Below are 72,089 nucleotides of genomic sequence, written 5' to 3'. Positions count from 1 at the left end.
GGATATATGAGCCCAAGTGATTGCATAATTGCATAGTTTAGGGAGTCAGTGGTGATCTTGAGCCCTGCGAATGAGCAATGTGTAGCTCAGGCAAGACCGGGGAGACAAACGACACAGTTTCTGGACTCAGTGACCTTAGCTACTGGATTTTTCACTATTTAGGAGAATTGCAGAGTTCTGGGAGGTAGAGGAGGTTGGTCCCTTGCAAAATTGCACATTTCAAGAGCTCAAGGATGAGATTAAGTCTATATATTTCACAATGCATAGTTAAGGTTAGGTTGGGAGGATGAATTATGCAATTCTAGGAGGCAAGGTTAGGCTTGAGCACTGGAACTATGCAGTGCAATATTCATGGGAAGAACGGACTACACATTGCATTGTGTTAAGGAACAAGGGTGCAGATTTAGGGTTAGAACTATGCAATGTGTAGTTGAGGAAGACTGGATGAGGCTAGGTTGTTGGGGAACTTATGAAAATTGGCTAAGTGTGGGACCGAAGAGACTAGTGTGAACAGTGATATGAATTAACTCTGATCACACACTTGAAACACTTTGATTACACAACAACATAGATCATATGGAACATGTTAACAAGATGTTTCCCTCAATGCGACAACCTTGCAACAAATTTACAACAAGTGCGACACTAGAGGTACACTTTGTGACGACAGTGATGACACTTGTGATACAATGCTAAAAACTTTAGGAATGAGTGCAACTAATGTTTAGATGATTAAAAAAAATCATTCCATCAAATATAACCCCTAGAAGCCACCAGAACAATCATACATACATTGTGCAAAATCTAATGTGTGAAAATATGCCAATTGTGAAAGTGTGAATGACTCTTGTGATATGTGGACGATAATGAAACTAACACATGCCAAAGCAAAGATAACATGACAATGACACTAGTTAGAGTAAAGGCAAGTGAAAGCAAGAACTGAAAACATGAAAATGACACTCCCGAAAACAAAGGTGCATGAAAGAGACAATTTGCAAAACTCACTGAAATGGAAGTATGAATGTAGCTAGAATGTGAGAAACTATTGTTGTCAGTGCGCACTGACTGTCGACATGGATTAGACATTAGACAAGCACAGTCTTGATGGAACGTGTTATGATTAGCCAACCTTGCGTAAAAGGATGCGCTCATGAACTTGTTGCAGACTGGGAATGTGTCAACAAGTGACTTCGACACTTCCGATCCAAGCATTGAGCTCAAAGGAATCAACCAACCAAGAAGTGAGTATGGAATGACCGACTGCAAGGTCCGGAGTAGGCTCCAAAATTAGAGTGTACACAAAATTTTGGAGGGTTTCTGTTGCATTGACAACAATATCTAAAGGTAATATTAATTGTGGCCTATGGTATTCAATAAGAAAAGACTTCAATTTAACAACATACACAAATGAAAATTGGGTAGGAAATGTTGATGATAGAAAGAGCACAAGTGGTGCAACATTATTTTTGGGTAATTATTTGGTGTCTTGACTAAGAAAAAAGTAGAATTCTATTTCATTGTCTACAATTAAAACTAAGTACATAGCAGAAATTGTATGCTATACTTACACCCCATGGATGAAATAAAATCTCAAGGATATCAAGCATGAATACACTGATCCTATTCATATTATGTGTGATAATACTAATGCTATTAGTAAGCCCAATAATCATGCAATGCATTAAAAAAACAAAGCATATTCCTATAAAATATCATTTCTTGAGAGACCAAGTTTCTTATTACACTGCTAGGCTTGAATATGTTGCCATTAATGAGAAAATTGTAGATATATTTACCAAACCAATTCCTAAAGAGCCATTTTAGTACTTAACACAATGGTTGGGAGGGTTATCTCTCTCATGACACTAATTCTATTAGTATGGGGACTAAAAAATACTCATCACATGTCTGAATTTTGGAGAGTAAGCTGCAAGAGAATAATGGTTTCTTGAAAATCCTATTGGACATGTATTAGCAAAAAATAAATGTCGAGAAGATAGGTTCATAGGTGTAATAGTCCTAATGAAAAATTCCATTTAAAAATATGTAAATACCACGGATGATGGTGTTAGGGCCTAGATTTACCTCAAGCTGAAGAAGGTAAGATCCAGGGCCAACATCAAACCACGCTTAACCTGGTAGCTAGCCCTACCAGGTCAGGAGAGGGCTCTCTCCGGGTCAATCTCAGCAAATTATAATCGATGAGGGATTGAGATGATTGATATAAATACTGATCTTACCATAGATATATGTGTGAAAAATTTTGATTGAATAAAATGATGTTTTTGTTGGCTCAGATGGAAAGGTAGATTTTGGGTGTGGGGAATGAGGCTCAGTCTTGTAGAGATCTCAATGGGGCAAGGTAGGAAATTGTTTTTGGCACTTAAAATTGAATGAGATGGAAGGATTAGATAGGTGAGGAGCTGAAGAGGGCAAGAAAACTCATGGATCCTCTCCAAATAGCTGAAAACATCAAAGACTAAAGCAAACCTCAATTAGAGCACTGCAATTTCAATGGATTCTACTTACACTGTTGTTTGATTTAGCTGAGAAGAAATAAGAGAGATAATGGCATACAATCACATAAATAAATTCACAATTACAAAAGAAAACACTGTACTAAGACAAATTTCCACATGGATCCCAAAGAGTGTTGCAAACCCTAGTCTCAATTCCTTAGCCAAAATGCTGATATGAGTGTACAATGAAGCTCAAGGCTTTCTCAAAAGTCCAACCTTCTTCCAAATTCCAACCCCTACACTATGAAATTCATAAAATATATACATTTTCTCATCCTTGTACTAAGAGAATTGAGCTCAACCATTTTCTTCAAAATAGAACCAGTTACATTAAACTTGGGCCGAATTTCTGAAAATAGGTTTTGAAGATGAACTCGTATATCCTAAACCATAGCACTTGTTACAAAACGGAAAGAGGTTTTTGTAGATAAGGTCATTTTGGAGAAAAAAATCTCTCAAATTTGGGAAATTCGTTTCCATTTGCTCGCAATCTATTCCACAAAATCATCTCTAAAACAGAAAATCATTAAAAATTTAAATCTGTGAAAATGAGCTGTAAAGATCTAATCACATATCACAATTCATGACACCTGTGAATAAAATGAAAGAATTTTTTGTTATATGGCTCGTGTTTAACAAAAACCTCCTTGGGTTTTTGAAAAGTACTTTCCATCTGTTGTAAAATTTCCCCACACTAAAATGACTAAAACAGCAAAAAATATGAAAATTTTGCTTTGTTTTAATGTAAGCTCCAAATATCACTGTATATCTCCCACATAGTAGCATCTGTGCATAAAATGAAGGAGGTTTTTGTTATTTGGTATGTGATTAACAAAAAAATCTTTCACTTTTGAAAAATTCCTTACCATTATTTCACAAACTGAATTTGTACTAAACTTTTCATTGTGTGCAACAACTGACCTCAAAACATGCATAACCAAGAATCACTCATTCATTTCGATCATATCTTCTAATCTGGGAGCTGGTTATGGGAGTGTGATATACCGTTGGAAATATTTTTTCGAGCTTCTTCGGATGGACACACTTGTGACATGTTTTGTGCTAAACATTATGTGCAAAACATCTAACAAAACCAGACATAGTAAGAGCTCATGTTGATCCCTGGTGACAGGTTGCGAAGACTGGAACTAATAGATGGGACATGTATTCCAAGCTGAATGGTGGCAAGGACATCCTAGTGGGTATTCATTTGATTTTTTATGGCTAAGGAAATTGGCAAAGGCAATGGCTAAGGAATTAAAGAGGAAAAAATGTATTTTGGCACATTTGTTTATGAAAATAATGGAAATTAGGAGAAAAGGAGGTGAAAGGTCACATGTTTCATGTGACAAGGAAATTAAAAGAAAATAATGGAAAATGAAGAAAATAGAGGCCTCATTAATAAAAAGGCTTCTGACGATCAGTGGGAAAGAATTGGTTAGTATAGCTTTGGAGCTCTCTCATTATTCTCTCTATCTCTCATACTCTCGGACAATTAGAGTTTCTTGGAGCAATTTGGGCATTGGAGCAAGAAAGGCAAAGAAGGAAAGAGGAAGCAAAGATCAAGCAGGGAAAGCCAGGATCAAGCATCTACAATAGGCTTCATTGTAGGTATCAACTTGCATGTGTATTTTCCTTGCTATATTTGGCATGCATGGGATTGCATGTGTTTCTTTTTTACCATGGGATGGGTTTTGCTAGGTGTGACAGTGTTTTCAACCTAGCCATTCCATTTCCTGATAGATTTTATGAGATGGGTTCTCTCATGTGTTTTGTGGGGAATGGCTGGATTGGATTCGAAGTTGAGTGGGGTGGATCTCCGAATTGACCAACACTTGGTGGTCTTGGTCCCTAAACCAGATTAAGGATGCACGAAGCCATTAGCTTGGTAACTCCTGAACCGGACTGTGGGTTGTAGTAAATCCAGATTGTGTGCCTCGGTGGGCCTAGGAATTCTTGTTGGTGAATGGCGGGATATACTGTAAAGTAAAGAGGTGGATTTTATCTTCGTTGGGCCTAGTGATTCTAGGATGTAATGCATGGTAAAGCCTAGAGAGTATGTCTCGGTGTAGGTCCTAGTGATCCCTAGATCAGACTGCAGATGCATGGTAAAGCTTGAGAGATTAGGAGGCACTCAAATTCCTCATGGTGTAGGCAGAGGACTCTAGTGGCATCCACATTGATTGGTGTTTTTGATGTGTTCTATGAATCCCACATTCATGCTTGGAATATGGCACTGGGGTGATTGGCTGAAGAGATACTTGGCTCAGCCAATCTATGGTCAGGTGGAACGCGGTAGTCCCATCACTGGTTGGTTCATTACATTTATTAATGAGAAATTCATTTCCTTGATTTTCATGTCCAAATGTATTGATATGTATATATATATATATATATATATATATATATATATATATATATATGGATTTTGATGGCTAATATGTTTATTGTATTTCTGTTACTATTATGCTGGTTATATGCACATTTCATGACAACAACTATGTATGGCTCTGAGCATGTTTTTACTTGTATATGAATGGATAATTTCTTTATGAGTTAATGGAGGATAATGCAACAAATGGCATGAGGGAACAATGGTTCATAGTGATTCTCAGATAAGTATGAGATCCCTACACTTAATTTTGTTATTTACACATGTAAGTTATATGTTGATGATATGTTTGATGAAATTCTTGTCATGGCTAGTAGGGGTCTGGTGATGATCTTGTTCATATTATTGATTTTGCATCATTGTTTCCCTGCATCATTACTAATTGTAAGTGATCATTCCATTCTGGGCAGTGTCCCAAACTTTGGGCTGAAAAAGGTGGCTCAAATCTTGGAATGCTAGCATTATTGTTGAGACTAACTCGCTTGGGAAGTGTCCAGGAAGCATTATAAAGCATCTAGGCAGTGTCTAGGGAGCATTTATCCTTAAACTAACTCGCTTAGACAGTGTCTAGGGAGCATTAACTTTCCCTTAAGTCCCTCAAACAACAGTGGGACCCAGGGATAGATAGTTTGAGTGGTTGAATTGTCTCCTGAAGGTTATCTGGACGAAGTTGGATGACTGTATTTGATGTTCCATCACTTCCATTTCCTTAAAGTCACCAAAGAGGTTGAATCTTATCATAATGGCCTCTCATCACATGTTTCCCCAACTAGTTGGTTGCTTGGTGTTGAAGCCCCGAAAATTAGGTCTACAACAAGGGGGATACCCACCCGGTCCGGATCCTGAAAGCAGCTCCTTTTCCATTTTGGATGGTGGGTCCGATAGAGGATAATGGGACCAGTTTCCAAATTTGTGTGTGTGTTGATAAGAATTGATATTTCTATTTTCTAAAGATTTCTAAGTAAAATGATTTTAATCTAAGTTTAATGTAAAACATGAAATTGTATTCTAATGAATAGAAATATTTAAGTCTAAAACTAACCTGGGATTCAAGTTTTCACTTATGCGATCTAAAATAATTTCTAGTAGCAATTGGTAATAAAGAGCATTCAATCGCTACAAGAAAAGAATTTGATAAAAATGAATTGTTTCATATAAAAAGTTAGCTGAAACAATTGTGAGAAGCATATTGCATAATAAGTCATTCATACATTAAGCATAAACAGAATAGGTATCACAATACAAAAGTGGCAAATGATAACTCAAACATTCAAGCTTTCATATATAAATAACTGAGCATAAAATATTACTTTGACACATAAGCAGAAATCATTAAGAGATAAAAGTACCATTGATAACAAGTTCTACTCATGAGCTTTAGCAATATAGATTTATCTCTTCTTAATTCAATATCTACTAAGAGTACAAAAGTGCATTTCAGTAGCAAACATTAAACAAAGGTATCAATAAATCTCATTCCATTCATTCATCAAAACCTCCTCTGAGGGTGCAGAAGTGCATGTTCTAAGGAAACGTTTTTGACAAATTTCAGGACCCCTCTCTAAATGCATGAGAGGGGTTAAAATACTACTACCTAAACACTAAAAGTAGTTTATTACAAAAATATAGGAGGAGGTTTAAATGAACATCCTCATATAAGGCAAAAAATAAATCAAAACTAAAATTAAAAATGGATATGGAAATTAACTATCTATGTATCTGTTCTCTGTGGTCGCAAGCATTCAACATCAACTTGAGGAGTGTCGGTTGGCTGATCTCTGATTTTAGTTGCCCTGCGAAACCAGAATCGGCAAGAGCTAGCGGTATCTTCTCGGTAGAGTTCGTAAGGCATTTGAGAGTCATGGATTGACTGTGTGGTTTAACAAAGTACTACCAGTAAGTATCCCAATTCAACTTGGTTAACTTTTTGATGAACTCTACCCTTTCCTCAGCTTTCTGTCTCCAGCTTGTCTGCAGTTGTTGTGCCTTTGGGAGAAATCCAGGAGCGGTCTTTGATATGAGGTTTGCTCTGTGTAGGTTTTCATTGACACAATCAATGACGTTATTTGTCGTTGTCACTACTTCTTCCACTGCCACACGTCTAGCGCTGAATGGAATCGCTAGGTTTCAGCCAAATTTGCTTACCGCCCAAGGGTGCATCCGATAAATACCATCGGTTTTGGAGCGTGGGTCCTTCCTTTAGCCTTTAATGCTTTTCCCTGTGGTTTTCCAGCTTACATGCAACCGAGAACTTTGGGACTTTCCTTCTCAAGGGGTTTTGCCCAGTGATGCGCTATTAGCACTAAGTGCTAATCATGCATCAAAAACTACCTCCCTTTCCTGATTCAGGCTTCCCTGGTGTTAGTTTCGCCTCCTGCGCAATCTTAATGGCCCTTGGTCAGCGCGCTTTTCCCTTTTTCAATGGTTCTTCCCTTACTAACCAGTTCTTGGTGCACTACACCAAATCTTCATTATCCTTGGCGAACTTATCCACGAACTATTTGTTGTAGGTTGCCTATGGCTCTAGTAGATGATACATAAGCCTTAAATATTGCGAAGTGAATGATCCAATGAGCTCTTGACCTTGAGACTTGAATTGTCTGTCTGATATATCATCACTGTCTAGTACCCACTTGAACTTGTCTGTATATGGGAGAATCTTAGGTCTTGCCGCTATCCGGGCCAAGAACAAACATGCAAGTTCAGTATTTGATGCCTTAGAGGACCCGCGTGAGTCTATTATTGCTTTAACCTCCATAACTCTAGGATTTTCTTCTTCGAGCAGACTGTACATACCTTCCCAAGTGGTTATGCTGGCATCTCTGTTATAGGTGGTGTCTGTGTATAAAGGTGTCATTTCTTTGTCTTCTGAAACCAGAGCTTTTCCCTTCTTTCCCATTATGTTTTGCACACTACTGCGTATATTACTATGCTTGCCGCTCCTACAAATTTACAAGCAAGGAAAGAATAATGGTAAAAGATAAGGTGACGAGAAAGCTCTTAATGCCGAAATCATATTAAATATATCACCCTATGTGAAACAAACTTTCGATCAGATCTAAATCTTATCTCATAAATGAACATCAACTAACCATTAAATCGACATTAATGCCCATTACTTGGTATCAGATTACGAGAAAAACTTTATTGAAAGATGAACCCTACAGATCTACGATAAAGAGATTTTGCGATTTGCTTTGCAATATTGCAGATCGCAATATCGCCAATCCGTTTGTTAACAATCATTTATTACCTTATGCATATGCGAGATTCCTTATTGCATATTTCCAGATCGGAATATTTTAGCTTAGGTGATACTTGCGGCGTATAAAATCTACGATGCGCGATGGGTCTTTAAGGCACATGATCTCGCATCATGTTTTCGCAATTTCGAAAGCTTGTTTATATGATGTCCTCCATTATCCTTTGTGATGCGTTATCGTATTGTTGAGAGAACGATTTTATTTGGAACTTATCATAAAACTTAGTTTTTTGGGTTTTGCGGGTGTTCTCCTAAGTTTATTATAACATGTTTTATTCAAAGGGAAACATAAGTTCTAGTTTTTTATTTTTTAGAAGAGTCCCCATTTATTTAGCTTTATTACTAAAACTAAGTAAAAAGGGGGGTTGTTACTGACCACAACAATTGGCGATTCACTAGGAAGAACCAATTATCTCTGATTATCTTTTGAATTTTCTAAACTTCCAAAACAGAAAAGTTTTCTGGAAAATCAAACTTTACCATAGAAATATAAAGTGCATCATGCTTTTAGCCATTAATGGTAGTTTGTTTCTTCTGTGTTAACTCTGATTATTTACTTCCCAAAGCTAGTCATTATATTTACATTAGTCACTACTTAGTTTATAAAGATAAAAATAAAGGCTTCTTTGTAGATCAGTTTTAAGTATGCTCATTTGTCATAGGTAGAGTCTTTGCTGCCAGCAGGCTTTCATAGCCTCAACAGGGTTACCTGTTACCTAGCAATGATCCTGTATCCTACTTGGAGAAATATACAATTTTCAAAGATAAATCCAGATTCACACTTGTTTTTTGTTTTCTTTTATTTCTTAAAGAACAATGTCTTGGTTTGGTAGCCAAATTATGATAGTGCCATTCACTTGATTTATAACTTTGCTGAACAAGCTGGCTCGTGATGAGACCCCTTGTCTTTTGATTGCAACAATCTTGAGTCATTGCCCTATTTTGGTATGCAGTTTTGGCAATGTCAGCAAGTCATAATATCTATGGTCATGATAAGTAGACTCGTGATAAGACCTCTTATTCTTTAAGCTTATAGTGTAAACTCGTAATTCTCTAGGTGGGGAGGAAGTCATTGGTTCCTTAAGAATAGCTCCGGACGACAATTATAGAGTTTTTGGAAAGAGCTTTTCTACAAAGAATCTTTGTTTTGTTATTGATGCTTTTCATTGACTGATATAAAACAAATTCCGACTAAAGGTTGTTTTTCATCAAAATTCGTAAGGCTGAAACTAGTAACATTTCCAAGCTTATAGCATTTGACTGTATGTTTCAATAATAATGATCGATTTTCCAAATTAGTTCTATTTATACAAGCGAAAAAAAAAAAATCTAAAAAGAAACACTAATATTTTTCGTGAATTCCCAAAGTTTAATCATTTACAACCTGTTTTATTATCAAAATAAATCTATAAATACTAATTTACAAAAATATAAGACGTCATCTTCTATGGAAATTATTTTTTGAGAATTTTCCCATTAACACGTAAAGATTCTCTTTTCCCTGCTAAATCTTGCAACATGAAAGTGGAAGGACCTATGATTTCTACAATTTGGAATGGGCCAAGCCACATTTGTTGGAATTTAGAATGTTTGCCTTTTCTTCGTGAGCCTTATCCCATTTCAAAACTAAATCTCCAATTTGGAAATCTTTCCTAGATCATGCTTGAATCAAAGGAAGCCTTTACTAATGCTTGATGATGAGCGTGTGTTATTTTAGCCTGTTCTCGTTGCTCTTCTAGCTTAAGGATCTACAGTTGTCTTAGTTGTAAAGATGAAGTTGGTTTTTCATCATTAAATTGAACTAAGGCCAAAGAAGGAATTGCTAGATGAGTTGGGAGAACTACTTCTTTCCCATTAACTAAATTAAAGGGAGAAGTACCAATGGAAGCCTTTTGGGTTATTCGGTCTACCCACAAAGCATATATCAAATATTTGTGCCAATTTCTATGATTCTAATCAATGGTTCGCTTAATGATTTTGATTAAGTTTTTATTCATTTATTTGGCCAACCCGTTCCCTTGTGGGTAATAATTGGCAGAATATTTAAGTTTAAAACCTCTTTTAAGTGCAAATTTAGTCATATCATTTCCAGAAAAATATGATGCATTATCAAACATTAAAGCTGAGGGTAAACCAAAACTGGTGATTATGAACTGATCTATGAAATCAATGATATGTTCAACATTGGCTCTCTTGAGAGGAACTTCTTCTACACAGTAAAATAGTCTGTAACTGTAAGGATATACCTATGTTGTTTAGAAGAATGAGAAATGATCTCACCTATTATATCCAATCCCCATTGATCAAAAGGTTGATCGATATTGACTGGTTGCAAAAGAAATGATGGTTTGTTTTGTCTCTCGGCAGTAGTTTGACAAATTTGACATTTCCTTACGTAGCTATGTGCATCTTTAAATAATGTAGGCCAATAGTATCCTGCGCACAAAATTTTATGTGTTGTAGCATCTCCCGCATAATGTCCACCTCCTGGTCCGTCATGGAGTTTTTGCAACACCCTTTCAGCTTAAGGTTTTTCAAGACATCGAAGGAGAACATAATCATAATTCATCCTAAAATTACATCATTTACGATTTGATACTGCTTAGCCTTCAATCTTAGAGATCTTTTCTTTGAAAAACCTAGATTTGAAGGAGCATATCCATTCTTTAGATAAAATATGATATCAGCATATCTTGATTCAATATCGTTTAGGCTTACCTCATACATTTGTACCTCTTGATTTGGGGATGATATTTCAGAAATAAGTGATGCTCCAGCCAACATCTTGGAAAAGACTTGACCTTTTACAATATTTGCTAGCCTGATCTCGACGTCGTATTCTTGTAGGGCAGTGACCCAATTTTCTCTTTTTTCACCCACGTCTTTTTGTACTAAGAGATTTATTACCGCTGGAAACAGTACTATGATCTTTGTATGGGTTTTAAGAAGAAAGGGTCTAAAATATTTGATCACTTTGAAAAAAGCATAAGCCTGTTTCTCAATGTCATAATAATTTAATTCAGCCCCTTGTAGATTTGAACTAAAAAGGAAATTAGGGCTTCTGCCTTGTCTTGATTGGCTTGAGTGAGTATCACAACATATGATTTATCAGAGGTACACGTATATAAAATAAAAGGAGCTGAAAAATTTGGAGTCGCTAAGGATGGGGCATTAATAATCACTTGCTTGATTAGATTGAACGCTTCATATTCATCTTGGACCCATTTGAAGAGCGAATTCTTCTTTATCATTGCTTGTAATGGTGACACAATCCTTGAGAAGTCTGGAACAAATCTTTTGACAAAATTAATTTGTCCAAGGAAGGATTGCATGGCTTTCTTATTATGTGGTAAGGATATTTCGGAAATCTCCTTAATTCCATCAGGATTAATATGGATTCCAGATTTTGACACTATAAATCCAAGAAGTTTTCCTTCACTTGATGAAAAAGGATTTTTTTGGGTTAAGTGAAATCCCATACCTTTAGCAACGTTGGAAGATCTGCTTTAAGTCTTTAAGGTGATTACTGCATTTTTTAGAATATACTGTTATGTCATCCAAGTAAATCGCCACTGATTTGTTTACTAATACCTTAAATGTGATGTCCATGGTCCTTTGAAATGTGGCGCCAACATTAATCAGACCAAACGACATCTCTTAATATGCGTAAGTACCCCATTTGGTTTTGAACATGGTTTTTAGTTGATCATCAGGATGAACTAGAACCTGGTTGTAGCTAGAGAAACCGTCTAAAAAGGACATTAATTATGATCATACAACCACTTGCAATATTTTTTCCATAGGAAGCAGGGGAAAATTATCCTTTTGGCAAGCTTTGTTAAGATTTAGAAAGTCGATACAAATTCTAATATCTCCATTTTTCTTTCTGACGGGAACCATGTTGGAAACCCATCTAGAATGTCAAATAGGAAAAATAATTTTGGCTTTTGATAATTTATTGAGCTCTAATTTAATCTGACTTTCCAAATTAGGATGGATCTTCCTTAGCTTTTGCTGGACAGGTTTTTCATCATCTATCATTGGGATAGTATGCTGAATGATCGAAGTGTCGTAACTCTTAAGTTCATCGTAGTTCCAGGAAAAGACACTTTTGTACTGTTTCAGGAGATGAACATAGGCTAATTTTTCTTTTGGGGCTAGGCCAAGACGTATGTTGATATTATGTGGCTTGGTATCCATTCCTAGGTTTACTAATTCATAGTTTAGAGTTGAACTCTAAAGTTTTGAATTGGTAGATCTCTTAAATCAGTCTTTCAAATCATATAGGTCTTCCAACTTGACTACATATTTTGGTATAGCATTATTAGTGCTTTATTGTTGTAACTGTTTGTCATGTTGGTCCTCATCGATTATCTGATTAGTGTACGATCCTTTCGATGTAAGGAAACTTACAATATCAGGATCATCGTTAAAAATTCTCCAGTTTGTAACATTATCAGGGATGGAGGGCCTAAAGATCAATTCGATTGAGAATCTGTCTGGGCTATAGTCTTCTAAGGGAATGAGCTTGGAGGCTAAATTAGTGAGGAGGTCAGCACTAGCATTTTGGAGTCTAGGAATAGGTGAAATATTAAATGCTATAAAATGTTCAGTCAGATCTTGCACTAAAGATTGATAATGTTTCAAATGACTTGATAGACAATGTATAGTATTTTGTACCTGTTTAATAACAATCTCAGAGTCTCCGAAGACTTGTAAATATTTGATGTCTAATCCAATTTCCTTGTACATTCCTTGGACTAGAGCTTCGTATTCTGCAATGTTGTTTGTGCAATCGAACTCGAGTCTACATGTTAGCATAGTTTTTCTTCCTTCTGGACTAACTAATACACATCCTTCTCTTGCTCTATCATTAGACTTAGAACTATCAAAAAATAATTTCCAAAATAAAGATTTATTTATAGGACTATCTATAAAATTAACACATCTAGAACTATCTATTTGAGAAAAGTTTTCTACTTGAGACAGAACAGAATGTTCTAAATAAGGCGAAGTATGAGCATTGAAATTTCCTAAGAAAGAGTCAACAGAATAGTTGCCAATTATATTGTTGCTGTATGCTACAGGTTCATTCTCTCCTTCCAATTCTGTCACTATGTATTTTTGGTGTCTTTCTTGCTCAACCTTTATCTAGTTTGGTTTACCATTGTAAGGGAGCCACATATGTGACCAGTCGGTCGCAAAGTATCCATGAAGCTTTTCAGACCAATCCCTACTAAGAATTAAGCCATAAAATCCGGGAATGTCTGCAACTAGAATATCAATCACTTGACATACCTTTGGATTAGATGACAGCCTTATGGTAACTTGATTTAGTTCACCGATTACTTCGACCTGTGATCTGTCCAATTGAACTATGTGTATTGCATATTTTTTAGGTTGGACATTTAACTTTGCACCTATTGTTTTAGGTAAGATATTAGATGAAACTCCTGAATCTACCAAACAATTATGTATGTTTTTATTGAAAATTTCGTAAGTAAGAAGGAATGGGGGAGTATGGGATTTTTACCTACCTCCAACTAAAGAAATATCATTCAGATCAACTTTATTTTCCACATTAGTTGGAGGTCTTCCCATCTCATGAGAAGCTTGTGAGATTACAGTGGCAAGAACAGGTGCAACTAGTATTGCATGTAACTCTTTCAAAAGTAGCTTCTGTTGATATTTCAATTTGCTCAATTCATGAAAAGTAATGTTAGCCCTAGTCTTCTTCATATCTTCAATGATATTATACTCCATCTGATCAGAAACAATCAGTGTTTTAGATGGAGTTGATGGATCAGATTGGACTGGGCTTGTTTGAGTCACTTTTGGTGATGATTTCTTACTTGCAACTTTATCTTTAGATGTAGAGCTTGTGCTCTTTTGTTTAGGACTAGGTTGTGGAGGATCGAGTTGATTTCTACTTCTGGTACTGACTGGTAATGCCTCTTGATCCTCTTCTTCTGGAAGGATGAAGTCCCAAATTCCCTGTACTTCTACAACTTCATCTTCATTAGTAGGTTCCTTGTTAGAAACTTCCTCTTCTTCTTCTTCTTATTCTCCATTGGTTATAGCATTGGGCAGCTTTGAATTAGTTGAAGGATTTTTTCTATAAGGCTTGTAGGGTTTCTTAGAAGAAGTCTCTGCTACTTGTTTCTTAATGTCAACCATTTCATTAGACATGGTTTTTAAGACTTTCTGTAATCCTTCTAAATCAAATGGGTCTTTTGATTTATTTTTCTTAGGATCATCTCTAAAAGTAACCTTCTTAGATTTTCTTTTGTTGACAACGTTTTTCTTTTCTAAACCTAAGATACATTTCTCTACTGCTATCGCTTCCTTCATGTTTTCAGCTAATGTTGCCTTGGCAGCCCTGTCAACAAAGATAACTATGTTTGATGGTAAAGCAGATATGTACCATTCACTTCGAACTTCTTCACTAGGCTTGGAAGCGGTCGGAATTTTATTCAAAAGCTTGTTGAAACGCGAGTTAAAATCTTTGATAGGCTCTCTTGATTCAGCCTTTAGATTTGATAGATCATTGATCAGTGTTGCTGTAGATCTATCATCACCGAACTGAATCAAGAACTGCTCTTGGAACATGTCCCAACTAGTGATGGATTGTAATGGTAATGAAAAATACCAGGATCCGGTTGTTCCTTGTAAAGTGTAAGGGAAAAGCCGAACAACAACATCTTCATTAGTAACACCATTTAAATTTATTGATAACATAAAGTTGTTTATGTGTTCTTTTGCTAGCATGCCTGCTTCAGGATTAATTTTGGGCAGCCATTTTTCAGGATGGGCTGGTAATTGACTCAAGGGTGTAGGAATTAAGACTACCCCTAGGTTATTCCATGGGGTTTGGGCCATCATTGAACTACTAATAGAGGAAAGTGCGGACGAAGTTCCTTGTGGAAGGGATGAGGATGTTAAAGTTCCAGTACTTTGATGGAAAATAATTTGAAGTGCAGGGGTGGATGGTTGACTTTGCAATGGAGAAGTTGGAATGGATGTCGATGATGAAAGATTCTCACTATCAGACCCTTGAGGTGACTTCCTTTCTCTTTTCCTTTTTGGTAGAGGTAATTCAGTTGGTTCAATACCAAACTTTTCACTCTACAATCTAGTTAAAGGATGAGAAGGATTGTATTATGAAGTCACACTACCTTGAGATACTTCAAACTTTTGAGGTGATATGGAAAATCCTTGAAGTTTATGAATCAAAGATTCAACTTCAGGAGGTTCAATAGTAGATTTGTTTGAAATTTTTGGGTTTGTGGCAGTGGTTTTTGTTTTCTCAACTTCTCGCTTAGGATTTAAAGATTCAGAATGCGATGGAGAAGTGGGGGGAGATGTTGAGGTCGGTTTACTCTCAGAATGGTATTTAAATTTGGAATTACTAGCCATTCACAGTTCAGGGCCCTCCTTCTAGCGCCAAATATGTTGAAGCCCCAAAAATTGGGATTACAACAAGGGGGATACCCACCTAGTCCAGACCTTGAAAGCGTCTCCTTTTCCGTTTGGGATGGTGGGTCTGACTGAGGATAATGGGACCAGTTTCCCAATTTGTGTGTGTGTTGATAAGAATTGATATTTCTATTTTCTAAATATTTCTAGGTAAAATTCTTTTAATCTAAGTCTAATGTAAAACATGCAATTGTATTCTAATGAACAAAAATATTTAAGTCTAAAACTAACCCGGGATTCAACTTTTTCACTTATGCGATCTAAAATAATTTCTAGCAGCAATTGATAATAAAGATCATTCAATCGCTACAAGAAAAGAATTAGATAAAAATGAATTGTCTCGTATAAAAATTTAGTTGAAACAATTGTGAGAAGCATATCGCATAATAAGTCATTCATATATTAAGCATGAACAGAATAGGTATCACCGTACAAAATTTCCAAATGATAACTCAAACATTCAAGCTTTCATATATAAATAACTAAGCATAAAATATTACTTTGACACATAAGTAGAAATCATTAAGAGATAAAAGTACCATTGATAACAAGTTCTACTCATGAGCTTCAAAAATATAGATTTATCTCTTCTTAATTCAATATCTACTAAGAGTACAAAAGTGCATTTCAGTAGCAGACATTAAACATAGGTATCAATAAATCTCATTCCATTCATTCATCAAAACCTCCTCTGAGGGTGCAAAAGTGCATGTTCTGAGGAAACGTTTTTGACAAATTTCAGGACCCCTCTCTAAATGCATGAGAGGGGTTAAAATACTACTACCTAAACACTAAAAATAGTTTATTACAAAGATATAGGAGGAGGTTTAAATCCTGTCCTCATCTAAGGCAAAAATAAATCAAAACTAAAACTAAAACTGAATTTGGAAATTAACTATCTATGTATCTGTTCTCTATGGTCGGAAGCATTCAGCATTGGCTTGAGGAACATCAGTTGGCTGACCTCCGATTTTATTTTCCCTGTGAAAATAGAATCGGCAAGTGCTAGTGCTATCTTCTTGGCAGAGTTCGTAAGGCATTTGAGAGTCATGCATTGACTGTGCAGTTTAACCAAGTACTGCTAGTAAGTATCCCAATTAAACTTAGTTAACTTCTTGATGGACTCTACCCTTTCCTCAACTTTATTTCTCAAGCTTGTCTGTAGTTGCTGTGCCTTTGGGAGAAATCCGGGAGTAGTCTCTGATATGAGGTTTTCCCTGTGTAGGTTTTCATTGACACAGTCAATGACTTTATTTGCCGCTATCACTGCTTTTTCCGCTGCCACTCGTCGAGCGTTGAATGGAATCGCTACGTTTTAGCCAAATTCACTTACTGCCGAAGGGAGCATCTGATAAATACTGTTGGTTTTGGAGCATGGGTCCTGCCTTTAGCCTTTAACGCTTTTCCCCACATTTTTCCGGCTTACATGTGACCGAGCGCTTGGGGACTTTCCTTCTCAAGGGTTTTTGCCCAGCGATGTGTGATTAGCGCTAAGTGCTAAGTGCTAATCGCGCATCAGAAACTGCCTCCTTTTCCTAATCCTGGCTTCCCTGGTATTATTTTCACCTCCTACGTAGTCTCGATGGCCCTTGGTCAACGCGCTTTACCCTTTTTCAATGGTTATTCCCTTACTGACCAGTTCTTGGTGTACTCTGCCAAATCTTCATTTTCCTTGGTGAATTTCTCCACGAATTGTTTGTTGTAGGTTGCTTACAGCTCTGGTAGATGATACATAAGCCTCAAATCTTGCAAAGTGAATGACCCAATGAGGTCTTGACCTTGAGACTTGAATTGTCTATCTGATATATCAGCAGTGTCAAGTACCCACTTGACCATGTCTGTATATGGGAGAATCTTAGGTCTTGCTGCTATCCGGTGCAAGAACGAACATGCAAGTTCAATAATTGATGCCTTAGATGACCCGCATGAGTCTGCTATTGCTTTCACCTCCATAACTCTGGGATTTTCTTCTTCAAGCAGATTGTACATACCTTCCCAAGTGGTTATGGCAACATCTCTGTTACAGGTGGTGTTTGTGTATAATGGCGTCATTTCTTTGTCTTCTGCAACTGGAGCTTTCCCCTTCTTTCCCATTATGTTCTGCACACTGTTGTGTATATTACTCTTCTTGCCGCTCCTACAAATTTAAAAGCAAGGAAAGAATAATGGAAAAAGATAAGGTGATAGGAAAGCTCTTAATTCCGAAATCATATTAAATATATCACCCTACGTGAAACAACCTTTCGATCAGATCTAAATCTTATCTCATAAATGACCATCAACTAACCATTAAATTAACATTAATGCCCATTACTTGGTATCAGATTACGAGAAATTTTTTATTGAAAGATGAACCCTACAGATCTGCGATAAAGCGATTTTGCAATTTGCTTCGCAATATCGCCAATCCGTTTGTTAAGAATCATTTATTACCTTATGCATTTGCGAGATGCAATTTGCGAGATGCCTTATCACATATCACCAGATCGGGATATTTTATGTTAGGTGATACTTGCGGTGTATAAAATCTGCGATGCACGATGGGCCTTTAAGGCACGCAATCTCGCATCACGTTTTCGCAATTTCTAAAGCTTATTTATATGATGTCCTCCATTTTCCTTTGTGATGCGATGTCTTATTGTTGAGAGAACGATTATATTCAGAACTTATCATAAAACATAGTTTTTTGGGTTTTGCGGGTGTTCTCTTAAGTTTATGATAGCATTTTTTATTCAAAGGGAAACATAAGTGCTAGTTTTTTAGTTTTTAAAAGGGTCCCCATTTATTTAGCTTTATTACTAAAACTAAATAAAAAGGGGGGTTTTTGCTGGCCACAACACTTGGGTGGATGTGGGAGGAGGGTGTTACAGAGTGGTATCAAATCATGGTTCAACTCTCGAATTGGATGCGTTGAAGGTGTTGGTCATGCATGCATGTCAGTTGCATGTGTGTCTCTTACAATTTCATTTCATTTGCTTGTTGCATTGGCTTGATGATTGATTATGGTCGTAGTACGGTTGTCATGGAGAATTTGATGTTGATTTCATGAAATGTGTTGGCCATGAGTATGTGATTGGTTGTGTATGGGTTATATGTGTCTTACATGTTGAATTCATGTCACCTACTTACATCCTTCTATGTTAGGTTACATTCTTTTTTAATATTTTGATTACATGCCTCAGTCTTGTAGGTTGATGCAAGAACTGATCGATTATGTTCAACTACATGTGGTTATGCATATTGGTAGTTGGTTTGTCATTACTTATGCATACTGACAGGTTGCATATGGCAATGTGTACAATGGATTAATGGTTGTTGTCTTGCATGAAGTCATGGTTTGTGTAGTTGATATGGTCATGCATTGATGACTCGACTCTAGCCAGAATGGTGTATAGATGGTTTTTTACTCATGTGTTATATGTCTATATACAATTGTTATGCATGTATGGTCTTGGTTTTAGTTTGAATATTAGGTAAAACATTCTTTGTGAAGTCATTGTAAACAATCTAGGTCATCATGGTTCTATTGGTATGTTATGATGCTAATATGTTGAATGAGATAGAGCAGTAGATGTAGATCATCATAATGAGGTTGCAACATTGGACTTTAGGGTAAGAGCAGATCGTGATACAGTTTTGCATGTTTGGCATGTAGGTATGTAGGTTAAGGATTGTTATATGCATTAGGGTTATATACATTAGGTTTATGTACATGCATTTGATGTTATGATTACATTCGTGATAAATGTTCGATGATTAGTGTATTTATATGCACATGTGTCAAATAGTCAAGAATGATAGTAGCCTGTAGTTGTATGCATTGCTATTGTTATTTTATATTAGATAACCTCATGATTATGTTATATGTTTTTGATAAGTATGTTATAGGTTAACTTGTTGATTGTTATATGACAGTTAGCTTGACGTTTCAATTTTATGTTGTTGATGGGTATGATATATAGCTTATTGTTGTTATATGCTATTAACTTGATTATTAGGGTTATTTCATTGAGATATTGATGTTATAATTTGGATTGGTCATATGCGTGATGATTATGTTCATTTCATTCGAAATATTGATGTTATATATATTGTGTTAACCTAGTTTAACCTATGCAGATGGTTATGGTTGCAATACTTAGGTATGAACTAACATATTTGTGATATTGTGTCATACTAATCTAGATTGATCATACATATGTGATTGTTATGCATGAACGACAAATGATTATGAGCTTATGACGTGAACATGATTAGTTAGTTACTATTATGGATATCATGATTTATGTTTGAGTTGATAAGTTGTGAAGTTATATCGTGCTAACTAGATTGATTATGCAGAAAAAACAACCTCCCCTAAGGAAAACTAAGGTATGAGTTTGCTTATGTATTATACTTGGTGTTTCATAGTTGATTATGTCGTATATTTGGTATTTGAGTGTTTGGTGCCTACTATTTCGCCTAATTGATTTATTTAACATGGTATGTTTGCGAGTTGGTTGAATGTTTGATGAATTGCATAATATGAGTATGTGTTCAAATGATCTTGTTTTAAGATGATTGTACTAAAATATATGTGTTGAGATAGTTGGTATGTACTTGAGTATAGTAGGTGATAGTTGTAGCATTATGACTAATGACTATGAGTTAGCTATGGATTATGACATGATTGTTAGTCTTGGTAACAGTTGATTTCAAATTAATATATATGATTGTCTTGATATTTGTAACATGTGGTTGACATGTGTGAGTAATTGAGGGGTAACATGCTTGGTATTAGCATGACAAGGTAATAGTTGATGTATCTATATAAATAATAGTTGGGTGGTCTGACAACACATAGTAAGCCTCGATTCCAACAAGGTAAAAAGGTAAAAGAAAGGAATTGGGCAAGAATTCCTTTGGCTATGTTTCAAAACCCTAATTTTGAATGAATGAGTGCTTTGCACACGGGAGTTCTTCTTAACCTTGATTTTGTCTGATATTATGTGGATATGTGTTATATTCATGAACATGTACTTGACCGATATATTAGCTAGTCTTTAACTACAGGTGGATCTGTTAAAGGATTGGAGTCCTTTGAGAAATGACATGGATGTGTTCAGTTGCAAGCAACGTGATTGACACAACAAGATGAGGTAACTGGTGTAGTGTTATGTTTATTTATGCACTAATAGTTTTGTGTTAATGAAAGCATGATGCAGGGAGTTGCATGGAAAGAGAGGTTGCCATGAAACCTTGAAGAAGACTCGAGTTGAGCTTTCCCTAGGAACCATGGGGATTGAGTCATGGTGTTTTTTGTTATTCTTGTGCTTTTGGTATTTTATGAATTGTTGAGCTTGATTTACAGCTTTGTTTATGTCTAACATATGGCCATACCACTTTGTTTGTGGAGTAATGTTGTTATTGGTTTTTACGGTCTTCTTTTTGTTTGTTTCTTGTCTTGACTTTTATGTTTTCAATCTTGGGAATTGGTTGGGAAAGTGAAAAGTTAATGTAGCTCGAGGAGAGCTGTGTGGTACTCGAAAGGTAATGTAAGATTCAAATGAAGCTTTGTGCATGAATAAGCATAGCGGAAAGTAAGACTATGACAACTGGTTGGGTCCATTGTGGTAAATAGACAGTGGTAGTACAAACATGAGAAGGGTAACCAAAAAGGTAAAGTAAATGGATCAGAGGTGTCATACGCTTTGGCTATGTTGAGAACTATTTCTCTCAATTCCCATGCATAAATAAGGAAGTTATCTTAACCTAGGCCTTATGTTATCTGGTAATTATTTTATGATCATGATTACGTTGAAGTTTATATATGTATACATGTATGTATGTATGTCATTGTCTGACAGGATCATGATTGTTTTACGCTAACATTTATATATGTATGTATCCATGTATCTATGTTACTATCTGATAGGGTTTCCAGGGATCATTCTTGTGGAAGAATGACTGCTTATGCAAGCCAATGGCATGAAGAGGATCTTGGTCTTATGAGGAATCAATTGGAAAGAGTAGTCACAACAAATATATAAGGATAAGCATGGATGAGATACGAGAAGCAAGGTTTCTTGGTAAGGACAGTGTGGTTTTGGATGTGTGGTACTATTGTTGTGTATACGTTGTATATGTTGTATATGTTGTACATGTTGCATCTATGATGTGTGCACTTGCGGTGTTGTGTATACACAACATGTGTACATGTTATTTATGCAATGTTATGTACATGATGGTACAAATAGGGTTGTGTGAATATTGCATATGGGGTGTTGTATACATATTGTACTATCTTCATGATGTATATGTGGCATGTGTGCATATGGTTCTCTCTGCATGTTGGATATGTAGTGTTGTATGGATGACGCTATGTACATGTTGGATATGGAGTGATATGTACACGTACTGTGTACATACTATGTACATGTGGTATTGTGTACACATTGTACATTGGTTTAGTGTACATTTGGCGTTGTGTACATGTTGTGCAGGTGGCACCATGTACATGTGATTTTGTGCGCGCGATGTGCAAGCGATGCCATGTACAGGTGGTATTGTGTACATGTTGTACATATGGTATTGGTGCACATGTGGTATTGTGTGCATGTCATACATGTTGTGTTGAGGGCGTCTGGTATTATGTATGTGCATCATGTAGTCATGGTATTATGGCATGTGTACTTGTTGTGTGGTACTTTGTGTAGGTACATCTATTGGGTGGTACTTCACATCGGGTATAGATGGATGCATTGTATTGTATACATTGGGTGTAAGTGTATGTGTTGTATGTCAGGTGTGTGGAGTGATAAAAAGGTGTCTTTTTAACTCCTAATTACCTTCACATTAATTATCAATCCAGGGACGACTTTTTATTTCAAGAGTGTACTCAGTCTGAGGCAGCTATTTACTCAAGAGTAATGTTTTGTAGTATAGTGCTTAAAATTCAAAAGTAAATGAAAGCTGGAAATAAAATCTACTTACAACAAAGCACTTTAAGACTTAAATCATGCATTCGGAAAAATAAGCAATGTATCAGTCAAGGGTCCAGTAGCAATAACTCATCGCTTTGGAAACTGATGTAACCAAAAGTAATCAAGGAAAAAATCATCAATCTGGGGACTAGACAGCAAATGCCAATGCCCACTATAGTTTCAGATCGTTCTTCACACCAAAGCAAAGATAATGCGAATAACAAGAAATGGAATGGCAGAATGGAATATCAAGAAACTGAAATGTTCTTAAACTAAATCATTCACTCAAACAACCATCAATTGAGGATACAGTAGCAATAACTCATTCCTCTGGATATTGATGCAATTGAAATCAAACCCGAACAAGACAATCAATCTGGGAACGAGGAAGCAATAACCAATGTTTTCTGCAGTTGATAGTCCTGCTTTAAAGCAATCAAAAGGAAATAGAAATTGAACTAAAGCTGCCATTGAAAGTAAACTAGGAAAACATTTTAAAAGCAAACTTGTCACGCGGAAAGAGTCGTTAGTGCGGACACAACCGACCTTCCTAGAAAGCCTAAGACTCTCTAATGACAAACAAGACAAATAGGAGCAATCCTTCCCTAAATATGCTTTTACAATATGAGAAATCAAGTGTTTAGATACTACCTGTAATCCAACGTTGTTGTAGTAGTCCAGCTCCGTTGATCCGGATGAGCTCCTCCTTCACTTTGAAACCTGCATTCACCAACAATCAAACGATTAAATAACACCTGAATATCACATAAAATAAAACATATTTAACATGTAGACCAAGGAGTACATGAAACAACTCATTAATAACAAATTGTTGAGAAGAATGGACTAATTTGTATTAAAAGGTAACAAAAGGAACCATTACAACCTGAGCCTTGGTGTTGTGCAAGCTCCTCCTAGGGTCTACAAGAGTTCTCCCTTACTCTGATCAGCTCAGCCACCTCCCAATGGAAACAAGTAAAGATGGTAATCTCTCCTCACAAGCTTCTACAAGGAAGTCCTAATTTCAGCAGCATCTACCCTTAGGAATGTTCAGCTTTCAACCTCCCCTCTCTTTGGCCCAATGCCTGTATTTATAGTGCTCTAGAGGAAGTTATTCAGGTCCACCATCAATGGGATAAGTCCCTCTTTGGATGGGATAGCTCCCCTATTGATGGGATAAGTTCCTCTTTGGTAGGGGTACATGAACCATCTGGAGGCACTTCATACACGTCAAACATACTTCTAGAAGACTCTAGAAATGACCACAAGTAACTTTTTTGGAGTGAAACTTGTGCCTTTTGACCTTTACAGGAGTACGCACCCATCCCTTTACATACAGAGCGTACAATTACACAGGTGTTGTGAACTTGGGTTGCGTACCCGCAGGTGAGGCTAAGAGAAACTGCGTACCAGAGATAATTAACTTTTAAATGACTTTTCTCTCTTTCTTGAAGTTTGACATGGAAAGCAGAGGCATGAGACTTGCCAAGGAGGATAGTATGACAGTGGATGGAGCCATACTAACTGCAAATAGTCATGGTGACATTTTTTAATGTAACAGATTGCCCCCTAAAGTGCGAAGCCTGTAGTAGATTAGGGTTTTTATGATCTAGGAAGGGTGAAGTACTTTATCATTTCAAGGAGTATCTTGTGGAGGACCCGGTCAGAACCTGCAAATATTCAACACAAAATACATATATAAGGTGATATCATCGCTGAGGTAGGCATTCCCATACTCAGATTGAAAACTTTATCTAACAATCTAACTACTGCTCTGATACAAGAATGATTTCACAATACATCACAATCATAGACTTTTGTAGACACAGTATGGACGCAACCATCTGTTTATGATTAGTCTACTGTATAATGAATACAAAACTCCTCACAGCCTGGATGGTGGAAACTAGATCCAGGGTCTTCATTTCCACTTCCCGAATTGGTACGATTCTATCCATGTGAATAAATGAGTTGATGTCGAGCATGGTAGAAACCACTTGATTACCAGTCAATGATGTAAACTGTTAACAAGTGTGAGAGAGACCACCAGTGATTTCAATGGTTCTCAAAGTACCCAGTACAATCCATGAAATGTGAATGAATGAGTTGATGTCAAACACGTCACAGAATCCTCTGATCGAAAGTCAATGATGTAAACTGTCGTCAAAGGAGAGAAACCTGCCATTGATGCATGCAGACTTCAAGGTACTGACGATTTCTAAGTCATCTTTCTAGATAATGTGCTGGTGTCGATAGAAAGCGACTTGTTGTAGGCAAGCCCACAACACGAAATCATTGTTCAAGTTGAAGAAATGTTGCTGTAAGGACTGACTCAGGGATGGTCAAATGGATGACAAGTATTTTGCATATGAATGGTTTATTTGCAGAGACCTCTCGAACACATAACGACACGACAGATGGTTTGGTGACTATTGACCCAAAGTTAATACCCGGAAAAGGTTGAAGACTTTCAAAGTGGTTTGATCAACTTTTAAGGCAAAGGATTTCCCAACCCAGGTGAACGGAAAGTGTCGTTTTCAAGAGCGGTGATAAGGTTCTTCTGTAACAAAGGATGACAAATTGGTTCATTCTTCTCTCTTTTCCCCCACCATTTCTGGCAAGTACCTCTTTATTTTTTACAAGCTTGAGGAGGATAACATATGCTTGATTATAAGCTCATCCTTCGGATGAGTCCAACTTAGTTTAGATTCGGACCCTAAGAAGGAGTGGTCCGTTCCTGTTTGTAATCGAACAAGTCCTTTACTGTGAAATTTTAACGAGTCCAGTATAGGAGAAACTCAGCGTTTTTCATATTTAGAGAGTCTGAAAAAACTAAAGAAGACTCCACGGTGAACTTTTTCGTAAATTTTGTCTCCCAAGCCCGAAAAAGTATAAAATAATACCTGAGAGAACCGCTTGATCTTACGACCAAGGAGTACTTTCATGATTAGTGTCTCTGACCTGAAAAGTAAAAAGCGATCAAGGACACGTCGTTTTATTTCCGTATCGAGTTTGAAACGACAAAAACCCGACAATCTTTTCATGTTTTTACAGTCAGAAAAGGGCTATAAGGGGACCATCTTTTAATTCCGTTTTAACGAGTGTAAAAGAAACGCTCAGCAATCTTTTCATATTTTAGGATTCAGAAAAGAGCTTAAAAGATGACTCTGATGTTTTGGTTCGTGAAAAATGATGATTTTACTCTAAAGTCCTTTTGTCCTGCACAAAAACGACACATTACTCATACCTGTTTAAGATGGCTAAAAATACATTGAAAAATGTCCTTTCATGGTGAAAAATAAACAAACTTAGCATTCATTCATCCAAAAAACCTATAAAAAGACCTTTTACCATGTCATTTTTACCATTTTACTGCTGAGGTTGAGAAAAGGGCTTTTGACAAGAAAACTTCCCGTGGACTTTGCGGAGAATCTGACCGTCAGAATCGAACGCCGTCTCATCAGGTATTCCACAACATCCTTCTCTTAATTTCCATCCGTTTAGAATTCATTTTTAGGTTTTTATTTGATTTTTTGGAAGTCTTGGGGTTTCAAGATGCGCCCTTCGGGGTACGCAGGTCATACACTGCTGACCTGCGTACCCCGATATTTTCTCAATGGGGAAAATACCAGGCGTACGCACCCGGCCTTAAGGGAAGCTGCATCTGGACGCTCTGTTCCTAAAAGCCGGGGTGCGTGCCCCGCAAAACGCATTTTGAAACCCTCATTTCTCCAAAATGGATCAAAATTTTAAAATTTTATGGACTCTAACAGATGTTTTATGATGTGTAGGGTGCACACCATGCTTGATTGGCGTGAAAGAGAGCACGAAGATGTTGATTTGGCCGCAATAGGTCATCAACCTTCTATTGATGCGTTAAAGGCATGCGGTCTCTATAAATACTGGGCCATACCTGGCATGAGGGCCCAGGTGCCATTCTTAGAGTGGCTGGTTGAAAGGTGGAACATTCAGGATCAGTGTTTCTACATCGGAGAGCACCAGCTCTAGATAGAGCCCTCCGACATATATTTTCTCACTGGCTTGCCTAACAGGGGCGAGCAACTTTCTCTATTCAGGACTAGGCCGGTGGCCAATCCCTTACTAGTCTTCGGCTAGAGTGGTGCAACAATCAAAACCAGGAGAAGGGGATAGAAATCAAATACATATCCCAACCTGAACTTATGGTGATAGCCTTTACTGTTACCAGACTTTACGGCGTGGCCGCTTTGCACCATGCCATCGGGTCCCAAATGCGGATGGCTATAGATTGCTTCCAAGGCACCATTTTCAACTGGTGCAATGCTGTGTTGGCCAATATGAAGGGCCAACTAACCAGGGCAAAGAGAGGACAACTGAAGACCTTTGGATATGGGCCTTTAGTTGTGAGCTTTGCCCTAGAGAGAGTTCCAATGCTGATCCCCCAGCATCTTACAGTTCCAGTTGAGTCTCCTTGGGAGCCTAAGTTGACGAGATGGGTTGCGGTAATGGCCCGGCATCCTGACGAGGGAGCAGCATTTGCTCGATTTCCTGATGGTTACTTTCACTGGCTAGAGGGCCAGGTCTTTGCTATTCAGGATTTTCTGTATGCTGGAATGGATTTTCGCAATGATCCGGACATGGTTCTTCCACAGGGAGAACAATGGGACGACAGAGGTATTTCATTTTTCACAAGTTTTTAAATTATCTATTTTTTTTGTTTTTTATATATCGTCTCAAAACTGACAGCACAAATTTTCAAAATGCAGATGTAGGTCCACGACGTCCGGCCAACCTCCGGGCTTTTGAGAGGAGAGTACCAGTTGTACCAGCGCCAGCCCCACAGGATGCGGCCGCAGAGACCTTAGCCGAGCTGGAACAGGATCTAGAGCGTCTAACGGCGGATATACCAGAGACCACTATAGATGACATGCCTATCCGACTTCAGCGCTACGTGGTCGCAGTCCCAGGACCTTTCAGGAGGTTCCTGTGTAGGGTAGCGCGGGCAGTGGTCTCGTATAGAGAGCACCACCAGTGATTGGCTAGTCACTTTTGTAGACACATATGACATTTTTGGTTTTTTGTACTTATCATTTTTGCCGATCATAAGGTGTTTTTCAACCTATGATCGAAGACGATGTATATTTTTGACACACTCCTATCTATATATATCATTATTACCGGCTTATTTTGTTAAACATGTGTGATGAAATGTTTATAAATTTACATTTATGATTGTTACAAATGTCTATTTAACATTCGAGACGCCATTGCATCTGCTAATGTATTTAAAGACCTTGGAATATGCTGATATTCAATGTAATCAAATTCATGTTCCAAGAGACGCACCCTAAAAAACAATCTTAATAACACTGGATTTCTAATGGCATAGACTCTATTAAGCTGTAATACAATGAGTTCAGAATCTAACCTCACTATCAAACTCCGAATCCCAAATGAAATAGATTCAGATAATAATTCAATCACTGCACTGTATTCTGCAATGTTGTTTGTTGTTTGACCGAGGCTCACCCCATGCATAGAAACTAACTCGTCAGAGGGCGAATAGATAACCCAAGCTGCGGAAGAGATATTCTGTGTACTACGACAAGCACCATCAGCAAATCCAATGTACGTTTGGAGAGGCGTCGTCATCTGCAATATCAAGAGTAAAACCAAGATAAGCCAGAATAACGACAAAAACACACTCTTTAAACTAAGCACACAGCCTAAACTAAGCAAACATACCAGTTAAAAAGAAAATTACCTAACTAGGACTAACTAAATCTCCATACCCACCATTTAAGCATAATACCTCTTTAGGTAAAGTCCATTTCTGGGCTTACCCAAAGAGTCCCCATCAAAATCTACCAGCTCATAGGCCCCTTTTGCCAGCTTTCGCTTGACAATGTAGGGCCCATGCCACATGGGAACGAATTTTCTAGCACCTAATTTATCGTTAGCTTGATCATATAACAGCACTAGGTCCCCTTCCGAAAAATTACGAGGGGTCACGTTACGGTCATACTGAGCTTTCATCCTTTTTGCGTGAGTCTCGATTGCCATAGCAGCATCACGTCGAGTCTCATCTAATTTAGCTAAGTATAACAGACGCTTCTCCTCTTCAGAAGTAGCTGGGAGTAATTCGATATCCATTTGAAGTGATGGGATTTCGCATTCAATGGGCAACACTGCTTCCAAACCATAAACTAGTTGGAAAGGAGTGAACCCTGTTGATGTTTTTACTGAGGTTCGATACGCCCAAAGCGCTGAGAATAACATGTTGTGCCAATTCGACCGATGAATACCAATGATTCGTCAGATCATGATAACTAGAACTTTGTTGATGGATTCAACCAAACCGTTTGCTTGAGGATAATAAGGAGTAGAACTATCATGGCGTAAACCAAGCTGGCTTGTAAGTTCTGTCATCATAATGTTTCGAAAATGGCGCCCATGGTCAGTGATTATCGCTTGTGGGACACCAAATCTAGCAATAATATGATTGAATACGAAAATCGCTGCTGTTTTGCCACTTGCCTCGAATGTAGGCATCGCCTCGGCCCATTTAGTAAAATAATCAACCGCAAGGACGATATATGCATGCCCCCCGGCCGAGTGAGGGTTACAAGTAATAAAATTGATACCCCATTTAGCAAAAGGACCAACGGCTATTATAGGGTGGAGAGGAGCAGGTGGTGCGCGCATCTTGCGATCAAACACTTGACAGTTGTGGCATTTTCGGACCGCAATGATACAATCTTTAAACATGGACGGCCAGAAATAGCCAGCACGCAACACCTTCTGAGCTGTGGCATACCCAGACATATGACTGCCACATGCTCCAAAATGACAGTCATTCAAAACCCTTTCTTCCTCTTCATGAGTTAAACAACGGCGAAAAACCAAGTCCGCCCCACGACGATAAAGAGTATCTCCAATAATTTTATATTGTTGGGACTGGAATCGAATTTTCCGGCGCTCCGACTTTGAAGCTTCGGGCCGAAAGGTTTGGGTTTGGAGATAGACGATTATATCCCCATACCACGGATCTAAAGTGCTGATAAGAAACAGAGATTCGTCCGCAATGGGTTCCTCTGCCACAGTTTCCGTGTCAGCACGCGGGAAGTCACACATCAATTCCGCAAAAACTAAGGATTTCTTAGACTTGGACTTCTCAAACTCCAAATCGAACTCCTGCAGGATAACAATCCATTTGGAGTACTTGCCCCCTAGCAATTGTTTTGTCAAAATATAGATCATAGGGTTGCAATCTGAAATCACTGTAGTTTTAAGGAGAAGAATGTAATGACGAAAACGCTGGACAGCCTGAACAGTTGCCAGGGCCAATTTCTCCACATGCGAATATTTTAGCTCAGTGGGATTTAACGTCCTACTAAGATAATATATCACATGTTCCGTTCCGGATTCATCTTCCTGAACTAAGACCATTCCAATGGTGGAGTGGGAGGCGGCGAGGTACAAAAAGTAATCCTGATTGTAGTTGGGAGGATGCAGCAACGGTGCATGGGTCAACGCGTGCTTAAGTGCATCGAAAGATTTCTGAGCTATCTCATCCCAAGAAAATTGAGCATTTTGTTTCAACAACCGGGTGAAACCCTTTGTAACCTCGGCATAGTTAGGAATGAATCGACGTAAAAAGTTTGCTTTCCCCTGCAAACTTTGGAGTTGGCGCAAACTCGAAGGAGGAGGCAATTTGATGATGGCTTCGACCTTCGAGGGATCGACGCAGATATCGGCTTTTGAAATGACAAATCCTAGTAATCGTCCCACTTCTATGCAGAAGACACATTTGTGTGGGTTCAACCGAATTTGATAATGCCGACACCTCATAAAAATAGCGCGTAAGTGGACGAGGTGATCAGCTCGATGTAAAGAATGAGCAGGCAAATCATCGAGATACAGTTGCACAATGTGCTTGATGTCGTGAAACGCGTAAGACATTGCCCGTTGGAAAGTGGCTCCGGCATTCTTAAGTCCAAAAGGTAATTTGTAGTAAGAAAATGTCCCCAAGGACAAATGAAAGCCGTTTTTGGTTGATCGGCAGGTAGAATATTGATTTGGTTGTAACCGGAAAAACCGTCCATAAAGGAAAATATTTCACTACCGGCACAATCATCAATTATTTGATCGATATAGGGTGTAGGATAGTTGTCTTTTGGACAAGCACGATTAATATCCCTATAGTCGATGCATATCCTTATTGTTCCTTGTTTCTTGTTAACCGGAACAATATTCGATACCCAATCCGTTAACGGGATCGGATAAATGAAACCTGCTTTCAAAAGCTTCTCGACTTCTGCTTTAATCACATCCGCTTTCCTAGGGTGTATCTGACGCAGACGTTGCCGAACGGGTTTAGCGTCCGGGTAGGTCTTGATTTCATGAACAACAATGGAGGGATCAATTCCTGGCATTTCCTCATAGGACCAGGCAAACACGTCGCGGAATTCTTGAAATAGGACCTTGTATGTTTGAATTTCGTTATCTGTACACGAGGCACCTATATGAATGTTTTCAATGACTCCGGTTTTGACTAAAATGTCGATGGCGATAGTTTGGGAAATGTTTCCCAAATTCATCTCTGAATCAGGATGTTTCATGGGATTCTGAGCGTCCTTGACATATTCAGCTATAAAAATTGATGAAAAATCATTTTCAAAGTCATCATCCTCAGGTAAAAACGAAGATCTATGATGAAGATCTTTCCATGGTAGATCGTCTACACTTAGGATTTTGCGAAGTTGTTTGTCAGATGACACAACTTCGAGAAACGTTATCCGTTCCGAGGTTGACGTGAAAAATGATTCCTCACGGACCACATTCATTTGGTCGAAATGGGTTGAACTAGAGTCGGAAAAAGATTGCACGGCCTCATAAGCAATTTCATATGGACTCAAAGGCATTGTATTACCGAAGGAGTCTATTTCAGATTTAGATGGGACAATCCAAGGATCATCGTAAATAATAGTGTCTGAAGTAATCATATGAATGGATGCAAATGAAGGGTCTGCATTGATGGAAGGAAAGGGAAAAGTTCCCAGTAAACCAGAATCTTTAACCAACCCTACACCAACATCCCTGTAAGGGATAGTCGTTTTACCAACATGCTGGATACTCTCTGAAGAGGCTGGGTCGGATGAAAAGTAAGCCAGCTGGTCTATCGTCATGATCTTACCATTATGTGGAAACTTTATGACTCTGAAGACCGATGACACGACTGCTGTCATAGCATAAGACCAACTGCAACCCAAAAGAAGGTTGTAGTCTAGAGGGGCATCAACCACCTCCACATCCAGACTAACGGTTTTTCCTTCAACCCCTATAGGCAAATCCTGTAAAATGCCAAACGGATGGAACCCATGGCCATCAAAGGCCTTAAGAATCGTCGGGGATTGGTTCAATGAAGGAGAACCAAGCGATCTCCGACACTGAATCGACATAATACACGTAGAAGCTCCTTCATCAATTACAGTCCGATGAATAGGCCTGTTTTTTACTATCACTGGAATCTGGAAAGCCATTTGATGAGGGAGACGCGGTGTACTATTTTCTAGATCAAAGATTATCAGGTTCGGGTCCTGAATATCAACAGCTCCTATAGCCGACAAGAGTAATTTTCGTTGTGCTGGGCATGATTGCAGCACTTCCAAAGCTGACATTGCTGAGGGTGAAACAGCTAAATCCTCAACAATGTTATAATTCTGAGCTGCTCTCGCATGTGGATTGAAAGCAGACTTTCGAAGTATACCCTTGGCGGGCGGTTTAATTATCAAGTCTGGGTTAGGTTTCTCGATCTGTAGTGGATCGGAACCGGGAGCTGAGGTTGATGGATTAGAATGAGAAGATTCTGCTTCTTTACCATCAACAGGATTCTTACTACCATAATCTTGCGATCGAGTCGCAATCCATACATGAGACATCATCAATATGGGTTCTTCACTGGCACTCGAGGAAGAACCTATCATTTTACTCTCCTGCTTTGGAAATGGATCTTTCAAAACAGCAGGAGTTGGGGAACCCTTAACGATTTTCACAACCTCTGCCCGATGAGGGCAATCTCTTGTGAAATGATCTTCTTCACAAATTAAACAAGGATAGCGAGGTTTGCGCTTTCCGTCGTTAGATTCCGACTTCTCTTTTTTCTCCTTTGGAGCCTTGTCTGCTTTATCCTTCTTCTTGCCTTTCTTCTTACCACCGTTTTTTGATTTAGCCGTAGATGACTCTACAGCATGAATATCAGCAGTAATTTCAGGAGAAGATTCTCCTGTCGGGGAGTCCGGTAAGGTTATTATTGGAGAAGAATTCTTTGAGGATTTCTTCTTACTTTTAGTATTCACCGTACCAATCATGCCATCAGCAGCATGAGACCCCGAAGGAGCAGTAGCAATTTGATTCGACTTAGGAAGATCTGGGATCTTCTCGTGCAACGTACCCGACTGAGTATAAACTAAGTCAAGGTACTGGGCTTGAGCAATGACTTGCTCCTCAGTAACTACTCCGGCCTTAGCTACATCTTCAGTAATCTTCGGTAATAATGATTTTACAAACCATTCAGCTAAGATTTGGTCCGGGATAAAAAATTTCACTAAACGTCTTCGACGTCTCCATTCATGAATATGATCGGGAATATAAGTGGAGGTCGACTGTTTTAATGAAGTTAATAGCTCCGTGCCGTTATCGTATCTGACCGGCAACTGAAAATGAGTTAGGAACGAGGTAGCTAACTAGCTAAAATTGTAAAAAGAGGCCCGTGGTAACTCAATGTACCACTTGGCCGCGAGACCAATGAGCGTACGCTGGAAAAGCCGTAAGCGGATCGAATCATCTGAGATAGAATTTGAAGCACACCAGAGGTGGTAAGTCATCACGTGATTGGACGGATCCTCTCCAGACTTACCTTCGAACTTGGGTATATCACTGGTCAACTTACTTGGCATTGGTGGCCAGAACGGAAGATATTGAATTGGATCATTCGTTAGGCGCGTCAAGTCTGGTAAATCCAAAGTTGCGATAAATGGTAACTGCCGATTAGGATCTCTAAAACTCTGGGTCACAAGACCAGTCCCAGGAGGAGGATATCCAGGATAACTAGGAACAGGAATCGCATTAGGGATATTATATCCTCCTGGAAAACCAGGATTAACCGGACCGTACTGGGGTTGCTGAGGTTGTTGATAAGTGTACCCAGGATACGGTTGATACTGGTAAACCAGTTGTTGGACAACAAGACTGAATTGGTATTGTCCCTGGTACTGTTGGTGGGTAAATTGAGGTTGAGTTGTTACAACAGTACTTAAACTAGGCTGCCCTGTAGGCATCTGGACCGTGGTTTGAATCGTAGATCCGGACAACGGTAAAGATGTCTGAGGAGTGGTTGCAGAGACAGTAGAAACCGGAGCTGTCGATACTCCAGAAGTAAGTGCGGTAGATGTTGCGGTAATTGCAGCAGCCGTTTGAGATGGAGTACTAGGTGCAATTGGCGGCTGAGTAACTACCGAAGTTACAGAAGTTTGAACATTTGACTGGACAGGTTGCGGTTGCTGGGGTGGACCAGAAACTACGCGTTGTCCAGTTTGAGGTACCAACTGTATACTTGGCTGCAACACCTGTTGACCTTGTGATGGATCCCACACTATCATTCCGGGGTATTGACCCGTAATAGGTTGAGGATACTGAGATCCATAACCGGATTGAGGATAGGATTGATAACTGAAAGGCATAGTTCCCATACCTTGAACATATGACTCACTTTGAGGTGGTTGATAACTTTGACTCGAGTATTGACCTTGAGATTGATAACCTTGGGGTAAATACTGGTACTGGGGTTGACCTTGACCTTGAGGTTGATACCCTTGAGGTTGATACCCTTGAGGTAAATATTGATACTGAGGTTGACCCTGGGGTACATATTGAGGCTGGGGTTGACCTTGAGGCACGTATTGTACCACAGGTACATACTGACCTTGGAGTTGCCCCCCAGACACAATTTGTGTACCTTGAGGTTGCCCCCCAGGCGTTAATTGAGGCTGCCCCCCAGGTGGTAATTGACCACCTTGAGGTTGAGAAACGGGAACTGAACCTGACATCATGTAAATGTCCGCTACACCCAATGGTTTGTTACCATTGTTTCCAGCTAATAACCCATGATCAATGGGTTGAGGAGATGCCCCCGAAAAGGTACCAGAAAGTGATTGATACCCGGTGGGAACAGAAGGACCGCCATGTAAGAAAGATTTAGGAGATTGAGTAAACAGGGACGACTGACCAGACATATTTACAGGAGTATAAATACCTCCAGGTGGAAAATGAGTACGAGGTGGAGAAAAACCTACCCCTGAGTTGTCTAAATAATTGGTTAACGAAAGGTACCAAGTAGTACTTCTAGGAGGATTGTAAAAGATAGATTCACGCTCCCTGAGATCAATAGTGGGTTGATCTTCAAGGGTAGATACGCCTAATTCTTCCTCTGGAGCAAGTTCTTCAATGGCTATCAAACCAGTAGGAAGATTTTCGGTGATGACTCTTTCTACCCTAGGTGAATCTGGTACACTAGAAGTTGGAGTAACAGGTTCAGATATTTCAGATTCTTCGCCTATATCACTAGTAGATGAAAAACTACCAGCAAGCTCAGAAACTTCAACTGCTTCAGGATTATAACCTGTCTCTAGACTTTGGTAATATTGATGGACTACCAACGAAGACTCTCCTTCTTCTGGTGAACCTACTCTACTGCCGCTAGGAGGAGTTACAAGGACCTTTAAACCTTCGTAATGACCCGGGACGTCTTCAGGAGGTCCACCCCGTGATCTACGGAGTTTCCTCAACAAATCAGCTCTGGTGACAATCTCAGGTGACTTGCCCCGAAGTCTACGGGACTGTCTCGGTAATTCCGCCACAGTTAAAAACTTTTAACTACTGCACACGCAAACAAAGTAAAATCTCAAAACAAACCACCTAAAGTTTCTAAAGAACCAAACAAATTTGAATCATACGCCTAAAGAATCTAGGGCGTCAAACCAAGCACAAACAGTAGCCTTCCAGGCCGAAAACGCTAGTTGGAGATGAAACCCAACATCGCTGGATTCAGTACAGAAGTGGCGGGTGGAACAGTTACCCCGGAAACCTGCTTAATGAATAGACCAGCACAAGTTCCTCCACTTTAACCGTCTCGAGTGAAGTGAACCCCCCGGAAAATCCAAGTGAGTCTAGCCGACATCTGCTCCAGGTACAGTGGGATCTTCCCTTCACCGTCACCTCGGTAGAATCCTAAAGATAATGGTCACTAAGGTTACCAACCACAACAAATGCACCTTGGGGAACAGTCTACACTCCGACAGCACGCAAGGGCAGAGTATCAAGCTCAATCCCCTTGCCGGTTCCTTTACAATAATCCAAGGTTTACCGACAAGTGACCCCTGGCTCCTCGACAATGGTTAATCCGAGGTTTACCGTTTGTAATACGTGCGTGTCTGGCGTCGTTCCCAATGAGGGAGGATTGATCCCCTCACTGTTTCGGACACGAGCTCATGCTTCTCCTTTAAGAGGAGCTTTCCCAGAGTACAAATGAGACAATTGGATTATTCTATCACAAGGTAAGCTACTTGTTTGGTTTTGTTGTCTTGGAGAGTTAATTACTCTCCTACTCCAAGACACTAGCCTGATCTAAATTGGTGTTTCAGAGCCCTAGTAAATAAAAGTTACTACGTTGATTTTACTTGAAGCGTTAATTTTATGGTTTTTCTTAAAGACAAAAGGTAGCGGAGATGAAACTAGTGGTGTGTAGACTCGACTCGCAACCACTACAAAGATGCACCTAAGATGATTTACACTACTTTTCCTTTTCAATGAATCTCCTAACTAAGAGAGTTGGAAAATGCAAATTTTATAGAAAACAACTTTCTTAGTAAAGACAATCAAAGAAACAATTCTCTTTATCTTTTCAAAACACAAAACTCATGACCACTAATTACTCTATGAAATTTCCTTTCTCTTCCAAAATCTACAAATGCTACCAAAGAAAACTTTTTCCAAAAGAATTTTTTGTGTTTTTTCTATGTTAATAAAGCATGTAAAACTATTTTATCAAATCGAATTTAACAAATCTAAGACAATCAAATCAAATTCATTCAAAAGCAAATCAAAAGCAAATTTACCTAAAAGTAAAAATAACGAGGACAAAAGCCTACAAGGATGATTCCTGGATGTTTTGCTTAGTCAAAATGCAACTAAGGATCAGTTCATGCAGAACCATAAACTAACCAAAAACAAATTCGAAATCTTTTTGTTCTTTTTCTCAAGAATGGAATTCAAGGCTTTAACAAACAAACTTTTCGAGATTCGCGAAGAGAAGACACAAAGGTAGGTCTCTCACTAGGGTGACTTCTATGACAGGCCTGACTCCTAAGAGGACTTATCAAACCAGGGAGATCCAAAGTTTGACAACCTCTAATGCCAAAGTCACTACAGGACCAGTTAAAAATCAAACCCTAAGGAAAAATCCCTATGAATTCCACCAAAACCCTCGACACTAACGGGACAAGTTCAGGTGAAGATCTTTGACAGTAAACTGATGGATCTGGGCAGTAAAAACAAAGTAAAAGCAAAATCTAAAAGAGCAAAAAGCAAAAATTGAAATTTTCTTAAAATTGACAGGGGTACGCAGGTCATCTGTTTACACAGGCGCGAGTACGCACTGTGCACAAAGGACGCAGTGCGTATAAGTACGCACTGTGTTAAACCCAGAGACTACGTACTGCTGGCAAGACTAAGAAAAATAAAAAACTAAATTGACTCTAAGCTAACCCACCCAAATACACAGCTAGACAACCAAAAATCAGAAAACAAGTAATTTTTCTCAGATCAAAATAACAAATCAAAAAGAACTCAAACACATTAATGGAGTCCCCAGTGGAGTCGCCATTTTGTCACGCGGAAAGAGTCGTTAGTGCGGACACAACCGACCTTCCTAGAAAGCCTAAGACTCTCTAATGACAAACAAGACAAATAAGAGCAATCCTTCCCTAAATATGCTTTTACAATATGAGAAATCAAGTGTTTAGATCCTACCTGTAATCCAACGTTGTTGTAGTAGTCCAACTCCGTTGATCCGGATGAGCTCCTCCTTCACTTTGAAACCTGCATTCACCAAAAATCAAACGATTAAATAACACCTGAATATCACATAAAATAAAACATATTTAACATGTAGACCAAGGAGTACATGAAACAACTCATTAATAGCAAATTGTTGAGAAGAATGGACTAATTTGTATTAAAAGGTAACAAAAGGAACCATTACAACCTGAGCCTTGGTGTTGTGCAAGCTCCTCCCATGGTCTACAAGAGTTCTCCCTTACTTTGATCAGCTCACCCACCTCCCAATGGAAACAAGTAAAGATGGTAATCTCTCCTCACAAGCTTCTACAAGGAAGTCCTAATTCCAACAGCATCTACCCTTAGGAATGTTCAGCTTTCAACCTCCCCTCTCTTTGGCCCAATGCCTGTATTTATAGTGCTCTAGAGGAAGTTATTCAGGTCCACCATCAATGGGATAAGTCCCTCTTTGGATGGGATAGCTCCCCTATTGATGGGATAAGTTCCTCTTTGGTAGGGGTACATGAACCATCTGGAGGCGCTTCATACACGTCAAACATACTTCTAGAAGACTCTAGAAATGACCACAAGTAAATTTTTTGGAGTGAAACTTGCGCCTTTTGACCTTTACAGGAGTACGCACCCATCCCTTTACATACAGAGCGTACAAGTACGCAGGTGTTGTGAACTTGGGTTGCGTACCCGCAGGTGAGGCTAAGAGAAACTGCGTACCAAAGATAATTGACTTTTAAATGACTTTTCTCTCTTTCTTGAAGTTTGACATGGAAAGCAGAGGCATGAGACTTGCCAAGGAGGATAGTATGACAGTGGATGGAGCCATACTAACTGCAAATAGTCATGGTGACATTTTTTAATGTAACAAAACTCTTGCAATTAATCAACCAAACTGAACAGCGAAGTAAATCGATAGCAAACTTATAATTAAAGGAATTAAACAACGAATCATATTTAATAAATCTCAACAACAAACTCTAATTAGTGGAATCGAATAACCAACAATCTGAAATGAACAGTGAAGCTTTACATTTGAAATGAACAACATAACAATATAAGTTGAAAAGGATAATAATCTATGTTATGATGGAAAACAACAGTCACGCGATTCAATCTCAACTTGTGCAATAAAACAATTCCATAAAATATTCTAACAACACACTATAAAAACATGAAACTATAAAATAATGCAATTCAAAAGAATAGGAAATAAATCAAACCATCACACAACAGCAATTGTAAAGATATGATACACAGCAGCAGCGTACTCCACCAGAGGCTGGGCCCTTAGCCGCCAACGGATGTTGCTGGGTTACTTCAGGATCAAAGATGGAATGGCAACTAGATTTATATTAAAATATCAAAGAAGAGTTACAGTGGATTACAACAAGAAATCTCTCAATCTCTCAGCCATTATCAATTCTCTCTGCCATCCTCAATTCTAAATATCTAATTCATCCTCAATTCCATCATTCGAATCCCTCCTATCTCTGATCTCTGTTTTCATTTAAATAGAGAGAGATCAGAGAGCAGTTACAATAGAGATAACTACAACATGATTTCTATTACAAAATTGGATTGTTTCCAACTAATTGATAAACAAGAAGATATATTTCCATCCAGCTTTCAACAAGAACAAGACGAATTTGGCTTTGCAGCTGAGATTTGGAGGACGGCTGCAACAACAAATCTGAGAAAATTGTGCTCAAAGAACCCTGTGTTTCTCTCAGTACAAGCCGAATTTGGGCAAACCATTCTTTAATAAAGTTAATTGGGTCCGTTCTCGACAAAACCCAAGTTTCAGATTTTCCAGATTTTGCTTCATTTGCTCAGAATCTCAACCGTAAAACCGTCACTTCTTATTCCAGCGAATTTCTGAGTTGGCACTTTTAATGATCAAATCTTCAATCTGGAAATTATCTTGCAGGCTAAAAATGGTGAATAATGTTACAACTGATTTATTAAAACTATCATTGATAAAATCATGCATAATCATCAATTTATTAGAAATAAAGGAGAATAAATAATATTCATTCATAGAAGCATAAATCATCATAAAATGGATTTATATAATAAATTATAATAAATGACATGATGAAGAATAGTAGAAATGGGTGGAATAAGTGTTCAAAAGTGATAATAGTAATGGCATATTAACGACCCAACATAGCCCCACACTCAGCATGTCCTCATGCAACGAAAACTGAATATATTGCATGTCCTCATGCAACCCAAAGGCAAGAACCCATGTGTTAACCAAGCAATAAAAAATATGTTCATCTCAGCTCATGAAATGGATAGAACAAATGAATTCTTCCTTAATTAATGAATATTCACTTTTAGTAATCTTGATGAAGGCATAACAATTTTTACATTGACATTCAACTATATGTATATATGAAGTTGCAACAAAATATGATATAAGTAACAACAAACTTCATTAACCATTTTCTCAAAAACTACAAACCAGCTTTTGTTGAAATTTGGCAAGTAAATTTATAATATATGAATTCCTTTATGATCCAAAAAATCAGACTGTTTTGATGCATAGATCATGAGATATAAACAAAATGGCTGTAAGTGAGAGTGCATGATTTCCGAAATTTTATGAACCAATTTATCTTGAAATTATCTAGGTATGTGTATTTTAATAGTATGTTTGTGTTTCCTAGAGATCAAGAATTGAGTTCATAGTTTTAAAAATATTATGGAAATCAATTTCTACACTGAAATTGTATGCCTTAAATGAGAAAGAAAATAGAAAACATCCATCATGCGTAGCAATTCCTCCCCTTCTTTGAAAAATTAGCATGCCCTCATGCGATGCTAGAAAACAAATAGAGGTGGTTGCTACCAGCTGTTGAATTCTATGCTTGGTGTAAAACAACATGGAAGAAGGGAGGTGTTGAGAAGGAATAAGAATAGCAATGGATGATAAAGAATATGAATAACATGGTTATAAGAAAGAAATGAATGAAAGCAACACTCCCCCAAACTGAAAGATGATATGTCGTTGAAAAATGGGAAGTGGTACAGATGTGGAGTGAAGGATGATAAATAATGCTCAAAATGGATTTTTATGAAATTCTCCTAAATTTGTAATAAATCAGAAAATTATGCTATTTTACCTCAAGTTGTACCTCCAAAAAGAAAAATGTGGAATGACATATATGGACTGGCATTTGTTGAAGCTAATGTAGGCAGAGTTGGCACTGAAAGTGATGCAAAAGGTGGAATCCAGGCAAGCACATCATGTCTGAAGAATTGTTCGTATTCGCGAGTTGCTCGAGCCTCTTCTGTTGGTTGCAATAGTGTGGTCATGCTGCGAATAGAGTTTCCCCCCATACTTGTTGTTCTCCTGTAAACAAATCACTATTTTGCATACAATGTTCTTGAATCCATAGTGTAAGCAATAGATAAGATGCATGCAAAAATTTCAATCAGAAAAACTTATGTATACATGCAATACTAATATTTTGGAAAATCAACAAGTGATGGCAGAGTGCAGTAATCATATCACATGCAATCCCATAATGCACACATTCCCCCCTCCAATTGGAAAAGGAATTCCATGACCATAAAGCATATGAGAGGTGTTGTGCTGATGGCAAGGCAAGGGAATGAACAATATAGCAGTGAACGAAGCAGAGTACACATATCAATGATAGGATAGCGGGAGTTATGGTTATAATGAGAGCAAAGTGTGTAAAGATAGTTATGAATAAGAGATAGGACGCTTGGAATTGATGATAGGTTATGAAAAAAAGAACAACAATATGCCAAAAAGATGCTTTACTGATAGTATGCTAGCTGAAAATGATACGATTGATCATAAAACAATTTCTCATGTATAAAGGTTCAAAACAGGGAAAAAGTTAAGGAAATAACTTCTCTGATAAAAAGAAAAAATAAGAAAAGGGTATTATAATAATAATTGACGATAAGATATAACTTCAATACCATAAGTAGAGCCGCTGCTGCCAGCAGGCGTCCATAGCCTTGGCAGGGTTGCTTTTTAACCCATATGAGCGAGGATCCTCAATTTATAAATGGAGAGTTACAATGCTGTTCTACAGAAGAAATCAGTGTGCTGGCGTGGTGACCAGATAATCACACTACCATTCACTGGGATGTAGCAAAAGTGATCAGGCCGGCTCGTGATGAGACCTCCTGTTCCAAGGATAATTTGGCTATCCAATGGATCATAACCCTGGTGTGGTGGCCATAATGGGAATGTCACTTTCTTACAACCTTATGAACATGGTAGGCTGGCTCGTAATGAGACCCCCTATCCTCCATCTGCGAACAAAATTTTGTTGTTATTACACATTTTTATGATAAAAAGAGGGAGGCTCAGTACTCCTTAAGAGCAGGGATGGTGGAAGAAGTTGAACATGTCAATAGAAAAAAAAAATATACGCATAATCTCATTTATTACAGATAGAGAAGATTATAACCAGGGAGGATGGAACCAACATGGTATTAAGATGATAAATCAGTATCATGTACAGCAGAAAATAATGCAGTAAAGTAATATATAAATAATTGTGTCCCTTTTGAAAAGAATCTGTCATCAAGGAGCTGTCATGTTAAAGATCATAACATGAATGATATTAACTCGCTTAAAAAGAATCCATAATTCTTGTCCTCATAAAAGTAGTGTACTTCATGCCATAAAATGGAATCAGTAAAATGAGATTGAGATGAATTAGGAATAATCCCACAAGAGGAAAGAAGGGTTGCTCTCGAAAATAATCCCAAAGTGTTGCTCTTTTGAATGAACAGCAAAAACACTCAAAAAGAAAGTGGTGTTCTGTGCAGGGAACAGCAAAGAAAATGCATGTGAAAAAGTGTTGTTCCTTAAGAGGAACAAAAAAAATGCGAAAATGTTGTTCCTTTGAAAAGGAACAACAAAAATGTGAAAGTGTTGTTTGTTCGGAAAGGAACAACAAAAATGTGAAAGTGCAGAAGTGCTGTTCCATTCGGAAAGGAACAACAAAAAGTAAAAGTGTAGAAGTGTTGTTCCATTCGGAAAGGAACAACAAAAAGTGAAAGTACAGAAGTGCTGTTCTATTCGGAAAGGAACAACAAAAAGTGAAAGTGCAGAAGTGTTGTTCCATTCGGAAAGGAACAACAAAAAGTGAAAGTGCAGAAGTGATGTTCCATTCGGAAAGGAACAGCAAAACGTGAAAGTGTAGAAGTACTGTTCCATTCGGAAAGGAACAACAAAAAGTGGAAATGCAGAAGTGTTGTTCCATTCGGAAAGGAGCAGCAAAATGTGAAAGTGCAGAAGTGCTGTTCCATTTGGAAAGGAACAACAAAAGTGAAAAAGGAACAGCAAAATGAGTCGTGGAAAAGGAACGGCAAAATGAACCGTGAAAAAGGAACAACAAAATGAATTGCTGACCAAAAAGGTGTTGTTCCTTTGGAAAAGGAACAGTAAAACGAAATTGTTGTCCCTTTGAAAAAGGAACAGCAGAAACGACAAAAGTGCACACAAACGCTGTCCCTTCAGAAAAGGAACAGCAAAATGCACAAGTATGAAATGCAAGCACGCAAAGAATGAATTAGTTATTCACTGTATTAATGTTGAGGATGGGTCACAGTTAAAATGAAGCAACACCTGAAACAAAAAATATAAGAAATATCAGAAAAGAAACAACATTTTATTTAAAAACAATATGTAAATAACTAAATTAAGTTACAACAGCTATGATGTTATGTCAAAAAAATGATCTCTTTGAAAAATGTTTTGGCAGCAATGATAAGACATGAATCTTCAAATTAAAATCAATTCTTCATTTGTTCTATTATGAATCTATTTGGTAATGAGTTGGATGAATTTCCTTTGTTTCATTTAAATTTTCTTTGAAAAATCACTCGTCCATAAATTGACCTTCTTTATTTTCCCAAGACCTGCAAAAAACGAGTGTCTACCTGCAATAAAACATTAAATCATGGAGAAAGAGAGGTGATCGGGCTCCCCTAATCCACGAATTATGCAAAAAACAACAAGTAGTTACCCTTTATAACAAATCCATTGAGAAAATAACAAAGTAAAATTTATCTGTCACTTGCGGGAGAGCAGTGGCCAATCATGCTAACCTGCAGTGTTTTAATCACAACTTCTTTGTTTCTCGTCGAAATTGAGTGATTCCAAAGCAAAATGAGAGCTAATTCAAAGGGTTATCTCCAGTATCAACAAGTTTTAAAAATTCAATGCTATGATATGTCAAATTTGTTTAGAACAACCTGCATAATAGAGTCATTTTCGATTACCCAATCTAGACCAACGATTGATATTTCAAGCATAGATTCCTCGTTTGATGTCGGATTCAAATGATTCAAATTGGAAATGAAAGTATATTTATTTATTTATCTCCCATAGAAACAAGTTTTGAAGAAAAGAAGAATTGATAGGTCAAATACTGTAAGGAACAGCCAGAAAGACATAGTTTTAAGGGTGCTTATTTACGATAGACAATCAGTATTTTGATCATAACTTCCCCATACGATATCAAAAATAAGTGATTCCAATTGAATTGTAAACTAGATTCATAGGGGAATCTGCCATAGTAACAGGTTTTAAAAATTCAAACATTTATGCCTCTAGAAACTGACTGTCCCAACTCTGTTCCTGAGCTGCCCACTAGACACCCTGTCAATGTTTTGTTTCTAACGTTTTCGTTTCAAATTCAAATTGAGTGGTTCAAATTGGGTTAGAAAGTAGACATCAAGGGTCACCTAGGGTAGAAACAGGTTTTTAAAATATTCACTTTTGGTCCCTCAAAACATGACTGTCCCGACTGTTTTTCCAGAAATCTCATCAAGCTCGAAAGCCAAAAAAATGATATTCAACCATTTTTTCATATTGATGATAAAAATGAATATTAGTGTTTGTAGAACTATTATTTCCATTATAAGTCATCCACATACACAAATAAATTAAAAAAAAAAAAAAAATTATCACTGATGTTGATTTCCATAGCATGTTGCAACAAAAAACAAATAGCTTTACAAAAATAAAAATAAAAAAGATGTGTTTGTTTTATTTGTTTATTTATTTTATTTTCTCCACTATCCTACTCTTCTTTGAGAATCGAATATGTTTATGTATAAGAGTATTTCCAGTGGTACCATTTTAGAATTAAGGCTTTACGTATGCACATACCCAAATTTGAAAAATGCATGTTGATAAAAATTAGGGTATGAGAAGCCAACTTCCCTTGAAAAGATGGTATCAAAAATTGTTGAAGTATGGAGTGATGATGCAAACACGTGATGGAGTGAAACCAATCTTCAATATATCCTTTACTTTCTTGATTTCCCATCATACCATGAAGTTCTTGAGCTTTTAAAATGGTTTGTTGGTGCAACCTACAAGAAACCTCATTTTCTTCCATAGCTTCTACAATTTTTGAATTTGAAACATTTTGAATCTCATTGTAAGGTTTCTCTAATGGCACATGTGAGATAGAATGGGTGGGAAGGGTGGGTAAATTTCGCAGTTCAACATTGTAAGTATGTTGTACTGGTTTATTGTGGTGAGGGTGTGAAATTAGTTGAGCAAGAAATTCAAAAGTAGAAATGTTGGGCAGCTTCTTACCATAACAGAAGATGTTCTTCATGTGTTCCTTCGAAGCTCCTTCTTCCAATGTTCCTGTCAATTTGTTAGTGAAATGGGTGGTGCTTACATCACCACTTGAGTGAAATCATGTGATTCATTTTTCAAAATTTCTATTTTTTCCCTAGTCATTCACACAAAAATTCAAACATCTATTTCTACCCAAAAAAATTAACAAATCTGCCGGAAAGCGGGCAGGGGAGTAGGGCTGTTACATGCTCCGTACGTAGGTTCTTACCTTCTGTTTTTAATACCCAATTCTCTCCTAGCATGCACTCATCAGATTCACACTACTCTTTAGAAATGGCTACACTCTCCCCGACAACGGCGCCAAAATGTGGAGTGATAAAAAAGTGTCTTTTTAACTCCTAATTACCTTCACATTAATTGTCAACCCAGGGAAGACTTTTTATTTCAAGAGTGTACTCAGTCTGAGGCGGCTATTTACTCAAGAGTAATGTTTTGTAGTATAGTGCTTAAAATGCAAAAGTAAATGAAAGCTGGAAATAAAATCTACTTACAACAAAGCACTTTAAGACTTAAATCATGCATTCGGAAAAATAAGCAATGTATCAGTCAAGGGTCCAGTAGCAATAACTCATCCCTTTGGAAATTGATGTAACCAAAAGTAATCAATGAACAGATCATCAATCTGGGGACTAGACAGCAAATGCCAATGCCCACTACAGTTTCAGATCGTTCTTCACACTAAAGCAAAGATAATGCGAATAACAGGAAATGGAATGGCAGAATGGAATAGCAAGAAACTGAAATGTTCTTAAACTAAATCATTCACTCAAACAACCATCAATTGAGGGTACAATAGCAATAAATCATTCCTCTGGATATTGATGCAACTGAAATCAAACCAGAACAAGACAATCAATCTGGGAACGAGGAAGCAATAACCAATGTTCTCTACAGTTGATAGTCCTGATTTAAAGCAATCAAAAGGAAATCGAAATTGAACTAAAGCTGCCATTGAAAGTAAACTAGGAAAACTCTTTAAAAGCAAACTCTTGCAATTAATCAACCAAACTGAACAGCGAAGTAAATGGAAAGCAAACTTATAATTAAAGGAATTAAACAACGAATCATATTTAATAAATATGAACATCAAACTCTAATTAGTGGAATCGAATAACCAACAATCTGAAATGAACAGCGAAGCTTTACATTTGAAAGGAACAGCATAACAGTATAAGTTGAAAAGGATAATAATCTCTATTATGATGGAAAAGAACAGTCACGTGATTCAATCTCAACTTGTGCAATAAAACAATTCCATAAAATATTCTAACAACACACTATAGAAACATGAAACTGCAACATAATGCAATTCAAAAGAATAGAAAATAAATCAAACCATCACACAGCAGCAATTGTAAAGATATGATACACAACAGTAGTGTACTCCACCAGAGGCTGGGCCCTTAGCCACCAGCGGATGTTGCTGGATTACTTAAGGATCAAAGATGGAATGGCAACTAGATTTATATTAAAATATCAAAGCAGAGTTACAGTGGATTACAACAAGAAATCTCTCAATCTCTCAGCCATTATCCATTCTCTCTGCCATCCTCAATTCTAAATCTCTAATTCATCCTCAATTCCATCATTCGAATCCCTCCTATCTCTGATCTTTGTTTTCATTTAAATAGAGAGAGATCAGAGAGCAGTTACAATAGAGATAACTACAACATGATTTCTATTACAAAATTGGATTGTTTCCAACCAATTGATAAACAAGAAGATATATTTCCATCCAGCTTTCAACAAGAGCAAGATGAATTTGGCTTTGTAGCTGAGATTTGGAGGACGGCCGCAAAAACAAATCTGAGAAAATTGTGCTCAAAGAACCCTGCGTTTCTCTTAGTACAAGCCGAATTTGGGCAAACCGTTCTTTATTAAAAGTTAATTGGGTTTGTTCTGGACAAAACGCATGTTTCGGATTTTCCAGATTCTGCTTCATTTGCTCAGAATCTCAACCGCAAAACCGTCACTTCTTATTCCAGCGAATTTCTGAGTTGGCACTTTTAATGATCAAATCTTCAATCTGGAAATTATCTTGCAGGCTAAAAATGGTGAATAATGTTACAACTGATTTATTAAAACTATCATTGATAAAATCATGCATAATCATCAATTTATTAGAAATAAAGGAGAATAAATAATATTCATTCATAGAAGCATAAATCATCATAAAATGGATTTATATAATAAATTATAATAAATGACATGATGAAGAATAGTAGAAATGGGTGGAATAAGTGTTCAAAAGTGATAATAGTAATGGCATATTAACGACCCAACAAGGTGTAGATGCATGTATTGCATGGTGTGGTATGTAGCCTGGTTGTATGTGTTTGATGCACACTATGTGTCTATGCACATGGTTGAGGAGAAGGCACTGAGAGATTCTCGAGTGTGGCATGTGATCCAAAGTGCGTATGGGATAAATAAAAAAGTAGAAGTAAGGATCAAGGAAGGACAAGTATCTATATTGTATTTAATTTTTATTATGCATGTGATTTGTGATTCTAGTATATGATGATTACATGTGATTTATGATTTTGGTTATGATGGTTACATTTGATTTATGATTTTGATGGTTATGTTTTGAACTAACTTGATGTAATATTTTTATACATGTTTTGGTCAAACATGCTAGTTTAACTTGTTGTGACAAGAAGCAAATAGGATTGCAAATGTACCTTATCGACAAGCTACCAATGAGGTATGATGTTAATTTATTTCAATTTATTTCAAATCTAATGGAAGTTATGTGCTTGGTACAAGAATGCATGAAATGCCTGATTGGATGATTGAAATCGACTGCAAGAATTGGCAACAACAACAAAGGAATTGAGACAGGCAGTAATATGCTAGTAAAGCACTTCAGGAGCGGGGCCATTGTGGGACACTGGTACCCAATAGTGTCCATTTATTTCCATGAGCATGTTATGACGGGCATGACGTGTTGAGGTAGGTATATGCCTTGGCTTTTGTATCTTTTTATGCGAGGAAGCCTTGCCGAGGGATGGACTGCCCAGGATGGGGCTACTAGTGGAACATGGAAGGTGAGTGACTGCATGGAAGGGGTGACCGAATTCTCAAGGGACTGTGTAGCAAAAGAGGGGAAGGTCATGGATGGATTTGTTTTGGTCATTAGAATTGATATATGGAATCACATGCACATTAGGAGTGTTCCCTAGAACAATGAGCAGTAACTGTTCATTGAGAGGACAAGTAGCGCGGGATTATAGCACTGGAGATTGGATGTAGATTTGAATTTGCAGTGGATTTTGGACTTCCTGGGAAGGAGGTGTGTTAGAGTCGGTATTCTCATCCCTCCGTTAGAGATCAAATCCTCTTGTTGCATTTCATATTAGATGTCCTGCCCAGTCATTTGCATTCCATTAGGCGCATAGATCATCTGACGGTAGTGGCATTCCTACAGTTTCCCTCATGTTATCTACCTACTGGCTCATGTTTGCTCATTAAAAAAGGCATATATAGTCTTCTTTTTATCTTGAAAATTTTAAAGGTTGTCTTTAGGGTTTCATGGTCAATTAGGTCTAGGGTTTCATTAGGGTTTCGTCAAAAAATGTGTCAAAATGTCCAATAATTACCAGCAGGCAACGAGGAGGTTTCGACATCAATAAATTTCATCACCAACTATTCGAAAATGTGTTTTTCCTCAAAACTTTGTTTTGAGGAAAAAACAAAGTATTTAGCTTTTATTGTACAAAAATCATGAAAAATTTGTTTTCCTTATTGCAAATTCCTTCATCTGCAGCATGGTTTCTTTCCTTAGCCCCAGAAGCTTGAACACCTACAAGATAAGCAAAGCTCAGGTCATTTAGTTCATTACAAAACTCAATTGAAGTGAAAAAAGTGCGAAAGATAGAGTTTGGAGATAAAGTCATTTGCAAAACATTATGAAAGTGGGTTTTGGAAAAATAAATTTAAAAGCTCCACGTATAAATCATTCCTCCAAGTGTTTGAAATTCATTTGTACTCCAAGAGCAAAGAGAAGCAAGAAAAAATGATTTTTGTGAGTGAGTGACAAGTTTGGGTGAAAATCAACCAGTGCGGTGCACTGGGCAGGAGGTGCGGCGCACTCACCGGGCGCGGCGCATTAGGCCTCAGGATCCTGTGTAATTTTGCAAGGACGCGGCGCATATGGAGGGCATGACGCATTGGGCTGGATGCACAGCACATACAGCCAGAGGGCCTGAAAATCACCAGAACGACCTCCAATCGCCAAAAACACATGAATTTACCTTGTTCCAAGTAGGTAGAGCTCCACCTCTATTGATTATCCAAGTTTGGTGTTTATGTTATGGTGTGTGTTACATGGTGAGTGTTTAAAAAACAATCAAACCCTACCATTTGAAATTCCTCAAACAAAGTTGTTGCCTAGGGTTTTGATGACTGTTTTGCCACCAAGTTCACTCCCTTATCCCATTTTTTCCATTGATTCTCTTATTCCCTAAGTTCCCCTACCCCCTAAATTCACTAATCCCCTATTCCAAGTTCCCTTTCCCAAATTTCCAAATGTAAAACCCAAAACCCTAATCCTATACAAAAACTCCCATAACATCCCATATTTCCCTAACTAAATCTATCCCAACAGTCCCAAAATTCCCACTATTTTTCCCTCCCCTTATTCTCCCTCATTTCACTATTTTCCCTTGGTGGCAGAGGTCAAGCACATCACCAAAAAATAGTCCAACACAGTTTGACACATCAGCACCTATTTCTCCAAGGCACTTTGTCTACCAAAAGCTATGGCATCTGATCCTTCATATGATTATGAAGAGGAGACCCAAAGTGACTCACCCACGGAGGGACATCCACCTAGGAGGCCTCATAGAGGTGGTAGACATATCAAAGAGGAACCAACCACTCTTACTGAATTATAGGCCTGTCCTCTTGCCATTTTTTGTTTCCAGCATCAATCATGATATGAATTTTGCGAGAAGGCTGCTAATATTTGGTTTCATCATGAGTTGGCCCACTTATTTGTGTTGCATTTACATTGTGATCAAGCCACCCTTGCTAGTGTCACTTTCACATTAACACCAGAATCCATTTCATTAGCAACCGGCATACCAAACATTGGAGAACCGTGGAACAAGAGGCAGAAAATTGATCGGCAGCACTATGAACCATACATCAAGCCCGACTTTTTGAGACAGCTCAAGAGAGTGTTTCCTTTTCGGTAATTCAAGGATGAATATGCTCCTTTAATGAAACTCATCATGAAGTATTTAACCTGTGAGGGCTGGTTCTCCTGCTTGTATGATTATCAAATCAGGCTACTGATGCATTTTACTTGGATGCGGATGATGAACATTCTTTACTTCATATGCTGAAACATAGTGAAGATGACCACTCTTGTGCAGCACAAGACCCCTCAGCAGCAGTTCAACAATATTTATCATTTTTCTCTCATCAAAATTGTGGTCGTTCATCAGCTGGGATTACAGGGAATCACTTGGGATGACTTCATCTCTCGTGAGTTTTTCAGAGCTCAACAAGGACCTTTAGAGGCTGGACATGAGACAGGTGGACCTTCTTATTAGCATGAGGGCCATGAGACCTCTAGTGTGCTTGTGTTCATCACCTATTAGAGGGGCACTAAACGGTTGTTTGCAGCAGCAAAGCGAGTGTTATCTCCACCCGGGGTGGAAGGGGCCTCGCTTCCATCATCAACACAGCAGGTTCAGGACCGAGGCAAGAGGTCACTACACGAGGAAGGACCATCAAGTGAGCGGGAGACTGATTTCATCCTCATTGAGGATGATGATACCAATATGGGCCCGCAAAGTGCAAATCTTAGGGAGATCATTAAGGAGCAGCAGGTGGACATTGATGCCTTTTCTACCAACTTGGATAGAGCCCAATGGACTATACAGTACTTGGAGTAGAGGAATAAGTAGCTCGAGGATTAGAAGGTGGTTATGGAGTTGCAAAACATTAGGCAAAACCACCAAGCTGCCCAAAGGAGGAGGGTGGAGTTTACTTCATTGGAGCAAGAGATCAATGCCAATAGGGAGTCATGGCTTGAAAGAGTCAATATCCACCTGGAGAGGAAGCTTGAGAAGGCAATCAATGAGAATAATATGCTTAGAAACTTGTCCTATCATTACTTGTCCTAGAACTTGGTGTGCCAAGTGAGAATTAGGAATTTGAAAGCAAAGTTGAAGAGAGCATCAAGGAGGAAAAAAGAGGATGAAGGACTTCAGATCTTGGTTGAGGCTTCCTTGGCCCATCACAGCACTTGATAGAGAAGACTCAGCCCAAATTTCAAGAAATTTGGAGCAATTTTTGAATTTTACAAATTTTTGGCACAAAAATCAGGTTTTTTCTGCCCTATGCGCTGCGCCACGTGGCACTCGCATTTTCTAGGGGCCTCCAAATCTCAAAAGCTCAGCATTTTTGGATTTTTCATGCAAAATTACACTTTCCTACCTATGGCCAAGAAATTTGGGCAGGTTTTGAGCCCTAAAAAAAGTCAAAAACACTCAAAAAATGACCTCACTGCCCTTATTTTGACACACAGGAAGTAGTGTTTGGAGAATGGACTTTTGGAGGGGAAAATGGAGGCAAAATTGAAAACTTCTACTTGGGTTGGAATTTAGATAGGTAGACCTTTCCAGCAAGCACACCTGGAGCTCATTTGGACATCGGGAAGGCCTCCAAAAGTGGGTCCAAACAGGCGCTATGCATAGAGAATCAGGCGCGGCGCATAGAGGAAAAATTGCCAGTTTGACCAAGTTTTGCTCTGTTTTTCGCCCAGCTTCGCCTAGTTTGACTTTTTCACTTTCCTAATGGAAAATTTATGATGTAATTTGATGAAAATTGATGGATTATGATGTAAATATGTTATATTTTCACTTGTAGAGGTAGATTCATCAGTTTAGAGGTTGTTTGAAACTAAATGAATCAGTTCCCTTGTTTCTAGAGGCATGCTATTATGTTGCCTAGTTTCTAGTTCTCAGCTTAGAATCAGTTGGATCAGCTCCTAAACATGTGATCTAGACCCCTAGTGGCAAGGATGAGCTATGTTTGTCTATATTATGTTGTTTTTTAGTCATTAACATGGTTGGACTCTTGAGAAAGCATAGAGCTTCATTGTACACTCATATTTTCATTTTGGCTAAGGAAATGAGACCAGGATTTGCAGCACTCTTTGGGATTCATGTGGAAATTTGTCTTGGTTTAGTGCTTCTCTTTGTAATTGTGAATTTTTTTATGTGATTACATGCCATTAGCTATCTTATTTCTTCTGAACTAAAAAAACAAGAGTGTAAGTAGAATCCATTGAAAGTGCAGTGCTCTACCTGAAGTTTGCTTTAGTTATTTGATGTTTTCACCTATTTGGGGAGGGTTCATGATTTCTCTTTCCCTCTTCAACACCTCACCTATATACTCCTTCCATCTCACTCAAATTTAAGTTCCAAAGCAATTACCTACCTTGCCCCATTGAGATCTCTGTAGAACTGAACCTCAATCCCCGCACCCCAAAATGTGCTTTTCACTCTGAGCCAAAAAATCATCATTTTATTCAATCAAAATCTCTTGCACTCATACCTAGCCTAAGATCAGAAGATATTTTAGTCATCTCAAGCCCTCATCGATCATTATTTGCTAGGTTGACCCGGAGAGAGCCCTCTCCTAACCTGGTAGGGCTAGCTACCAGGCTGAGCGTGGTTTGATGTTGGCCTTGGATCCTACCTTTTCAGCCTGAGGTAAATCTAGGCACTAACAAGGTGGATCCTAGTATTACTTTGAGGGTAGAGGTGTGAGCCTCTGGATTCCCTTGTTACGGATATGGGCATCATATTCTCTTATTTGTTGTTTTAGTAGATGTGCATATGTGTATATGTGGTTATTGTAAATATCGTAATGAGTTGTGTTATAAAGCTCCAACATGCTGTATGGTTTTTATCTGTTCATTTTATCATAATGTTTTCCTTCAAGCGGGCCATTCCTTGTAAATACTGTAAGGAGATGTGTTATAAAGATCCTAGGTAGTATGTTTTGTTTTTAGTAGTGATGTTGGTTATAGGTGTCATTGAACATCGAGGACGGTGTTCCCCCAATGGGGAGGGTTCTATAACAGCCCTCGTGAAAAATTCTATGTAAAACTATATAAATACCACGGATGATCGGACATGTATTCTAAGATAAATAGTGGGAAAGATATCCTAGTGGGTGTTCATTTGGTTCTTTATGGCTAAGCAAATTGGCAAAGACAATGGCTAAGGCATCAAAGAGGCAAAAAGGTATTTTGGCACATTTATTTATGAAAATAATGGAAATTAGGAGAAAAGGAAGGTGAAAGGTCACATGTTCCATGTGAAGAGGAAATTGAAGGAAAATAATGGAAAATGAAGAAAATAGAGGCCTCATTAATAAAAAGGCTCTAAGGATCAGTGGGAAAGACTTGGTCAGTTTAGCTTTGCAGCTCTCTCATTATTCTCTCTCTCTCTCTCATACTCTTGGACACTTAGAGTTTCTTGGAGCACTTTGTGCATTGGAGAAAGAAACGCAAAGAAGGCAAGAGGAAGTAAATATCATGAAGGGAAAGCTAGAATCAAGCAGCTACAATAGGCTTCATTGTAGGTATCAACTTGCATGTGTATTTTCCTTGCTATATTTGGCATGCATGCGATTTCATGTGTTTATTTTACACCATGGCATGGGCTTTTCTAGGTGTGATAATATTTTTAACCTAGCCTTGCCATTTCCTAATAGCTTTGATGAGATGGGTTCTCTCATACATTTTGTGGGGGACAACCGGATTGGATTCGAGGTTGAGTAGGGTGGATTTATGAATTGACCAACACATGGTGGTAGTGGTCCTTGAACCAGAATGAGGATACATGAAGCCACTAGCCTAGTAACCCGTCAACCAGACTATGGGTTGTGATAAAGCCAGATTATGTGCCTCGGTGGGCCTAGGAATCCTTGCCGGTGAATGGCAGGATATACAGTAAAGCCAAGAGGTGGATTTTCTCTCCATTGGTCCTGGTGATTCTGGGATGGAATGCATGGAAAATCCTGGAGAGTATGTCTCAGTGTAGGGCCTAGTGATCCCTCGATCAGACTGCAGATGCACGGTAAATCCTGACAGACTAGGAGGCACTAAAATTCCCCATGGTGTAGGTGGATAACTTCGGTGGTATCCACATTGATTGGTGTTTTTGATGTGTTTTATGAGTCCCAAATTCATGCTTGGAATATGGCACGGGGGTGACTGGTTGAAGAGAGACTTGGCTCAGCCAATCTATGGTCGGGCGGAACGTGGTAGTCCCATCACCAGATAATGGCATACAATCACATAAACAAATTCAAAATTACAAGGAGAATCATTGTACCAAGACAAATTTCCACATGAATCCCAAAGAGTGTTGCAAATCCTGGTCTCAATTCCTTAGCCAAAATGAAAATATGAGTGTATAATGAAGTTCTTTTCTTCCTCTAGATTCCAACCATGCTAATGACTGAAAAACAAAATAATATCGACAAAAATAGCTCATCCTTGCCTCTAAGGGTCGAGATCATATGTTTAGGAGCTGATCCAACTAATTCTAAATTGAGAACTAGAAACTAGGCAACATAACAGCATGCCTCTAGAAACAAGGGAACTGATTCATTCAGTTTCAAACAACCTTTAAACTAATGAATCTACCTCTACAAGTGAAAATCTAACATATTTACATCATGATCCATCAATTTTCATCAAATTACATCATAAATTTTCCATTAGGAAGGTGAAAAAGTCAAACTAGGAAAAACAGGGCGAAAAACAGAGCAAACCTTAGTCAAACTGGCAATTTTTCCTCTATGCGCCGCCCCTGATTCCCTATGCATCGTGCCTATTTGGACCCACTTTTGGAGGCCTTCCTGGTGTTCAAATGAGCTCCAGGTGTGCTTTCTGGAAAGTTCTACCTATCTACTTTCCAACCCAAGTGGAATTTTTTAATTTTGCCTCCATTTCCCTCTCCAAAAGTCCATTCTCCCAACACTGCTTCCTGTGTGTCAAAATAGGGGTAGTGAGGTCATTTTTTGAGTGTTTTTGACCTTTTTGAGGGCTCAAAACCTACCCAAATTTCTTGGCCATAAGTAGGAAAGCATAATTTTTCATGAAAAATCCAAAAATGCTGAGTTTTTGTGATTTGGAGGCCCCTAGCAAAAGTGAGTGCCACGTGGCGCAGTGCATAGGCAGAAAAACCTGTTTTTTGTGCCAAAAATTTCCAAAATGCAAAAAATTGCTCCAAATTTCTTGAAATTTGGGCTGAGTCTTCTCTATCAAGCATGATGTTGAGCCAAGGAAGCCTCAGCCAATATCTGAAGTCCTTCATCCTCTTTTTTCCTCCTTGATGCTCTCTTCAACTTTGCTTTCAAACTCCTAATTATCGCTTGGCACACCAAGTTTCGGGACAAGTAATGATATGATAGGTTTCTAAGCATATTATTTTCATTGATGACCTTCTCCAGATTCCTCTCCAAGTGGATATTTACTCTTTCTAGCCATGACTCCCTATCGTCATTGATCTCTTGCTCCAATGAAGTGAACTCCACCCTTCTCCTTTGGGCAGCTTAGCGATTCTCCCGAATGTTTTGCAACTCCATAATCACCTACTGGTCCTCAAGCTACTTATTCCTCTATTTCAGGTACTATATAGTCCATTGGGCTCTATCCAAGTTGGTAGATAAGGCATCAATGTCCGCCTGCTGCTCCTTAATGATTTCTCTAAGATTTGTGCCCATATCGGTATCATCATCCTTAATGAGGATGAAATTAGTATCCCGCTCACCTGATGTTCCTTCCTCCTGTAGTGGCCTCTTGCCTTAGTCCTAAACTTGCTGTGTTGGTGATGGAAGCGAGGCCCCTTCCACCCCAGGTGGAGATAACACTCTCTTTGCTGCTATAAACAACTGTCTAGTGCCCTTCTGATAGGTGATGAACACTAGCACACTAGCGATCTTTGTCTCATGGCCCTCATGCTGATAAGAAGGTCCACCTATCTCATGCCCAGCCTCTAAAGGTCCCTGTGAGGTTCTGAAAAAATCACGAGAAATGAAGTCATCCCATGTGATGCCCTGTAAACCAAGTTGATGAACGACCACAATTTTGATGAGAGCAAAATGATAAATATTGTTCAACTGCTGCTGAGGAGTCTTGTGCTGCACAAGGGTGGTCATCTTCTCTTTGTTTCGACACATGAAGTAAGGGATGTTCGTCATATGTACCCAGGTAAAATGCATCAGCAGCCTGATATGATAAGCATATAAGTGGGAGAACTGGCCCTCACAACTGAAATACTTCATGATGAGTTTCATTAAAGGAGCATATTCATCTTTGAGGTACCGAAAAGGAAACACTCTCTTGAGTTGTCTCAAAAATCCAGGCTTGATGTATGGCTCATAATGCTACTGGTCAATTTTTTGCCTATTGTTCCATGGCTCTCCAATGTTGGGAATGCTGGTTGTTAATGAAATGGATTCTGGTGTTAACGTGAAAGTGAAACTAGCTAGAGTGGCTTGACCACCATGTAAATGCAACACAAACAGACGAGCCAACTCATGATGAAACTGAATGCTAGCAACCTTCTCACAAAATTCATAACATGACTGATTCTGGAAACAAAAGATGGCAAGAGGGCAGGCCTGTAATTCAGCAAGAGTGGTTGGTTCTTCTCTAATGTGTTTTCCACCTCTATGAGGCCTGTTGGGTGCATGTCCCTCTGCAAGTGAGTCACTTTGGGTTTCCTCTTCATAATCATATGAAGGATCAGATGCCATGGCTGCTGGTAGATAAACTGCCTTGGAGAAGTAGGTGCTGATGTGTTAAACTGTCTCAAACTATCTTTGATGATGTGTTTGACCTCTGCCACCAAGGGAAAACAATGAAATGGGGGACTGTGGAGGGGTAACTTATGGAAATAGGGAATTAGGGACTGTTTTAGGAGGGGCTAGGGTTTGGTAGTTTACATTTGGGATTTGGGAAAGGGAACTTGGGATAGGGGATTAATGAATTTAGGAATGTGTGGATTTACGGGATAGGAAAATCAAGGAAATAATGGAGTGATGAGGTGAGGGAATACTTGGTAGCAAAACAACCAAATACAAAACCCTAGGCAACAATTTTCTTTGAGGAATTTCAAATGGTAGGGTTTGATTCTTTTAACCATTCACCATATAACACACACCATCAAACAATCATCAAACTTGGACGAAGAGCAATGAAAAAGGGTCAACCTACTTGGAACAGTGAGAATCCATGCATTTTTGGGTGATTGGAGCAAGTTCTGGAAGTTTTCGGGCTCTCTGGCTATGTGCACTGTGCATCCAACCCAATGCGCCATGCCCAACATATGCACTGCACCCGTGTTGTTTTACACTACGAAATGCGGCCCAATGCACCGCGCCTAGTGAGTGCGCCGCGCCTCCTGCCCAGTGCGCCGCGCCGGTCAACTTAGAGCAATTTTCACCCAAACCTCCCACAACCACTTTGCTTTGTTTTCTCTTTGCTCTTAGAGTGCAAATGAGATTTAAAATTTTGGAGAAATGATTTATACATGGAGCTTTTCAATTTTAATTTTTTCAAACCCACTTTCATAATGTTTTGCAAATGACTTTATTTTCAAACTCTGTTTTTGGACTTTTTCACTTCTTTGAGTCTTGTGATGAATTAAATGACCTGAGCTTTGCTTGTTTTACAGGTGTTGGAACTATTGGGGCTAAGGAAAGAAAGCAAGGTGCAGATGGAGTGATACACAATGAAGAAAACAAAATTTCATGATTTTTGTACAATAAAAGAAAAATACTCTGTTTTTTCCTTAAAACACAGTTTTGAGGAAAAACACATTTTCAAACACTTGGCGATGAAATTTATTGATGCTGAAACCTCCTCATGGCCTGTTAGTTGTTATTGGACACTTTGAAACATTTTTTGATGAAACCCTAATGAAACCCTAGACCTAATTGACAATGAAACCCTAAAGACAACCTTTTCAATCTTAAGATAAAAAGAAGACTGTATATGCTTTTTTTTTAATGAACAAACATGAGCCATTAGGTAGATAACATGAGGGAAACTATAGGAATGCCACTACCATCAGATGATATATGCTCCTAATGGAATGCAAATGATTGGGCGGGATAGCTAATATGAAATGCGACAAGAGGATTTGATCTCTGACGGAGGGATGAAAATACTGACTCTAACATTGGCTCCAATGGGGATGGTAGCCCCTTGGAGGTGCTAAGAACTACAGATCTCTGGGAAAGCAGGCAATGCCTTTTTCCATTGGTCTATGGAGTCAATAACTTCAACCAAACAAAACTGAACTCTTGAATTAAAGACTCAATTTCAAGATTGAACGTGACTCAAATTGACTCATTTTCAAGACTGAATGTGACTCAAATTGACTCATTTTCAAGATTGAAATTGACCGAAAGACCTAACTCTAACAAACCAAACCAAAACTGAAATCAAACCTTAGCTTTATAGCCTTCACCTCGGGCCCCAAACTAAAGAATGAAAATAACACACTCTTGCAATGGAATTTACAAAAACCAGTATATACAACGATGAATAGGACAACAGAAAACAGTTCACACAATATATTGTTTGAGGAGCCGACCATTGACTGGCCCGCCAGGATAGTCTTCGTCATTCAGCTTTTGCAAAAGGAAAGCATTCTGGCCCCGATGTGCAGCAATATTGTATGGTCCTTTCCAAATATTTTCAAATTTGTCGTGCTTACCTTTCTCTTCATTCCTTGCATTCCATTTCAACACTATGTCTCCGATTTCAAACCTGTCTGCCTTTTCTTTCCAGTCATATATCCTCTTAATTCTTTCCTTCAGCTTGGAAGTTTTTTGAAATACCTCCTCTCTAGTTTGCTGCAAATGTATCATTTGATTAATCCTCACCTGCAAACTATCATCCTCACTGCCAGATTCTTGCAATAGTTTTACCACTGGGACTACCAAAGAGTTTGGGAAGACTATGTCTACACCGTACACAAGCTCAAAAGGAGACATGCCAATAGATTTCTTTTGACTTACCCTATCTGCCCAAAGTGCATTGACAAACTTTTTGTGCCAACTCTTCTTGTTAGTTTCCAGCGGCTTTTTGATGATGTTGACAAGAGATTTGTTTGAGGATTACGCCAATCCATTACCTTGTGGGTAATAGGCAGTCAAATGCCCTAAAGTGATTTGATACTTATGACAAAAGTTAATCATCCTTTTCGATTTAAATGTTGCTGCATTGTCAGTGATCAGCTTATTTGGACATCCAAAACAAGACAAAATGTTGTTTTCAAGAAATGAGATAATTACCAAATTGGTGGTCTTCCTTGTAGGAATTGCCTCAATCCATTTGGTGAAATAATTCGTCGCTGTGAGGATCCACTTATGTTGTGCTGAAGAAGAAGGATGAATCTCACCAATAAAATCCAACCCCCACTGCTGAAATGGAGCGCTTACTTCAATGGGTTTGAGTGGTAAAGGCTGCAACTTCCTCTTGCCTTGAAAAAATTGACATTTGTGATAGCTGGCCACTGTTTTGTACACATCATCAAATAGACTTGGCCAATAATACCCTGCTCTCAAGATTTTATTGGTTGTTGTCTTCCAGAAAAGATGGCCTCCACAATCTCCCTTGTGAAAATCTTCCATAACTTGTTTTGCCTCTCCTTCTACTAAACAATTCAGCAAGACACCACCGGGATCTTTCCAATAAAGTGCACCATTCATGATACAAAATTTTGCAGCTTTCCATTTCAATGTTCTACTTTTTTTCTTGGCCATTCCAGGAGGTGATGACAGATTTTGGAGTACATAAACAATGTCCAAATACCAAGGAGAAAGGAGGAAAATTTCTGATACCTGAGTGGGTAGATTTTCTTCATCTTCCTCAGACATAACAACAATCAGATTAATGTCCAAGGCATGCAGATTTGACTCAACCATGTGTTTAGCTAGCCCTTGTCCTTTAATAAGCTTTGTCGGTTTGATTTCCATGTTATATTCCAGCAAGGCAGCAATCCATTTGCCTCTCCTTCCCTTCAATTCTGTTTGCACTAGGACATCTTTGACAACAGCATTACAGACATAAGCAAGGATGTGAGAATGAAAAATATAAACCCAAAAATCTTTCAATGCTTTTACTAATGCAAGGGCCTGTTTTTCAATAATATTGTACTTCAATGTCGCATCCCTTATGGTCCTACTAAAGAATGCAATCGGTTTCTCCAGCTGGTCTCTTTTCTGCATCAAGACCGCTGCCATTGTATGATCCGAGGCAAAGGAAAAAAAAATAAAATCCTGAGTATAGTCCTGGCTGATCAAAATCGAAGCTGAAGAAAGAGCTAATTTCACCAAATTAAAAGACTTAACTGCTTCCTCGGTCCACCTTACTACACTATCCTTTTCTAGCATGTTTGTGATTTGTCTTAAGTGTTTTGCAAGATTGGGCACAAAGCGACGTGAGAAATTGATCTTACCATTGAAGGATTGGATTTATTTCTTACTTCGTGGGAAATCAATATTCTAAATGGCCTCCACCTGAGCTGGATCGATGCGGATGCCCTCCTTTGAGATAATATGCCCGAGAAGCATGCCTTCATCCATGGCAAACGAGCTTTTCTTTAGATTGAGCAAGATGCCATACCTCCTACACCGCTGAAAAACAATCTTCAAATGATAGAGGTGCTCTTCATCTGTATTAGAGAAAAATGTTAAGTCATCAAGATAAACAACTAGAAAAACATCTTTTTCATTGGCAAATGCTATATCCATCGCCCGCTGAAAGGTTGCACCAACATTTTTCAATCCAAACAGCATCTTTGCATAATGAAAAGTTCCCCACGGAGTGGTGAATGCTATTTGGTCACAATCATCCTCATGGACCAAAATTTGGTTATAACCCGAATAACCATCGAGTAGTGACATCCGTGATGCTCCAACTACTCTTTGAAGTATGTGATCCATCTTGGGCAATGGATAATTGTCTTTCAAGGAAACTTTGTTCAGATTTCTAAAATCAATGCATAACCGGATCTCACCTATTTTCTTGTGGACGGGCACCAAGTTTGAAATCCAATCTGAAAATCTTATGGGGACTATGATACCAGCTTTATACAACCTATTCACTTCCTTCTCGATTGAGGGAAATAGCTTTGGATTTATTCTTCTTAGCTTCTGACGAAAAGGCTTTTGATTTGGCTTGATCGGGATCACATGCTGAATTATGCTCGTGTCATATGCCTTCAAATCTAAATAATCCCAAGCGAATACATCAGTAAAAGAAGATAAAAAACTGATATACTTTGCTTTTACCTGTGGGGGCAATGCCTTCGATAATTTCACCATCTTGGGATTTTCAACTGATCCAATGTTCACGTCCTCAACTCCTTTTTCGATTGGCGGCAAGCTCGGTTTTCTAGCCACATCGTCCTGATCGAAGAGCTCCTCTAAAGGTATTAGACCTTTAGGAATGATGTTATCTTTAAGCTGCAAAACTTCCATCTGATTGACTTCCATATTATCATCACCATCATCATACTCCACATCAATAGAAGTGTCCTTGAATTTACCTTTATGTTGCAGAAATTCATTGATCTCATCATCATCTTGAAATACTTGCCAATACCTTTGATTGTCAGGGATAGTTGGGCGATGCTTCACGTGAATCTAAAACTTGTTGTTTGAATTCATTGGAATTTTCAAATTACTTGTTGTTGTTACAAGTGAATCTGCAATGACATTCTGAGCATAGGGAACACAAGTTATAGTATAATCAGAAAATACTTTCAGGATATCCAACACCGCATTTGGTAGGCCCGCATTCGAGGATGCTTAGCTTGGTATTCGTCTTTCACCTGCTTGATAACTAACTCGGAGTCGCCATACATTGAAATCCTTTTAGTATTCAATTTTTTAAGAACTTTCAAACCAACAACGAAAGCTTCGTATTTAGCCTCATTGTTTGAACAGTCAAAAGCTAATTTATAAGAGAAGACCCTTACATTGCTTGGCACTTTGTTTGGGGTGAAAACCAGGCTACATATCCAAATACCAATTCCAGCACCTTCCCTTCCTACTGCACCATCAAAGTCCATGCTCCATAGGCCTGTTTCATCTTCTTCCAAATGCTGAAATTCTTTTCCTTTTCCTTGATGTCCATTAATATGTTGCTGCTGTTGGACTGTTGATTGCTCAGCTGTGCCATAAAGTCTTTGTCGTTATTTCTTTAAGACTTCTCTGAAATTTTCACTGATCTCAGGAATGTCTTCTACTTCCACTATTTGACTATTTACATCATTAAAACTATCTTAATACAAAACAAATGACTCTAGATTAGTATGTACATAGTTGATTGGATGATTTACCAGTTTCTCCTTGCTAGTGATCATGTACTTCATTTTCTGTTCCCGGTATAGTTTCCTCATCTGACCGAACATGGGAATTGTAGCATAGGAGAAATCAAGTTGCATTGTCCCTTTAATCTTTGCTCCCCAATATTTGTAAAGAAGCATGCCAAATCTAGGAGGTATATCTGCCACCACCACATCCATCAAAACATTTTTAGTCGGAATCTGATCCAAACTGACCTCCAAATCCTTGATAAGCCCAATCCACTTTACTCTACCAGAATCGAAAGAGTAAAGGTCATGGTATTTCCTAGTGATATCCAATCCCAATTTCTCCATGATGGCTTTCGGCATGAGATTATGAGAAGCTTCGGAATCAAACATAGCATTATGTAAAAAAAAGTCATGCACCCTGACACTAATATAGAAAGGCGCAACATCACTATCTTGGGACTCACCTTCCAATGCTGGCCCAAAGATCAGCTCAAGACTGTTATCATCTACATTTACCATGTCGGATGATGGATCTAAACTCAAGATTTTAAACAGCTGACTTCTATAATTGTTGTTCTTCATCAACTCGGTCAAAGGAATGGAAATTTTCAACTTAGCAATTTCATTTTCTAAGTTAAAAATTGAAACTTTTTCTACCTATTTTGCTGGAACATCCTTCTTTTCCATTTTCTCCTTTGACACATTTGGCTGATTTGGTCTTTCACTTGCTGATGTCATTTTGCTGGTGTTAGGATCAGCTGTCTCTTTTCCCTTTTTCTACACATTAGGAGGATCATTCTTTGACGCTGCTGCCTCCTTCCTTTTCTGAATTGGATTCACAGGCACATCTCTCTTTCAAAGTGAATATTTCTGCTAATGAGCTGACAAAGCATTCATGTATCCTCTTTGGTAATCATCGGACTCTTCCTCAAGAACTGTCTCATTTTCCAAAATAAAATTTTCATCCCCTCGTTCAGCTGGATTCTCGGAGTACTCCTCATCTTCAATGATGTAAATTGGCATGTCATCGAGCGTAAAGAAATGATTTTCTTCTCTAGTCACATTATCCTCCTCTTCTGATTCCGGACCAAGTATAACATTCTGTTGTAGAGGTGTCTGCACTTGTTTCTGCGCTGCTTGATCTTGGGCTCACTTCTCTCTTTGTTTGATCCTATATTGGGGCTGCTGCTGGCCACGGAAGTTAGGATTTCTGACTTGTGGTTCAGACTTGTCAAGTTTCATTCTATCAAGCATATGTTCCACCTTTCGAAGCACTCGATATGACGAGGAAGATTCTTCTTTTATTGTGACTTTCTTTTCAGCTCTTGCTCTAGCTCTCTTGGCAAGCAGATTTGCTTCAACACTGACCACAATCTTCTGTGAGTCTTCCGAAGTAGCTAGATCTCTCTCTCTTAATTGATAAGCCATATCAGTATCAAAACCATCCGGAAACTTGATCAAGTCTAGCCCCATGGGTGGCTTTATATGATCAGGGATTGCATTGTAAACTGAATTGAATCTAATGCAATAATCTTGAATAGACTCACCAGCGTTCTGCTTAATGTGCTCATATTTGGAAAGGATCTGAAGGGGATTTTTCTTCACTTCCCAGCGGCCTAAGAATTTTCTCTGTAGATTGGCCAATGTAGTGATGCTTGCAGCCGGAAAGGCCCTGAACCATTTCCTTATTTCACCACCAAATGTTTGTACAAAGAGTCTCATGGTTACATTTTCTGCATCAATCTCATGGAGATCAAAGAAATCCATCATTCTATCCACATGTTGCTGAGCAGTAACACTATGAGGAGTGCCATCAAACAAAAGAATTTTGCTTTGGTAATCAGTGGGCATATCATCCAAATTTTGAGGCAGTGCAAGAGGTGTAAAACGAGTAGCCATTGCTCTTGGTGGATTTGCAATCAGTCTTGGGGATGTTGGGGGAGTGGGTGGAGCTGATGTATGGGGGGTATGAGGAGGTGTATGCGGAGGCGAAGCAATCTTGGATATTTTAGGAGTAGAAGGAGTAGATGGAGGCAATACTACTACAGATTTTTGATCAAAAATAGTAGGCTACACGGGAATGGTAGGAATGAAAGGAGGTTCAGTAGGAATTCTTGAACTAAACACAATTGCAGATGACCCAAGGGTTGCAGAAGCAGTCTCTAAGAAATCAGCAATATTAGAAGCCACAATTGAAGTATGAAGCTGATTCAAGATATAATCATCAATAGATTTATTGGCCCTTTCCATTTCAAGATTTCTAACAAACTCATGATTTAAGGTAGTTGAAGCAACATCACTTTCAGATTTGGTTTCAAACAAAGACAACTCAAACTACTCATCAAACTCAAGATCCTCGAGATACTCAAAACCAACAGGACACGATTGAGCTTTGAACACGGGAATGATGGAAATTCCTTGGCAAAGGATTCTTGGAATAAGATTGGGATTTTCATAGACAGGAGGAGGATCAGGATCCAGATTTTCTCTAGTATGTCTTCTAGAAGCCAGTGTGCTATTATTTCCAAGAAATCAAATGGACATTAACAACTTGTTTAGCCTATCAAATCCTAAACTTATCATCCAAAAGCTTAGAATTATCAGATGTACTGGGGTGATCTGCAAGTTAGATACTCCGTTTATAAGACTAGACCAGAGATTGACTGAAGTAGCGTTTATCTACTTGCACTAATGCAAAGAAAAAGCGTTTCGAAGGCTACCTGGCTAATCTTCAAGCTTCGTCTGTAGTTTATAAAACGAAGAACACTAAAAAACAAACAATTTAGTTCCCCAGTATGGTCGCCACTATGTTAGTGCCTAGATTTTCCTCAGGCCAAAAAGGTAGGATCCAGGGCCAACATCAAACCATGCTCAGCCTGGTAGCTAGCCCTACCAGGTCAGGAGAGGTCTCTCTCTGGGTCAATCTCAAAAAAAAATGATCGATGATGACTTGAGATGACTGAAATATCTTTTGATCTTAGGCTAGGTATATGTGCAAGATAGTTTGATTTGATAAAATGGTCATTTGTTGACTCAAAGGGAAAGGCACATTTTGGGGTTGCGGGGATTGAGGCTCAGTTCTGCAGAGATCTCAATGGGGCAAGGTAGGCAATCATTTTGGCACTTAAATTTGAGTGGGATGGAAGGAATAAACATGTGAGGTGTTGAAGAGTGAAAGAGCAATCATGGATCCTCCCCAAACAACTAAAAACATCAAATAACTAAAGCAAACTTTAAGTAGAGCACTACACTTTCAATGGATTCTACTTACACTCTTGTTTGTTTAGTTCAGAAGAAATTAGATAGATAATGGCATACAATCACATAAAAAATTCACAATTACAAGGAGAAGCACTATACCAAGACAAATTTCCACATGAATCCCAAAAAGTGCTACAAATCCTGGTCTCAATTCCTTAGCCAAAATGAAAATATGAGTGTACAATGAAGTTCTTTTCTTCCTCTAGAGTCCAACCATGCTAATGACTGAAAAACAACGTAATATAGACAAACATAGCTCATCCGTGCCTCTAGGGGTCGAGCTCACATGTTTAGGAGTTGATCCAACTGATTCTAAACTGAGAACTAGAAACTAGGCAACATAACATCATGCCTCTAGAAACAAGGGAACTAATTCATTCAGTTTCAAACAACCTTTAAACTGATGAATCTACATATACAAGTGAAAATCTAACATATTTATATCATGATCCATCAATATTCATCAAATTACATCATAAATTTTCCATTAGGAAAGTGAAAAAGTCAAACTAGGAAAAACTAGACGAAAAACAGAGCAAAACTTAGTCAAACTGGTAATTTTTCCTCTATGTGTCGCGCATGATTCTCTATGCGTTGCGCCTGTTTGGACCCACTTTTGGAGGCCTTCCTAGTTTCTAAATGAGCTACAGGTGTGATTTCTGGAAAGGTCTACCTATCTGCTTTCCAACCCAAGTGAAATTTTTCAATTTGGCCTCCATTTGCCCCTCCAAAAGTCCATTCTCCCAACACTACTTCTTGTGTGTCAAAATAGGGGCAGTGAGGTCATTTTTTGAGTGTTTTTGACTTTTTTGAGGGCTCAAAAACTACCCAAATTTCTTGGCCATAGGTAGGAAAGCATAATTTTTCATGAAAAATCCAAAAATGCTAAGTTTTTATGATTTGAAGGCCCCTAGCAAAAGCGAGCGCCACGTGGCGCGGTGCATAGGGCAGAAAAACCTGTTTTTTATGCCAAAAATTTTCAAAATGCAAAAAATTGCTCCAAATTTCTTGAAATTTGGGCTGAGTCTTCTCTATCAAGCATGATGTTGGGCCAAGGAAGCCTTAGCCAATATCTGAATTCCTTCATCCTCTTTTTGCCTCCTTGATGCTCTCTTCAACTTTGCTTTCAAACACCTGATTCTCGCTTGGCACACCAAGTTCATGGACAAGTAATGATATGAAAGGTGTCTTAGCATATTCTTTTCATTGATGGCCTTCTCTAGCTTCCTCTCCAAGTGGATATTGACTCTTTCCAACCATGACTCCCTATCAGCATTGATCTCTTGCTCCAATGAAGTGAACTCCACCCTTCTCCTTTGGGTAGCTTGGCGATTCTCCCGAATGTTTTGCAACTCCATAATCACCTGCTGGTCCTCAAGATGCTCATTCCTCTATTCCAGGTACTGTATATTCCATTGGGCTCTATCTAAGTTGGTAGATAAGGCATCATTGTCCACCTGCTGCTCCTTAATGATTTCTATAAGATTCGTGCCCATATCGGTATCATCACCCTCAATGAGGATGAAATCAGTCTCTTGCTCACCTGATGGTCCTTCCTCCTATAGTGGCCTCCTGCCTTGGTCCTGAACTTGTTGTGCTGATGATGGAAGTGAGGCCCCTTCCACCCTGGGTGGAGATAACACTTGCTTTGCTGCTACAAACAACCATCTAGTGCCCTTCTGATAGGTGATGAACACTGGCACACTAGCGGTCTATGTCTCATGGCCCTCATGCTGATAGGAAGGTCCACCTGTCTCATGCCCATCCTCTGAAGGTCCCTGTGAAGCTCTGAAAAACTCATGAGAGATGAAGTCATCCCAAGTGATCCCCTATAAACCAAGCTGACGAATGACCACAATTTTGATGAGAGAAAAATGATAAATACTGTTGAACTACTGTGGAGGAGTCTTGTACTGCACAAGGGTGGTCATATTCTCTATGTTTCGGCACATGAAGGGATGTTCATCATCCATACCTGGGTAAAATGCATCAGCAGCCTAATATGATAAGCATATAAGTGGGAGAACCGACCCTCGCAGCTGAAATACTTCATGATGAGTTTCATTAAAGAAGCATATTCATCTTTGATGTACCAAAAAGGAAACACTCTCTTAAGTTGTCTCAAAAAGTCGGGCTTGATGTACAGTTCATAATGCTACCAGTCAATTTTCTGCCTCTTGTTCCATGGCTCTCCAATGTTGGGAATGCATGTTTCTAATGAAATGGATTCTGGTGTTAATGTGAAAGTGACACCAGCTATAGTGGCTTGATCACCATGTAAATGCAACACAAACAGATAAGCCAACTCATGATGAAACTAAATGCTAGCAACCTTCTCACAAAATTCATAACATGACTGATGCTGGAAAAAAAAGATGGCAAGAGGGCAGGCCTGTAATTCAGCAAGAGTGGTTGGTTCTTCTCTAATGTGTTTGCCACCTCTATGAGGCCTGCTGGGTGCATGTCCCTCTGCAGGTGAGTCACTTTGGGTTTCCTCTTCATAATCATATGAAGGATCAGATGCCATGGTTGTTGGTAGATAAACCGCCTTGGAGAAGTAGGTGCTAATGTGTTAAACTGTCTCAAATTGTCTTTGATGATGTGTTTGACCTCTGCCACTAAGGGAAAACAGTGAAATGGGGGACTGTGGAGGGGTAACTTATGGAAATAGGGAATTAGGGACTGTTTTACGAGGGGCTAGGGTTTGGGAGTTTACATTTGGGATTTGGGAAAGGGAACTTGGGATAGGGGATTAATGAATTTAGGAATGTGTGGATTTAGGGGATAGGAAAATCAAGGAAATAATGGAGTGATGAGGTGAGGGAATACTTGGTAGCAAAACAACCAAATACAAAACCCTAGGCAGCAATTGTTTTTGAGGAATTTCAAATGGTAGGGTTTGATTCTTTTAACCATTCACCATGTAACACACACCATCAAACAATCATCAAACTTGGATGAAGAGCAATGACAAAGGGTCAACCTACTTGGAACAGTGAGAATCCATGCGTTTTGGGCGATTGGAGCAAGTTCTGGAAGTTTTCAGGCTCTCTGGCTGTGTGTGCCGTGCATCCAACCCAATGCGCCATGCCCAACATATGCGCTGTGCCCGTGTTGTTTTACACTGCGAAATACAACCCAATGCGCCATGCTTGGTGAGTGCGCCACGCCTCCTGCCCAGTGCGCCGTGTCGGTCAACTTAGAGCAATTTTCACCCAAACCCCCCACAACCACTTTGCTTTGTTTTCTCTTTGCTCCTGGAGTGCAAATGAGCTTTAAAAATTTGGAGAAATGATTTATACATGGAGCTTTTCAATTTTAATTTTGCCAAACCCACTTTCATAATATTTTGCAAATGACTTTATTTTCAAACTATGTTTTTGGACTTTTTCACTTCTTTGAGTTTTGTGATGAATTAAATGACCTGAGCTTTGCTTGTTTTGCAGGTGTTGGAACTACTGGGGCTAAGGAAAGAAACCAGGGTGCAGATGGAGTGATACACAATGAAGAAAACAAAATTTCATGATTTTTGTACAATAAAAGCAAAATACTCTGTTTTTTCCTCAAAACAGAGTTTTGAGGAAAAAAACATTTTCGAACACTTGGTGATGAAATTTATTGATGCTGAAACCTCCTCATGTCATGCTGGTTGTTATTGGACACTTTGAAACATTTTTTGACGAAACCCTAATGAAACCCTAGACCTAATTGACAATGAAACCCTAAAGACAACCTTTGAAATCTTAAGATAAAAAGAAGATTGTATATGCTTTTTTTTTAATGAGCAAACATGAGCCAGCAGGTAGATAACATGAGGGAAACTGTAGGAATGCCACTACCATCAAATGATCTATGCGCTTAATGGAATGCAAATGATTGAGCGAGACACCTAATATGAAATGCAACAAGAGGATTTGATCTTTGATGGAGGGATGAAAATACCGACTCTAACATGGATGAAGTTGGATGACTATATGTGATGCTCTGTCGATTCGATTTCCTTAAAGTCACCAAGGAGGTTGAATCTTATCATAGTGGCCTCTCGTCACATGTTTACCCTGACTGGCTGGTTGCTTGGGTAGATGTGGGAGGAGGATGTTATAATAGGAAAGTGCAAAGGAAAATAAGGTGAGTGTTCCATAATCATTCACGAGGTCAGAGACAAGAAAATAGAATAAGCCCACAAGGAGCCGCAAGATAATAAGTACCATGTGTTGAGAGTGAGATGATTGTTGAAAAGGGAGAAGAATGACTAGATCATGTAGCTATAATAGCTAGAACCCTTTACCATTGATGTCAAAAGAGGAAAATTAGAAAATAATGGCCATTTCTTCAACTTAATAGGGGTAGTGTTGCCAAGTGGTAATGTTTCCATCAATGAAAAACAATGTTTGATGGTGTTTCCATCATACCAAAGGGGAATATTGTTGAAAAAATTGTTTCCATTGATAAAAAATATAGTCGTTTAAATCAAGTGATGTCCAGATCAAGGGGAGATTATAATGACTTCTTTTCTCATCAACCTATCTTAGAGGCCATTTTGTTTATATGTAACTTTTTCAAAAGCACATAAAAAGTGTTTTGTTGGATAGTCCTCTTAGAGAGATTTCTAATGGTATATGGAACTTGCTCAAACTCCCAAGGAAAGAGAAAAAAATATTTTTTGAAGTGAAGGAAGTTTAGGAGGGAGAAATGACTTCAAGTTATTTGGGTATCTTGAGTCATCCATGGATGCACTAAGGCATTCAGGAATCCAATAATTTGAGATACATTAGACTGTTGATCAAGTGAAATGAGGTTAATGTCAGATCAACTAGATTTATCTAGGCTGAAAGGACCCGATGCAAGTGGTAGAAGGAGGTGGCATCTAAGTGGAGATCAATTAAATGGAAGTAGAACGATATGAAAGGTAGCATAGCCTTGGGACTCATTGCAGGTAGTGGTTTTGCAAGGCTCTACAATGTTAGGAAATTTTGCTTATAGGTAGTTAAGGGGTAGTTGGAGCTCAGGTAGTAGGTGATGTCCAAGAAATGGAACAGTTCATGTCTTGTGACGATTTTGTCTATTGGGTTTCCATTTTAGGGTTGACAAGGCTCAATTTTAGGAAATGAGTGGTGAGTAGAAAAAAAATATTTCCCTCTCATATGTAGTAGGAAAATTTAAAACTAGGTAAATTGTAATGGTTTATCAATCAAATTGTTGGTTAGAAGGCACTACATACCAATAAGCGATGAGAAACAAGAAACAAGATGGCATGACATGGCATCGTACATCCGACATGTGGATTAGTTGGTGATGTGGAAGAAAGTGAAGGGGATATGTGGAAGGTATATTTTTATTTTTTGAGTGGACAAGTGGCCCATTTCTAAGTGACATGTGGCATTGATGTGGCATAAATTTTTGCAGAGAGATGATGTGGCAAGTTTGCTTTAGTTGGCACAAGTGACATGGCAGCTTAGCTAGGTGACAATGTTGCATGGAAACACCTAAGTCATAAGTTACATGGAAACTAAGTTGGGTAACCATATTACATGGCTACTCCCAGGGCATATTTGACATGGTATCTAATTTGGATGACTACATCACATGACAATGCCCAAGCTAGACTTTGGACCCCCTATCAATAAGTAAGGGGACCCTAAACTTTTGTATCCATCGTTGGATCTGAATAGAGCATGAGATAATTGGGAACACACCAAAAATATTTGGGCCATTTAAATCACATATGCAATAAATTTTTCACCCCCTAAATAATCTTGGACATGTAGAGGGCCTTGAAGTGACGTCTCTGCCATCGATTTCAATTGGGTCACCTAGTGTGCTTTAGAACATGAATGACCATTAACCATTGAATGATATATAGTTTCCTATGTATAAACGCCCTTGGGGATCAAGCACTTGGTTTGGGCATGTATTCATATGCACCTAGGATCTAACCACTAAGGGCTACAAGGTGACAAATTTAGGTGCCAAAATTTCATTAAAGGACTAAAGCATATTTCAGATGCTAAATTCAGTGAAAGTGATTGAAATAAATTAAATTTGGTATGGAAATTTCTATAAAAGGAAATAAAGTGACACAA

The sequence above is a fragment of the Pinus tabuliformis genome, chromosome X (assembly GCF_031772625.1).
Source record: "Pinus tabuliformis cultivar Carrire ecotype Pingquan chromosome X, CPIR1, whole genome shotgun sequence".
Taxonomy (NCBI): domain Eukaryota; kingdom Viridiplantae; phylum Streptophyta; class Pinopsida; order Pinales; family Pinaceae; genus Pinus; species Pinus tabuliformis.
This window is presented reverse-complemented; position numbering follows the sequence as displayed.